Source organism: Bos grunniens, chromosome 20 (genome assembly GCF_055505025.1).
Source record: "Bos grunniens cultivar Pamir isolate PY7600 chromosome 20, Bosgru_T2T1.0, whole genome shotgun sequence".
NCBI lineage: Eukaryota > Metazoa > Chordata > Mammalia > Artiodactyla > Bovidae > Bos > Bos grunniens.
In genome coordinates this window covers 47277922-47343566 of record NC_141184.1, presented here as the reverse complement: position 1 = coordinate 47343566, position 65645 = coordinate 47277922, and the positions used below count along the sequence as shown (strand labels likewise).

General features: G+C 43.7%; 1 protein-coding gene across 1 annotated transcript; it reads right to left on the bottom strand.

Moving 5' to 3' along the window:
* Positions 1-35828: 35828 nt before the first annotated feature.
* Positions 35829-64616, bottom strand: SNX18 (sorting nexin 18). The gene is made up of 2 exons (XM_086361690.1): positions 62698-64616; positions 35829-38483 (listed from the first exon to the last, which is right to left on the bottom strand). The coding sequence occupies exons 1-2, from the start codon at positions 64322-64324 to the stop codon at positions 38230-38232; spliced, it is 1881 nt and encodes a 626-aa protein (XP_086217816.1). The 5' UTR covers positions 64325-64616; the 3' UTR covers positions 35829-38229.
* Between the last annotated feature and the right edge of the window lie 1029 nt (positions 64617-65645).

The following is a 65645-nucleotide window of genomic DNA, read 5'->3' as shown; positions in this document are numbered from 1 at the left end:
ACTGTGAAAAAGCTAGAGACAGCTTTTTGCTGTTGTTCTTGTTGATATTTCCATGTCCCAAATTGTCCCCCATAGACCCCCAGTGCTCACAAAGCTGGCCTGTTAATAATCCTTTCAAACAATAAGGCCATGAACCCCTAATGGCCAGGACCCAGCTACACAAAGACTTGACTGAAATTGAAATTGTGGCTTTTTTACCTTGAACCGGATCAAACTTTTAGGTTAGGTATCCTCCTCTCTTGGGCTTCTTGGGTGGCTCAGATGGTAAAGAATCTGCCTGCAATGCAGGAGACAGGGATTCAATCCCTGGGCAAGGAAGATACCCTGGAGAAGGGAATGGCTACACACTCCAGTATTCTTGCCTGGGGAACTCCATGGATAGAGGAGCCTGGTGGGCTACAGTCCACGGGGTTGTGAAGAGTCAGACACAACTGAGCAACTAACACACACACACACATACCCACACATACACCCCTTCCTCTCTTAGCTTCATAAGCCACCATTGGGGGTTATATATGGATTGACTATTCCCCTTGATTCACAGTAAACTCTAGAAATTAACAGAAATTCTATTAAAAAGTTGTAACATCAGGAACCCAGAAACAGCCTCCCTACTGGCTGAGAAGCTCTTAAAGGGAGGACTGTGACTGTGAAGGGGCTGCTCTGCATCACCCAACCTGTAATAGGTTGCCACCATGAGGCTTTGGCAGTGACATGGCTACAGCTGAGGTCATTTGAAAGCCTGAAACCCCAGCAAGGTAAGAAGATCCAGGGCTGACCCTTGAGACTGAGTAGGCTCTACTGAGTCTCCAGGCTGGTCATTGGAAGTGGGTCCACAGGGAAGTAATAGGATTATCAGTGTTCCTAATCTGAACAAGTGGGCCCTCAAGTAGCATATTCAGAGCCAGTGGGTGGAATTACATTACCAACGTACCCAACTGGTGAGGTGGGACATATGGTTCAACATAACTTATCTTATTCATGCAAAAAATGCTATGAGGTAGTACTATTTTTACTCCTAATTTATGCATAATGAAAATACAATTTAGTAAAGTAACTTGTCCAATGTCACATAGCTGTGCTCTGCTGTGCTTAGTCACTCAGTCCTGTCCAACTCTTGGCAACCCCATGGACTGCACCCCACCAGGCTCCTCTATCCATGGGGATTCTCCAGGTAAGATGATGGAAATACTCTATTCTCCATTGTAGAATCTCTTGCCATGGAGTCGGTTGCCATGCCCTCCTCCAGGGGATCTTTCCAACTCAGGTCTCCCGCACTGCAGGTGGATTCTTTATCATCTGAATCACCAGGGAAGCCCAAGAATACTGGAATGGGTAGCCTATCCCTTCTTCAGGGGATCTTCCTGACCTAGGAATCAAACTGGGGTCTCCTGCATCGCAGATGGATTCTTTACCAGCTGAGCTACCAGGGAAGTCCGCCACATAGCTAGTAAGTGGGAAATATACCATCTGAGCCCAGGTTTGCTGACTGTTCTTAACCAGTATGTCACCCTGCCACTTGTGGCTGTCAACAAGGAGTAGCTGACATCATCATGACCTGCCTCTGCGTGTCCAGCCCTGGACCACACTGAGTCTGAGCTTCCTCTGCAGTACAGGTAAGACCCAGAGCCAGATCTGGCACCTGAAAGGAGGCCCACTTAGATCGTCAATGTTTTCTTTTAATTGTAAAAGTGAAAATGTTAGTTGCTCAGTCCTGTCTGACTCTTTGGAATCCCATGGACTGTAGCCCACCAGGCTCCTCTTTGCATGGATTCTCTAGGCAAGAATACTGGAGTGGGTAGCCATTCCCTTCTCCAGGGGATCTTCCCAATCAGGGATCGAACCCAAGTCTCCCTCACTGCAGGCAGATTCTTTACCTCTGAGCCACCAGGGAAGCCCCTTTCTTTCAAGTGTTGATCAAATACCTATGATGCTTTTGGGAACATGCTCAGCTTTTAGGAGATACCAAGAGGCCTAACAGGAGCTATGCTTTCTAAAATATCTTGCCATCTGGTTGGGGAAACAGGAGCAGCACATATAATGGTGAATGGTATGGTTCAAAAGGAAGGATTAAATTGTATGGTACTGACTATAATTTTTATAGCAGTTCAGAAAAGAAAGAGGTAGCTATGGGCTGTTCTGACTAAGGAAAGGCTTTGTAAAGAAGGGACTTGAACCAAATTCTCAAGGACAGATGAGATTTGAAAGAAGAAATTTAGATGGTGTTACTACACTTTCCCCCTACAACCAGATACCATGACTGGTTTGTTTCTTTTAAAGTCAGTGATAGTAAGTTATGTATTTGGGTTTTCTTTTTTTTCAACTTCTAAATAGATTCTATGTTTAGAACAAAATGATATAAATAGAATTTTTAGAAAAACACACTACCATTGAAACCATATAACTTTGTGTCATGAACTTTTCTAATGCTCACAGGATGTCTTGTGATTTCTGACTCAGTCACAAATAATTTCAACTTAAGACACAGGCAGCTGCTGCTGCCTGAGAGATTTTAAAAAATATAGTAGATGGTATAGGATTAGGATGCCTAGCTCCAGGGACCTGTTCACTTTCAAAATTTTTAACAAGAAAACCAGAAGCCTTTAAAGCTTTGAAAACAGAGTTTTAGCCATGACCTGAGTTTTATTCCACAAAGTTCTCTAATTCCCATTTCTAGGGAGGCCCTGTGCCCAGGTCTGGGCTGGGGGCAGACACAAACTCTCACAGGCAACTTGAACAACAGTTGGATTTCTTGGCTCTCAGATTCCCGAATGGTGTTCTACAAAGAGCTGAAGTTCCTCTCCCTTGGCAGTGGCCCTGAGGTCAGTCTGGTGAGTAGTGACAGCTGGAGGTGATTGTGGTGGTGTCCCTGGGTTTCTCCCCTAACACAGCACACTTGGCATCTTTAGATCCAAGTGGGCATTGGCACTTGGGTGTTTCCTTATGTTATGACAGCAACTAAAGAGAGATTGGGTTAAATACACCCACTACCACCCACACAGAGGACTCTGATGGGGAAGATCATGTGGAGGAGGCTCCATCTGGACAAGAGATCCCCAAATGGCCAGTTGCCCACAAGCCTCGCTAGCCTTTACCAGACAGGGTATCTTTCTTTGTTGATTGCTGGTAAGCAGGAGGGAGCCCATACACCCCAGTCTCTGGTACAAGAGATTGAGAAAGGAGCCCTGGGAGCAGGCAGTAAACCCACAGCACAGAGGAGAGCCTGGGAAGAAGCCGAGGAGATATTTGTCATCATTTATGCTCAAGTGAACCTGAGCCAGGCCATTTTCTTTAAATCTCCCTTTCAGCATGGTCTTGTTTTAGAATCCATAACCCCAGAGTAAAATGGTAAAACCCCAGTCCCAACCAGATTCCTAAAGCACTCATTCATTTCCTAGACAATTGTTCCTGACTAGTCCCCGCTCCCCACCTCTAGTGTTTTTCTCATTCTGATCTTCTGCACTCAGTGGAACCAGATTAGGTCTTCCCAAATATGACTCTCTTTATTCAGGGCTTGTTCAGGTTATGCCTTGGCACAGAAAGGATACAGAAGAGAACTGCAGCGGACTCAAGGCCATGGAATTGTAAGATACAACACAATCTTTGTCAGCTGAACAGGCCATTCTAATTTGATCTCTCACAATGCCCTTTAAATGACCCTCTGCTTTCTTGGGACTAGGGGTCAGTTTTTTGATAGACCTTTATCCTTTCTCTCTGCTTTTCTAGCTTCAACGCTTCCTTTTCTGAGTCCTACCTCTCTCCTCCATTAAGCCCCTTGCATGGCGCTTTCCTGGGAAATCCCTGGCCCCAGCTTCATACCACTTAAGACAGTCAGTACGCACCTTTTATTTATTTATTTTTTTAATCAGTGCTCACTTTTGAGCATAGTTCCTCCCAAAGCAATGGCAACCCACTCCAGTACTCTTGCCTGGAGAATCCCATGGACGCAGGAGCCACGTAGGGTGTAGTCCGTGGGGTCGCTAAGAGTCGGACACGACTGAGCAACTTCACTTCACTTCACTTCTCCCAAAGCAAAAGTCAAAAGTCTTAAGCTGTCTCCTAGTGTGTCAGAGGAAATTGGTTCTTGAATGTCCCCAAGAAACATATCATAATTCCACCCTGGCATAATGCCTTGCTCGTGAGTTCCCTGCAGTCAGAGACAGCGCCTCACTCTTCTCAACCATTGTCTTATAACGGCATGTAGGATATGCTCAATCGATATTTTTGGAGAAAATGAAAAAAAGTGGTCATTTTTTTTCTTTCTGCATTTATAATTTTCAGGCAAATCTACACTTGCAAGGAGACTTGGAGATAATATATACATTGCTTTAAAATCTCGGTACACTTTTAAAAAATATTTTCCCTGTCTTTACCCAAAGAGAAGGTATGTGCTTTACCTAGATGTCAAATGAATAAGATAATTAACGGCTAGAAGTGCTTGGCTCTTAGAAGCTTTAAAATCATGAACATGAATCATAAATTATAAAAGTAAGCTCCTAACAAAAGTAAGAGAGCAAAAGAATAAGTGTAGTCCTGCTTAAGAGCCAATTATTCCATCTCTTTCTTAATCCATAAATTTTAGACTTTTTAAATAAGTACTATCAAAATAAACCTTTGAGACCCTCTGCTAAATGCGGCAATCCTTCAAAAGTGGATAAATCCTTCAAAATCTGCATAAACACAGATATAAATCCAAACTTAATAAGGGGAAGGGTATCCCTGGTGGCTCAGTGGTAAAGAATCCGCTTGCCAATGTAGGAGTCTGGGGTTTGATCCCTGGTTGAGAAGATCCCCTGGAAAAGGAAATGGCAACTCATTCCAGTATTCTTGCCTGGGAAATCCCATGGACAGGGGAGCTCAGTGGGCTATAGTCCATGGGGTCACAAAAGAGTCAGACACGACTTAGCAACTTAACAACAAACAATAAGGAGAAATGACAGAGGGTAATGTTTGTTAGCACAATTGCACTCATCTCACACGCTAGTAAAGTAATGCTCAAAATTCTCCAAGCCAGGCTTCAGCAATACGTGAACCATGAATTTCCTGATGTTCAAGCTGGTTTTAGAAAAGGCAGAGGAACCAGAGATCAAATTGCCAACATCCGCTGGATCATGGAAAAAGCAAGAGAGTTCCAGAAAAACATCTATTTCTGCTTTATTGACTATGCCAAAGCCTTTGACTATGTGGATCACAATAAACTGTGGAAAATTCTGAAAGAGATGGGAATACCAGACCACCTGATCTGCCTCTTGAGAAATTTGTATGCAGGTCAGGAAGCAACAGTTAGAACTGGACATGGAACAACAGACTGGTTCCAAATAGGAAAAGGAGTATGTCAAGGCTGTATATTGTCACCCTGCTTATTTAACTTCTATGCAGAGTATATCATGAGAAACGCTGGGCTGGGAGAAGCACAAGCTGGAATCAAGATTGCCGGAAGAAATATCAATAACCTCAGATATGCAGATGACACCACCCTTATGGCAGTAAGTGAAGAAGAACTAAAGAGCCTCTGATGAAAGTGAAAGAGGAGAGTGAAAAAGTTGGCTTTAAAGCTCAACATTCAGAAAACTAAGACCGTGGCATCCGGTCCCATCACTTCATGGGAAATAGATGGGGAAACAGTGGAAATAGTGTCAGACTTTATTTTTTGGGCTCCAAAATCACTGCAGATGGTGATTGCAGCCATGAAATTAAAAGATGCTTATTCCTTGAAAGGAAAGTTATGACCAACCTAGATAGCATATTCAAAAGCAGAGACATTACTTTGCCAACAAAGGTCCATCTAGTCAAGGCTACAGTTTTTCCAGTGGTCATATATGGATGTGAGAATTAGACTGTGAAGAAAGCTGAGGGCCGAAGAATTGATGCTTTTGAACTGTGGTGTTGGAGAAGACTCTTGAGAGTCCCTTGGACTGCAAGGAGATCCAAACAGTCCATTCTAAAGGAGATAAGTCCTGGGTGTTCTTTGGAAGGACTGATACTAAAGCTGAAACTCCAATACTTTGGCCTCCTTATGGGAAGAATTGACTCATTGGAAAAGACTCTGATGCTGGGAGGGATTGGGGGCAGAAGGAGAAGGGGACAACAGAGGATGAGATGGCTGGATGGCATCACCAACTTGATGGACATGAGTTTGAGTGAACTCCAGGAGTTGGTGATGGACAGGGCCTGGCGTGCTGCGATTCATGGAGTCACAAGGAGTCGGACACGACTGAGTGAATGAACTGAACTGAACTGAACTGAATATTTGTTAAGGGCTTCCCTGATAGCTCAGATGGTAAAGAATCTGCCTGCAATTTAGGAGACCAGGGTTTGATCCCTGGGTCGGGAATATCCTCTGGAGAAGGGAATGGCAACCCACTCCAGTATTCTTGCCTGGAGAATTCCATGGACAGGGGAGCCTGGCGGGCTACAGTCTATAGGGTCACAAAGAGACACAACTGAGCAACTGACATATACACAATATCTGTTAAACTTGAACTTTGTGGAAGTGTTCTGTAAATGCTTTTTATTTTGTTGACCAGTTTTTATCATCCCCATCAAACAAATGCCTGCCTTGGAACTCTGTGTGTGTGCGTGTGTGCCTGTGCATGTGTTCTAGCCAGTGTAAACTGAGCCAGACTGTATGAACTCATTAAATAATTAAATGTGTCTACATGTGGACAAATGAATTATTGACAGATGAATATTGAGTCCATCTGGCAAATGCAAAAACATATCTTGTTAGAAGGACAACATATTTCTTTTGCTCAAATTCTATATTTAGAAACTACTGTTTCTTTGTTTTTCAAAAAAAATTATTTCTTGAAAGGGAGGAAGATGCATTTTGCAGTACAGGGAAGGCCAGCCACATTCCCCCATCACCCATACCCAGGACCTTGCTAGTGAGTCCTCTTGGGAACAATCTAAGATTCTTCCTCATCTTTGATTAATTTTCCTTTCTAGTCCACAGTCCTTCTAGTCTCTAAGTGTCATGGATTTTATTCCTAAAGTCCTCACACAGGTACCTTCCTCTGTATTCCTACTAAACAGGCCCTTATATCACATTATGCTTGGGGAGTTGTAGGAAGTTTGAATTGTTTTAGCTTCTCCCAAGCTCTCTAAACCCAAGCTACTCAGATGGCTTAAGTGAATGAGTGACTGATAAATGGATGAAGAAGGGAATAAGTGAAATTTGCATCTTTTAAAGTAAAAAAATAGCTGGATTGGTTCCCGATTCTATAATCAGTTTCTTTATTATTTTAAGCAAATAAAATATTAAAAATAATGTAATTATTGGCTAAAGTATATTTGATACTGACCCAGGCACTGTTAGGGGGTGCAAAAAATATTTATGACATGTTTTTTTGAAATGAGGCCATTTTCAGTCCAATTAGAGAGTTAAGATCAACAAACTTTGAATAATTAGTAAATAATTAGCTGCTTAAACAATATGGCAAGTGAAATAGAATGGTAGATGAGTGTGGGTGTACTTATGAAAGGAACAAAAGACATGGAGATTATTTCAAAGGGATCAATTAGCTACCTTATGTAACCATTCTTGACTCTCCCCACAGTGTCTGGCATTGCACATTAGGTAATTTAATAATTTTTTTTTTTAAAAAGGCTTTTGAGGGACTTCCCTGGCTGTCCAATGGTTGGGACTCTGTGCCTCCACAGCACAGGGCACGAGTTTCATCCCTGCATGCCATGTGACATGGCCAAAAATAATAATCATTTTAAAAAATAAAAATTAAAAGTAAGAAAAGCATTTGATTTCAGAGGTAGAAACCTGTCCTGCTCATAGAAACGAGGAGAAAATTATTCTAAGGGTTCAGGGACATCGTGCAGGACCAGAGTAGGAAGTACAGCAGGCCCCACACAGTCAACAGGGGAGCCCCTGGGACCAGGTCACTTCTCTCCATCACCGTCTCTCTCCCTGGGGCAGGAGGAGCTCTTACTGCTGCTATACATCTAATTTATTCTGGTCTCTCTGGAGATTAGTCAAAAATGCAACTTCAACTCCCTGGTCTCCATGGCCTTCGGCTCACTGCCTGTGGCTTCCCATTTCCAAGTACACACACAGCTGGAGAATCCGCTAGGCTTAGCAAGGGCTGACCAGCTGCTGCATTGGAGACAGGGTGGGTTAGGGCTCTGGGGCCTCTGCTGTGGGGCCTGGGGGTGGGGAGGAAATGATTGGCATCTGCATGCCTAAAGCCAGAGAATACACTCAGATTCTATCTCCTTCTCTGGTTTTACCACAGGGAGAATGTCTTTGTTTAGAGAAAGGATTAATTCTCCTTTCTTCTCTGGGGCAACTACCCTGGCAAGTGAGAAGTGGAAATGTCTGTGATGTATCACTTTGCAATGGATGTGTTTGTTTCAACAGTAAATTAAGTCATCAGACTTGATTCATGGGCTAAGGTTGAAAAGTTGGGAGGCATGGCACTTAGGGGACCTCCAGAAACAGCACATTGATTTTCCAAAGCAATGGGCCCAGCCCTTCCTGAAGAGCTTTAATTACAAATGGGAAGGAGGTGGAGCCCAGACAGTCTGGGAGCAAACAGGGCATTTTGTGTCCTAACTTGCAACCTCAGTTGCAAATCTGTGGCATTCTTTTTGCTTTGTGTCAGGCTTGGATCTGACCTAGTTTAGTTCTTCACACCACAGGCTCTCAGAATTCACGGGAGTTTCAACAGTCACACGTGCTGCTTCGACCACTTCCTCAGCTCCTACACACAAAACCCAGAAGAGGATGGAAGGAAAGAACTATGGGTAACTCCTCCGCCTTCCTCCTGGCCTTTACAACTTCAGCCACCCTGTCTCAGTTTTCACAGGCCTTCGGGATGCCAAGCCCTCAGCTTATACTGAATCCCACTTCATCCCTACATCCACCTTAGTCTCCTGCATCCCTTCTCCTGAGTTACTCTGTTCAGCTTAATGTAGCTGAAAGAACAACAGGGACTGAAATACTAATCCTAGCTCTGCCATAAATTAGCTGTATGACTATGGCATATTAAGCAAATTGCTTAATCTCTCTGGGCTCCAATTTTCTTCTCCATAAAAATGAGGCCCTACCAAAAGCAAAGTCCTAGATCTATGATGCTGCTCTGTATCCCCTGAGCTGGTTTTCTCATCTCTCTTCTTACAGATGAAAAATGCTTTCTAAGAAGATGAATGACTTGCTGAGGTGTCGTGGCCAAGATCTGATGGAATTAGAGGACTGAGGTTTAAACTCAAGCTCAGAATCAAATCTTCACTTAAAACAACATAGCTCCTTGTTCCCCACCAAATAAACACCAGGACCCAGGGCTGCTGTGGCCCCATTAGGAGGGAGGGAAATGATCCTTGCATTGTTCAGCCATGTTTGAGGTTCACACTTCTACTCTGATGAATTACATGGGGTCAGGCAGATCAGAAGGGGAGGATGGAGCTGAAGGAGCCAAAAGGCATCAGCAAACTATTCTGTTCTTGGTGCTCACTGATACCATCAGGGTAAAGGCTGATGACCCCAGGGGGCTGAGGTCTACTGTGATCGAACCCAACTATCTAGTTCAGATGGGGAATCATGAAACTCTCAAAGGGCTTCATTCCCACTGGCCACTCTGCTGAAAGGGGTCCCAAGGACTCCAAGCCTCAGGAATATCTGCATCCCATAGTTGCCTTGTGCTCCAGTCACTATGGTAACATAATATATCCCCACTAAACTTAGTGGTATGGACCAACCACTCATTATGCTTATGGATTCCATGGGTCAGGACTGTACACATGGGGAGCTGGCTTATCTCTGCTGCACCCCATCTACTGCTTCAATTGACTGACTCGAAGCATCGGGGTGTGTGGCTAGAATCATCCTAAGGTTGGTCCTCTCAGATGTTCGGGATCAGGACTAGGAAGACTCAGACAGCCGGGTTCACTGGGCATCCCTGTCTTTCCTTCCAGCACGGTGGCTGCAGGGTAGTTGGATTCTTCACAGGACACCTCAGGACTCCAAAGGCATGTGTCCCAAGAGAGCCAGAGCCAGGAGGCAGCCGCACCTTTCATGACCCTGCTCCAGAAGTCACTCAGGAGCACTTCCACCACATTCAGTTCATCCAGCAGTGACAAAGCTGGAGGAGCTGGGGATGGCAAGGTGCTGGAGCAGATAGTGCTGAAAGTATTGTTGTGACCAGCTTTAAAAACTGTAGCCTGTTATCCTTAAGGTCAAGATTCTTCTCAACAGTTACACAGCCACCTCTATGGGATGAGGAAGCTGGCCTCATGAATAAATCAACCACCTAGCGCTGAACAGGTTGGTGTTTTTCTCTATTCACCCTCGACACACACACACACAATTAGGGTTCTATTAGCAAAGGAAGAAAACTAGATCTTGAGGAGGCATTCAGAGACTTCCCTCCAGCCAGGTTAGTTTTCTGGAAAATCCTAGAGTGTGGTGCACAGTAGGAGACCAACAAGCACTCAGCTGTCACTTGTGGGGCGGGTGGGGTGGATAGAACTGGCAAATGTGCAGTGCCCTCAGTCTCCCCCTCCCCCACAACACATAAGCTGCCTAAACTGCTCCATCCTGCTTTTGCAACCAGTAGAGGAAGAAAGCCACCTGACCCTGCAGGACTGGGGCCACTAACTGTCCATCTCCACTAGTGACCACAACTTTAAAAACCCAGGGAGCCTGGCTAGGGGCACTTTCTGCAGCAGTCACAGTGCCAGCAAGCATTCTTTGTTTTGTTTGTTTGTTTTTTGTTTTCTTGACTTTTACTTTTTATTAATTTTTTTAAAAAATTTAGTGAAATATAGTTGATTTACTGCGTTAATGTCTGCTGTACAGCAAGGTGACTCAGATACGTGTGCGTGTGTTAGTTGCTCAGTCGTGTCCAACTCTTTGGGACCCCATGGACTGTAGCCTGCCAGAGTCCTCTGTCCTTGGGATTTTCCAGGCTAGAATACTGGAGTGGGTTGCCATTCCCTTCTCCAGAGGATCTTCCCGAGCCAGGGAATGAACCCAGGCCTCCTGCATCGTAGGCAGATTCTTTACCATCTGAGCTACAGGGAAGTCCTGTAGTAGACACAATGTCCATTTGTCCCAGAGGAAATGGGGACATCTCTGTGGGGGCATTTCCTGAGGGTACCACCTCCCAGATATTCAGAAAACATGAAGATTTCAAGCTCTTCCAATCAGCTAGCCTGAAATGAGCACCTACGAGAGCAGCACAGTTTTCTTTGGATTTCCATACTGAACCAAGAATTCAGAGCAGTTTTTGTTGCGCTCTAGTCATCCAGACTATTATGTTCAGAGTGGCTAAAGACTTTGAGAAAATGGCAAAAAGCACTGCCAAGCATCTTAGAGTTAAAAAAAGGTTTTATTTTTTTCTACAGGCACTTTTGGAGAAGACTCATGGTCTGTGGAAGAAAGGAAAAGAGGAGCTTGGAAGGGCTTGCAGCCACGCAACTTTCAGAGCTAAGCACTTAGCCTGCTGCTCTGACTTGGCACCGTCAGAGACCGGGAGGGGCACCGTGGCTCCTCTCCAGGTTTGCCCCATGCCCGCCCTTCTGTGTAGAGGAAGTCACAAATGAGCCAAGAAACAAACAGAGAACTGAACTTGAGAAGGAAAACGCAGGAGGCCTCATCCAACCCAGGAGCCATAAAGAAGCGGCAGGAAAGGTCTAGAATGCGCGGGGTACGTTTCCGTAGTCGTCTGCCAGGATTACATTTCTGAGTCATTTCTTAACGCTTGGCAAAGAGGCTTAGATGTTTAAAACTGCTTTTGTGGCTGGGGAACTGGAAGTATCACATCAGTAAGAGCAATGGGATTTAACCTTTTTGTACTATAATCACTTTCATTTTAAAATATTTGATGTTTTATAGGAGTGCTCAGTTAGGTTGAAGTTTTTACCTGTCCCTCCAGTCACCTAACCAAGAAGGTTTCCAGAAGGGACAGGACTGTCTTGAAAACTTTAATATCCTTAACACTGGGCATCCTTTAATATAATGCTGGTAGGTGATCCGACTTTGTATTTCCTGGTACTCTCTTGTTGGTGTTTATAAGTTAATTGATATTTAATGAAAGCTAGGCCCTGTGGAGGAAAGATATGAAGTCTGTGAGAGAGGTTATGAGTCACCCACTTTATTGTATAGAATATAATAGCATGCTAACTATTGAACTATATTTCTTAGACCTATTTAAGATTGATTAAATAAGTGATGATAAATAGGAAAAGGAGTACATCAAGGCTGCATATTGTCACCCTGCTTATTTAACTTATATGCAGAGTACATCATGAGAAATGCTGGGCTGGAAGAAGCACAAGCTGGAATCAAGATTCCCAGGAGAAATATCAATAACCTCAGATATGCAGATGACACCACCCTTATGGCAGAAAGTGAAGAGGAACTAAAAAGCCTCTTGATGAAAATGAAAGTGGAGAGTGAAAAAGTTGGCTTAAAGCTCAACATTCAGAAGACAAAGATTATGGTATCCGGTCCCATCACTTCATGGGAAATAGATGGGGAAACAGTGGAAACAGTGTCAGACTTTATTTTTTTGGGCTCCAAAATCACTGCAGATGGTGACTGCAGCCATGAAATTAAAAGACGCTTACTCCTTGGAAGGAAAGTTATGACCAACCTAGATAGCATATTCAAAAGCAGAGACATTACTTTGCCAACAAAGGTTCGTCTAGTCAAGGCTATGGTTTTTCCAGTGGTCATGTATGGATGTGAGAGTTGGACTGTGAAGAAAACTGAGAGCCGAAGAATTGATGCTTTTGAACTGTGGTGTTGGAGAAGACTCTTGAGAGTCCCTTGGACTGCAAGGAGATCCAACCAGTCCATTCTGAAGGAGATCAGCTCTGGGATTTCTTTGGAAGGAATGATGCTAAAGCTGAAACTCCAATACTTTGGCCACCTCATGCGAAGAGCTGACTCATTGGAAAAGATTCTGATGCTGGGAGGGGTTGGGGCAGGAGGAGAAAGGGACAACAGAGGATGAGATGGCTGGATGGCATCACTGACTCGATGGACGTGAGTCTGAGTGAACTCCTGGAGTTGGTGATGGACAGGAAGGCCTGGCATGCTGCGATTCATGGTGTCGCGAAGAGTCAGACATGACTGAGCAACTGAACTGAACTGAACTGAACTGAAGCATTCTATGGTTACCGTCAGATCTAATCCCTTGAATCTATTTCTCAAGGGATTTCTCAGGGGTTAGATCTGATAGAGTGCCTGATGAACTATGGACGGAGGTTCGTGACATTGTACAGGAGACAGGGATCAAGACCATCCCCAAGAAAAAGAAATGCAAAAAGCAAAATGGCTGTCTGAGGAGGCCTTACAAATAGCTGAAAAAAGAAGAGAAGTGAAAAGCAAAGGAGAAAAGCAAAAATTTACCCATTTGAATGCAGAGTTCCAAAGAATAGCAAGGAGATATAAGAAAGCCTTCCTCAGTGATCAATACAAAGAAATAGAGGAAAGTAATAGAATGGGAAAGACTAGAGATCTCTTCAAGAAAATTAGAGATACCAAAGGAACATTTCATGCAAAGATGGGCTTGATAAAGGATAGAAATGGTATGGACCTAACAGAAGCAGTGGAGAAGGCAATGGCACCCCACTCCAGCACTTTTGCCTAGAAAACCCCATGGATGGAGGAGCCTGGTAGGCTGCAGTCCATGGGGTCGCTAGAGTCAGACACGACTGAGCGGCTTCACTTTCACTTTTCACTGTCATGCATTGGAGAAAAGAAATGGCAACCCACTCCAGTATTCTTGCCTGGAGAATCCCAGGGATGGGGGAGCCTTGTGGGCTGCCGTCTATGGGGTCGCACAGAGTCTGACACAACTGTAGTGACATATCTGATCTGATATCTGAACAGAAGCAGAAGATATTAAAAAGAGGTGGCAAGAATACACAGAAGAACTATACAAAAAAGATCTTCACGACCCAGATAATCACGATGGTGTGATCACTCACCTAGAGCCAGACATCCTGGAATGTGAAGTCAAGTGGGCCTTAGGAAGCATCACTACGAACAAAGCTAGTGGAGGTGATGGAATTCCAGTTGAGCTATTTCAAATCCTAAAAGATGATGCTGTGAAAGTGCTGCACTCAATATGCCAGCAAATTTGGAAAACTCAGCAGTGGCCACAGGATTGGAAAAGGTCAGTTTTCATTCCAATCCCAAAGAAAGGCAATGTCAAAGAATGCTCAAACTACCACACAATTGCACTCATCTCACAAGCTGGTAATGCTCAAAATTCTCCAAGCCAGGCTTCAACAGTATGTTTACCATGAACTTCCAGTTGTTCGAGCTGGTTTTAGAAAAGTCAGAGGAACCAGAGATCAAATTGCCAACATGTGGTGGATCATCGAAAAAGCAAGAGAGTTCCAGAAATACATCTATTTCTGCTTTATTGACTATGCCAAAGCCTTTGACTGTGTGGATCACCACAAACTGTGGAAAATTCTGAAAGACTACCTGACCTGTCTCTTGAGAAATCTGTATACAGGTCAGGAAGTAACAGTTAGAACTGGACATTGACCAACAGACTGGTTCCAAATAGGGAAAGGAGTACAACAAGGCTGCATATTGTCACCCTGCTTATTTAACTTATATGCAGAGTACATCATGAGAAATGCTAGGCTGGATGAAGCACAAGCTGGACTCAAGATTGGCGGGTGAAATATCAATAACCTCAGGTATGCAGATGACACCACTCTTATGGCAGAAAGTGAAGAGGAACTAAAGAGCCTCTTGATGAAAGTGAAAGTGGAGAGTGAAAAAGTTGGCTTAAAGCTCAACATTCAGAAAACTAAGATCATGGTATCTGGTCCTATCACTTCATGGCAAATAGATGGGGAAACAGCGGAAACAGTGAGAGACTTTATTTCTGGGGACTCCAAAATCACTGCAGATGGTGACTGCAGCCATGAAATTAAAAGGACTCTTATTCCTTTGAAGGAAAGTTATGACCAACCTAGATAGCATATTCAAAAGCAGAGACATTACTTTGCCAACAAAGGTCCGTCTAGTCAAGGCTATGGTTTTTCCTGTGGTCATGTATGGATTGAGAGTTGGACCATAAAGAAAGCTGAGCACTGAAGAATTGATGCTTTTGAACCGTGGTGTTGGAGAAGACTCTTGAGAGTCCCTTGGACTGCAAGGAGATCCAACCAGTCCATGCTAAAGGCAATCAATCCTGAATATTCATTGGAAGGACTGATGTTGAAGTTGAAACTCCAATATTTTGGCCACCTGATGAGAAGTGACTCATTGGAAAAGACTCTGGTGCTGGGAAAGATTGAAGGCAGGAGGAGAAGGGGACGACGGAGGATAAGATGGTTGGATGGCATCACTGACTCAATGGACATGAGTCTGGGTAAACTCCGGGAGTTGGTGATGGACAGGGAAGCCTGAAGTGCTGCTGTTCACGGGTTCACAAAGAGTTGGACACGACTGAGCAACTGAACTGAACTGATGGTTACCGTGTACCTATGAAATGATGACAACAGATCTATGTTAATATGGGTAACTGTATTTGGTTCCTAGGGCTGCTATAACAAAGTACTTGTTATAAACTCTGGTGGCTTAAAATGACAGATATCTGTTCTCTTACATCTCTAGAGAACAGAAATCCAAAATTAAGGTGTCAGCAGGAACATGCTCTCTGAAGGTTCTAGGTGAGGGTCCTTCCTCAGCTCTTCCCAGTTTCTGGTGGCTGCTGGCAATCCTTGATATTCCTTGACTCATAGATACATCACTCCAATATTTGCCTCCATCTTCACATGGCATGCTCCCTCTGTGGCTGTGTGTCTCATTCCAATTTCTCTCCTTATAAAGACATCAGTCATTAGATCAGTCTTTAGCTTCAACTACCCTGAGGGCTACCATGTCGTGAGGAAGCTAAAGCCACACAGAGAAGTCACATGCAGGTATTCTCACAGACAATCACAACTGAGTTAACTCTGTGAGTATAAAAAGAAGCTTCCAGGTATTTCCATTCCCCAGATATTCCAGTTACCCCTAGCCATTTGAGTTTTCCTAGCTGATGTCCTAGACTTCATGGAGCAGAGGAAAAATATCCCAGCGCTGTCCTCTGAACTCTTCACCTAAAGAATTCATGAGCTGTAATAAATGGTTGCTCTTTTATACCTCTAAGTTTTAGATTGGTTTTGTGTGGCAATACATTTTGGTTTACAAAACATCATGAATAATACAGTCACATTTTTTTTAAGTATAAATGGATGTGCATGCAAAGGAAAAGCTTAGAAATTTTGACCCCAAAATTTTTAACCAGATCATTTGAGGGTGGGGGTGGGGGGTACCCTCTTCTTTACATCTTTCAATATTTTCTGAAGTTTTTACAGTGACTTCATATTATATAGACAATCAGGAAAAAAGAAAACAGTTTTCATTTAGAAAAAACATACCACTTAACTCTGGGGGTTTTCAGCGACAAGTAATGAAGGACAACTGATGATGATTGAGGCCTCTCTGCACTCTAACCATTATGAACACCCAAATTATTTTGGAATCAAAGTTTATTTTAGCTAAGTCCTCTGGGACTCACACTAAGTCTAGTCTCTTCAGGGCTGGGTTATATACAAGAAGCAGGAACTATAAAAGAGGTTGGGGCAGTTTCTTGGGCACTGCCCTTCAGACCCAAAGCTCTCTCTCCTTTGGGAATGAGGAGGGCAATGGTTGTGCAGCAGTTTGGGGAGGGGAGAAGGTGGACAGGACAACAACAGAAGTGGGAGTGTGTATCGAGGGCCTAGATGATGGAGGCCAGGTGATGCGGCAGGGAAAGGCCTAGCTTCTGCTTCTCCAAGGCTTGGCATAGGGATGCCCACACCTGCCACAGAACTGGGCTTGTGTACTGTTGTTATTTCTTTTTTCTGAAAAAAAGAAAAAATTATTTATTTGGCTGCACTGGATCTTGGTTGCAGCATGCGGGATGTTTAGTTATGGTGTGCCAACTCCTCAGTGCGGCATGTGGGATCTAGTTCCCTGACCAGGGGTTGAACCTGGGCCCCCTGCATTGGGAGCTCAGGGTGCCAGCTACTGGACCACCAGAGAAGTCCCCTGCTGATATTATTTCTACCACCGCTAACAAAATTTCTAACATAGAGTGTGTCACTGGAGCACATCCTTCTTCTCCAGAGATGTAGCACTTAAAGGTTAACAACACGTCCTGCCAAGAGCACAGACACAAATCTTGGCGTGACAAATGAGGCCTTGGCCCTCTTGAATGGTCACACTTTGGAGACTGAGGGAAAGCAGAGAGAAACAAAAGGCCACAATTAAAAAGCACAGTCCTTGTGACTTCCACAAAAAAATAAGTGTCAGGACAGAGCCAAGGGTGAATTAAGTATTATATGCAAGGTTTCTAAGGAAACTTTAAAAGCAAATAGTACATTAGGAGGCAGACACTCGTTACACACAGAAGAAGTTCCCAAACTCAGGGACCAACATTCCCTTCCAGCAGCAATTCCCCACAAACACAGAACATTCCACGCAGAGACCGAGGCACAGCTGGCACACCAGCAGTCTCCACAGGGGTGGAGGGAGCCCCAGGAGACCAGGCAAGAAGTGGACGCCAAGGTACTTTGAGCTGCTGGGCCAACATGAGATACTTCCTGAGTATCCTCCGGGGTGCCATCACTCTCATTACAGCCAATAGCCACTTCTGCTAAGTCTGTGATCTTGTCTGTACCACTTGCTCGTTAGCAGATACTCTGGTGGTTTAGAGTGAACTACTTAAGCAGCTCTGGTTTCTATAAAGAGAGTAAGATGTGCAGTGGAAAGCAAGGCACATCCTTCCAGTGCCATCCTTTTGTCCTTCCCATCACATGGCCCTGATATTTTTGTAAGGACAAAATGAACCATCTTTAACTCCCAGCCAAGGCAGTTTAGGGCTGGGGAAAGTCCCTAATCTGCCTACTCTAAAATGCACAGGACACCTTCTGGCTGTTTCTGGTCCCCCGCTGATTTGCCTTCACTGTACAAACAGCTCCAACAGATCTTTCACACCCCGCCCCTCCTCAACCTGTCCTGGGTCAGAAAAACCTCACTCTAATTCTTTCCCAGTGACTTTGTCCTCACACACAATTCATGAGGGCCATAGCATAGTATCAACTCTCCCCACCACATGTGCGTGCGCGTACACACACACACGCACACACACGCGCATCCATACTTCTGCTTAAAGGCTAAGTCACCTTTGTTCCCAAATCAGCAAAATTTGATTGTACTTGCACAAGTTTGACAAATCTAAAGAAAGAATGTGGGGTGGACAGTATTTTGTAAAATCCTAAAAGAGAAGAAAACTAAAGAAGCAAAATTATTCCCTTCCTCAAGATTATAAAAAGAAATTCCAGTAAATGTCCACCTTAAATGTTTATGGTTTATGTTTTGTAAAGAAAGGACTTCCCTGGTGGCTCAGATGTTAAGGAGTCTGCCTGTAACATGGGAGCCCCCAGTTCAATCCCTGGGTCAGGAAGATCCCCTGGAGAAGGAAACGGCAACCCAATCCAGTACTCTTGCCTGGAAAATCCAATGGATGGAGGATCCTGGCAGGCTACAGTCCATGGGGTTGCAAAGAGTCGGACACAACTTGAGTGACTTCACTTTGTAAAGAAATCTGATATATATATGAATTTATTATTTTGTTGTAAGAATTATAATTTGTTTTCTGGGGACTTCCCTGGTGGTCCAGTGGTTAACACTTCATGCTTCCGCTGCAGGGGGCATGGATTTGATCGCTTGTCAGGGAACTAAGATCCCATATCCCTGTGCTGCAATGCAAAAAAATATATATATATCTATATAGATATATATATAATTTGTTTTTAAACAAGAAGCAAATTGTCCCCATTTATTTATGAATAATGATATCTTTTCTGCAATGATTTGAGGGCCTTCTTTTGCATCTACTTGTTTCCATTAAAATTAAAATCTATTTCTAGACATCATATTCTGTTCCATTGATCCGTTTAATTCTGCCTTCATGTCATACTATGGTAATTATTATAACTTTATAATAAGGCTCAATATCTAGAAGGCGAAAAATTTCTTTTGTACTCTTCTTCTCTAGAATAGCACACTTTAATTACTAGATTAAGTTTAGCATCATTTTAATAATTTCCTTCAAAAATTTACTGGAGTTTTGATTGTGTTTATATTAAATGTGGAGACTAGAGGCAAGTTTTATGATTTTTAAGACTATACTTTCTAAAAAATTCTCTCTCTCCATTTATTCATTATAATCTATAATACTCTCATAAAATTTCATAGCCTATTTTGATGTGTTTAATGTTTTTTCCTATATGTTAAGCTTTTGCTACTATCGTGAATGATATTTTTCTCTGTGTTTTATAAATGATTATTATTTGAATATAAGGAAGCTGGGTTGAATTTCTTTGATATTAATAATAGATTGCTTCCATTAAAATTATTACCTTCTAAACCATAATTGGGGAATGTTACAGAGAGTTTCAGAAAGAGATTATTACATAATGGTGACAATAATTCTTTATGAAAATATGAATTCATAGTAGAGAAATCTTTTTTATTTCACATTTTTATATATTATACTGTAAATTTCTCTGTAGCTTGAAACAGCTACAGGTTTCTCATTACAGAATACACCATCCATTTTCATAGCATAAATACAGCATTAAGATCTAATGCTGGAGTTGCATATGTCTCTTCAGAGATTGAATTTCCTTCAATATGCCTTTGCACCTACAAAAAAGTAGAATCCTAATGCACTCATGCTTGTAAGTAAGAGACAGGGTCTCTATATGGTCCATCATTGACTGAAATAAATCTTTTTCATTAAAAAAATTTATTTATTTTGGCTGCTTCAGGTCTTAGTTGTGGCACATGAGATTGGGTTCCCACCTAGGAATTGAACCTGTGTCTCTTGCATTGCAAGGTGGTTTCTTAACCACTGGACCACTAGGAAAGCCCCCAAATAAATCTTAATTGTGGTTATTTTAGAACATATAGTAACTTCTAGATCAGAAATATTATATTCTAGATCAGAGATATACGTTATAATATTATATCTATTTACTCACACCAATCCTAATTCAAAATCTATGAGGAGATCAGAAGAGTGTGCATAGTATATTACCATGTATATAAAAAGGAGAGACACTCTACATGAATGCTTATATATGTACAGATTATCTCTACAATGATATATAAGAAACGCATCAGTGGTAGCCTCTGGAGGATACAGGTAAGCAGGAGACTTCTTTTGTGTATTCTTTTGTACCTTTTGAATTTTCCATGACATGCAGGTGTTGTGTTTATTAATCTTCTATGCCAGACAGTAATATTCCAGGCTAGCAGCACTGTGATGAGAATGAGATGGGAATTTTTAAAACTTTCCAATAGGATATAAGTTGGTACAATTATATTTGACATGTCAGAAGCCTTTAAAATTTTCCTTTATCCGCATCTCAGCTTTTTGCGGCTGGATAGACTCCTCAGAGCAGAATTCCTGCATATGCTAGGCAGAATCCTGGTTCTCCCAAATGATTCCCCGCATCCTGATTCCTGGAACTTGTGAATATGTTATGCTATATGGCAGGGAGGAATCAGGCTGCAGGTGAGACTGAGGGAGCTGAGCAGATGACTTTGAGATGGAGAGATGACCATAGATTACCTAGGTAGACACAATGTAATCACTAGGGTTGAATAAGCAAAAGAAGGGGACAGGAGAGTCAGTGTCAGACTGATGCATCATGAGAAGGATTCAACCAGCCATTGTTGTCTTTGAAGATGGAAGGGTACAGGAGCCAAGGAATGTGGGCAGCCTGAGGAAAAGGCAAGGAAGTGACTCTTCCCCTAGAACCTCCAGAATGAATGCAGTCCTGCCCAACACCTGGAACTCAGCCCAGTAAGAGTAATTTTGGACTTCTGGCTTCCCAAATGTCATGTTGTTTTAAGCCGTTACATCTACAGTAATCTGTCATAACAGCAATACAAAACGAATGCACTATGTCCAAAAAGTACTCATCTATAACAGTAAAAATCTGAAAAGAATCTAAATGTCCATTTATAAAGGAATAGAAGATAAGTGATGCTACATTTATATAAAGGAATAGCGGGGCTTCCCTGGTGGCTCAGACCAAAAAGTAAATACTTCGTTGTAAAATTTATTCAATACTTCTGAGAAAATATTAACCTGAAAAAATAACTTGTATCTCGTTTCAATTATAAAAATTTCATGTATTATAAAATGCATGTAATAGATATGTCATTATTAGCCCAGGGTTCAGCTCTAGAAAAGAAACTATTCAAGCTATTTCAAACAGAAAGGGAAATATAAAGAATCAGATCCATACAAAAAACTGTAGGAGTGGTTCTTAAGGGGTCTCCTGAGAGATCAAACCAGTCCTGCCAGGGTTAGAGCTACTACTGCTTAGATCACAAAGCAGAGGGTCAGGTGGAGTCCTAGCTTGAGAGCATGTATCCAAAAGGCAGAGGAGAAGAAACTGTGCCTTTTCTTACCAGTCCCTTCTCATAACCATCACATTCTACTCAAATGATATAAAGAATACTTAAATATCACAAACAACTGATCTGCCTATATATTTATCATATTTTTAGAAAACAGGCCAGAAACAAACAGTGAAGATTAAAAACACAGGCTCTGGAGTTAGATGGCATGCATGCATGCTAAGTCACTTCAATCGTGTCTGACTCTTTGTGACCCCATAGATTGTAGCCCTCCAGGCTCCTCTATCTATGGAATTTCCAGGCAATAATACTGGAGTGGGTTGCCATTTCCTCCTCCAGGGGATCTTCCCAACCCAGGTATAAAGCTGTGTTCCTTGAGTTAGATGACCTGGATTTAAGCCCCTCTGGAGAGTTACCTCACTCTTGTTGCCTGAGCACCTTTGTCAGGAAAGGGCTCTTAGGATGGAATGAGCTCATGGAGGCCGAGAACTTAGCAGGGAGTTCCATGGGTAAAGGAAAACTGCTCAATTAATGGGAGCAATTATTTTTGTAATACTTCCCTATACTTAATAGGTATTACTTATCATGTACTAATTTTATCATCAGAAAAACAAAAACCTCATTTCAGAAAAATCCAAACTGAATGCTAAGCTTCCCCCAAATAATCATGGTCTGATGAAAAAAATATATAAATTTTTAAAACTTGCTGCCTTGTATGAGATTCTGTCCTTTGTATATCTGCTTCCTGTTGATAAGGGGAATAATAATGACACACAAGCTCTATTTAAAAGTCAATAGTCAGAAGACCTGGAGCATTTTTCATTCTCAGGACCATGAATTCAACAAATGACATTCTCCATATGTGTTTCAGAAAAAGCACCCTATTTCAGCATTTGACAATGAATGAAGTAAGTTTTAGGAGACAAAGGGAAAATTTCTGCTCATAAAAAGGGGTAAAGGAGACAATTGGCTTAGTGATTTCCTAGCTTGACTATCATAGAGCCATCTTAATATGGACATTAATAACTGATAAAATGTAAACTTCTCAGAGCTCACCTCTTGGTAGTGGCTACTCGATATCCAACTGGTCTCCTAATGAAGAGCACAAATTCAGACATCACCATCTCTCCTTTCGGGATCGGGATCCTGCAGGTTTACATTTCACACAGATTTGTCACTCAGTGCCACGCCTCCCTTTGGGATCAGCCGTTCCACATTCTCTTGCCAAAATGAGAATACAAGCCCGGTGCCTTTCCCGTTACCTCACACTGCATAGGGCACCATCCAAGAACCACACAGGGGTGATTTAGTTTAAACAGCCGTCTTTTAAAATTAATTTTAAAACCTCCATGCTTTTACTCCTTTCCAATCTTCAGCAAGTTTTGGGGTCAGAAAGACATTCACTAGTACATGAGTAGTAGTTAATCCAGGACTCCCACTGAATTTCAGCATGACATTTTATGGCTTGTTCAAACAACTTTATGGTTCCCAGAGACGAAAAAGGCATCCAAGTACATGAACTTTAAGGGACCTAAGTATAAACTCCAATAGGAAGTGGTTTTACTTTTATTCCTAAATTCCATTACACATAAGTAAAGGAAGTAAGGCTAATAATTTAGTCAGCATTCGAGATAAGGACCAAGCAGGAAATACCTTTTTATGTGATGTCATCCAGGGCCCACGTCAGAAGAGGAACAGGAGGGGCAAGCCCTTCATCCATTACAGATCTTTCCCAGCCCTCTCTGGATGAAAGAATGATATGGGCAGAGGCAGCTCTAATTATATATATATACATTATATTTATACTATTATTATACTGCTCTGTGTGACCATGATGTAGACATTCCTCTAATATTGAAAGAATGAAAGGAGGGAAGAAAGAAAAGGAATTAACATCCTATTACTTAGTAAGATAAACCTTAGCTGGGGAAGCCAATGAATGTTTCTAGGAATTTTATATTTCAGCTCAGTAAGTGTGTGCCCTGTGTCACTTTTAATATGACCATGTCTACCATGTCCTTGGACAACAAGGAGATCAAACCAGCGAATCCTAAAGGAAGTTAACCTTGAATATTCATTGGAAGGACTGATGAAGCTGAAGCTCCAATACTTTGGCCATCTGATGTGAAGAGTCGACTCATCAGAAAAGACCCTGATGCTGGGAAAGATTAAGGGCAGGAGGAGAAGGGGGTGACAGAGGATGAGATGGCTGGATGGCATCACTGACTCATTGGACATGAGTTTGAGCAAACTCTGGGAGACAGTGAAGGACAGGGAAGCCTGGCGTGCTGCAATCCATGGGGTCACAAAGAATCGGACACAACTTAGTGACTGAACAACAACTTTAGAGAATATTTGGGATAGTGTTCTCAGTGTAAATCACTTTCATCTCACTCATGCACCTTGAGTGATTAGGCATGAGGACACAGGAGAAAGATAAATGTAGTTCAAATCCCAGTTTGTGTGACTCTGGGCAAGTTAATAATATCTACCACAGAGGATTGTCGGGAGGATTAAACAAATGATGCATGGAATTACCCAACACAGTTGGCACTTAATAAATGTTTGCAGTAACTTCCTCCTATGACTGCTTAGTAGATAATCATCTCTTAGATTTTTAAAAATCATGGGTAAAACACATAAAATTTACCATCTCAATAATTTTTGAGTGTACAGTTTAGTAGAATTTAGTATATTTCCAGTGTTCTACCACTGATCTCCAGAAATCCTTTCATCTAATAGCAAAACTGAAACTCTCCACCCATCACACAAGTCCCATCTTCCCCTCTCCTCAGCTCTGGCAACCACGAATCTAATTTCCATGTCTATGAATCTGACTACTCTAGGTAACTCTTATAAGTGGAATTTGTTTTTTTATGACTGGCTTATTTCAGATAATCAAATTTTTAGATTACTCTTTGAGACTTAAACTTTTATACTCAGACAAAAGTTTGGCCACTACATGTTATATCGATATATTGCTCATTTATCTATTTGACTAAAAATCATAATGTTTTCCAAAATAAAGGTAATCTATTATAATGTTAGATCATATAAATTTCAGTGGATGAATTTTACACAAGTACAGTTCATCCTCAAATCATCTGCCGTGTACCGGCACTTGTGTCTTATCCCCTTCACTGCTTTGGAAATTCTTGGAGGTCAGGCAGTGCCTGGTGTGCATTAAGAATATATTAAATACTAATGAACTAATTAATAAATTAATAAACTAGTGGATTCAGATTCTATTTTATGAATTGCTAGCAAGAAAATGTTCAACACAGGGTATTTCGCTTCTCATTGATTCTGTGCCACATCTTTAGTCATCAACTGATGGTACTTAGAGAATGCAAAATTATTTAAATATTAACCTAAGCAAAGCACAGTTTCAAAGATTAAGTAGATGAAGAAAACACTTGCATTAGACCTTCAAAATGCAAACTCAATCAAGTTTTGGATCACAAACACTTTTGTGTCTCATCAGCTTCTTAATGTCAATGTACATGTCAGATTTCCTTAGTTTTCAAATTCTGGAGTACTAATTGACTTTTAAGAGTAAGACTGGCAAATGTTTAAACATTAAAGATTCAGAACTTAGGAATTCCCAGTCTAGTGGTTAAGACTCAGGGATTTCACTGCCAAGGGCCTGCGTTCAATACCCCTGGTTGGGGAACTAAGATCCTACAAGAAAAAAAAAAAACAAACGAAATAATTCAAGAAAAATTTTGTGTGTCTCCCATCAATCCCCAACTCTGCAAGTTCATTTCTAGTTAATTTATTCAACAAAGACAGTCATATAAATGTTCAAAGATGTGGCTATGTTAAGCTAAATAATGGTCACCCAAAGATGCCTAGCAATTTAATCCCTAGAACCTGAATACCTGTGAGTATGTCATATTCATGGCAGGAGGTAATAAAGGTTGCAAATGGAATTACAGTTGCTAATCATCTTGCCTTAATATAAGATGCTCCTGGACGATACCAGGTGGGCCCAATGAAATCCCAAGGGTTATTTAAATGTGGATAAGGGGTGGGTGGCACAAGAATCAGTATAGGAGTGATTCGGTGCTGGTGTGGGAAAGACTCATTCAATGTCTGCTGGTTTTGAAGATGGAAGAAAGCCAGGAGGCAAGGAAGGCAGTGATATTCAGAAGCTGGAAAAGGCAAGAAAAAGGATTCTCCCTTGAGTCGCCATAGAAAAAATGCAGCCCTGCCAATACTTTAATTTTAGCTCAATGAAATCTATTTTTGTTTTCTAACCTCCAGAACTGTAAGATAATATATTTATTTATTTTTATTTATTTATTTCCTCAACTCCTTAGTTGTAGCATGTGGGATCTAGTTCCCCAACCAGGGATCGGACCTGGGCCCCCTGCATTGCGGGGCTGTATTCTACCCACTGGACCACCAGCGAAGTTCCAATATATTTGTTTTAAGCTACCAAGTGTGTGATACCTTGTCACAACAACAATAGGAAATTAATACAGTAAGTAAAGAGCTCACTGCAGCATCATTTGTGATCAAAAAAAATTGTAAGCAAATTTAAAGTGAGTAAAGTAAAGTGAAGTCACTCAGTTGTGTCCGACTCTCTGCGACCCTGTGGACTGTAGCCTACCAGGCTCCTCCGTCCATGGGATTCTCCAGGCGAGAATACTGGAGTGTGTTGCCATTTCCTTCTCCAGGGGATCTTCCTGACCCAGGGATCGAACTTGGGTCTCCCACATTGCAGGCAGATGCTTTAACCTCTGAGCCACTAGGGAAGCCCAAGCAAACTTCACACCCATTAATAAAAGCCTGACAAAATATTGCATTGTTACCATGGATGTTGAGGATGTTAGGTTTTCACCAAAGAGCAAGCTGCTCCCCACAAGGTACTCTCTCTTTCTGTTTTTGGCAGGGGCCTGCCCATCAATTTAAAATAGAAAAGAGGGGGCTGCCCTGGTGGTCCAGTGGTTAAGAATCCACCTGCCTGTGCAGGGGACACGGGTTTAATCCCTGGGTGGGTAAGATTCTACATGCTGCGGAACAACTAAACCCATATGCCCTAGAGCCTCTGCTCCACAAGAGAAGCCACCGTAATGAGAAACCCATGCACTGCCACTGGAGAGCAGCCCCAGCTCGCCGCAACTAGAGAAAGTCTGAGTACAGCAACGAAGAGCCAGTGCAGCCAAAAATGAAATAAAAAAAATTTTAAATAGAACAGAGGTTCTAGAATATAGCAAAGAGATTTCAGTTAATCGTAAATGCATAACAAATAGAACACACAACACTGAGATTATAGTACTCTGGGTTCACCCAGTCTAATTTCCTTCTTATAATCGACCTATAAATACACCAAGCACTTGTTAAACCCTGGAAAATACAGAGAAAAGCTGGCTGACTAGAGGAGGAAGAGAAGAAGCAAAAGGATATCATTCAGTGCAAGACATGGCAAAGCAGAGGGAAGACTGGGTACCTTGGGGGCACAGGAGGTTCTCATGCAGGAAGTGAGGGTGGGAAGGCAGGACAGGGACAGTTGCCAGGAGGAGGCAAAGCCTGAATCCAGTCCCACAGGAGGCGTGAGATTCAGCCAGACAAAGAAGACTTGGAAGCCCGTCCCAGTAGAGGACACAGCTTACACAAGGCTGGTTGGTATGAGGTCCACTGTGGGTGTGTGATCCAGGTGGCATTTGAAAAAACCAGTCAACTTTAAAACCCTCCACAAGGACTTTCACATAATTAGCTTTGTTACATTCTCTGAACCTCAGTTTCCCCACCTTCATGACAGAATCATAAAAATCTTCCTTTCAAGAGAGAATTAGCGGATCTGCACAATCTTGGGTGGGAAAAGGAAGACCTGGCTCCCAGAAGTCCCTGCCCTGCACTCTGCTCTGCAGGCCGAAGCCACTCCTAATTCTCCAAAGCCCTGATGGATTAAAGAAGGAAAAAGATTTTATGGTATATTCTATATTTAACAGATCATTCATTTTAACACATACGAAACACAATGAAATAACATTATGTATTAATTCACAGTTCATGACAGACCATGTGTTCTGGAAATGGAACAGATTTGAAATTTATATAATGAACAGTTTCTTCTTTCAATCCCTTCCCTGTATCTGACTCTCTGTAAGGCCTCACGTAGAGGGTACATTTGAAAGCCTAGTGAATAAGATGCTGCAACAGCCTGCCGGTGCCAGGCCCTGTTTATACTGACTGGAAGAAAGACAGCCAAGTTGTGCATCAAAATCATCTGAGGAGCTTTTAAAACAGGCTGAAGCCTGTGTCCCACTTTCTAGATTCCGACTCAATTGATCTAGAGTGGGGTCCAGGCATTTTCATATATATATATATATATTTTTTTTTTTTTTTTTTAAAGCTCTTGAAGTGATGCCAATGTAAAGCCAGGGTCAAAAAATACCATAAATGAAAGTAGGAGAGACTGACGCAGGAACCCCTTAAAGTTTTATCAATTCATTTGTGATATTCAAAGAAAATGGTAAAAAACCAAAACAAAACACAGATGAACAAATGGGAGCCAAAGGAAGTTTCAATAAAAAGTCTCACTAAGGACAGACAATGGTACCACAGGGGCACCCTGGGCGCCCAGCGGGTGTTGGTCATGGTGCAGGCCCGACCATGAACAGCAATGCATCTTCATGCGTTTGCAGATGCATAGTGAGAAGGACTGTGAACAGTCTGTTAAAGTTGTCTATTCAGTTTGCAAATATCACGTGGCAACATCCTGACTAAGCAATTGGGAGGTCCCCAGGGTGGATGGAGAGGCAAGCACTGGGCCCTCAACCCCTGTGCTGGAGATCCCAGTACTGGTCAGAGGTAGCCTCCATGGCAACCAGGCAGACATCACCATACCAAGAGAGAGACAAGATTCTCAGGCTGTGACCAGGATAGTCAAGCTACTGTTGAAATACAGATGTGTGCATACAGAACCATGGAAGTTAATATTCTGTGTCAGAGCTCTCAGGTTCTTATACCTGGGGACAGTGATGAAGGGGCCCCTAGGGACTTCCATAGGGTATTCTCTGAGAGCTTAGTTACAAAATCAATACTTAATAGGAAGAGTCATGCTAAGGAGAATGAATGGCTCTTGAATCAGAGCAAGACGGACTGTGAAATTACAGAGTAAGAAGTTATCTAATTGGAAGGAGTGGTCATCAGCCATGGAGCCACAGAAAACCAGGAAGGCACTGTACCTGTGCTTCGTAAGTGCCATAGTGGGGACACAGCACCCCGGTCAGGGGTCTCCACCCAACTGTCCTCATCTCCCACTGCCTCCATTTTAGTGTGGCCTCCACTGTGTCTGCTGCTGCTGCTGCTGCTGCGTCGCTTCAGTCGTGTCCAACTCTGTGCAAGCCCATAGACGGCAGCCCACCAGGCTCCTCCCTCCCTGGGATTCTCCAGGCAAGAATACTGGACTGGGTTGCCATTTCCTTCTCCAATACATGCATGCATGCTAAGTCGCTTCAGTCATGTCCGACTCCCATTGTGTCTGGACTAACACAAAGCCTCCCAACTTGTCTCCCTGCTTCTGCTTTTGCTGCTCCCAGCAAGCAGCTAAAGTCACCCTGTCAAAATATGAGGCAGGTCATGCTCTTTTCCCACAAACCTTTCATTGGCTCCCATCTCAGAGGAAAAGCCAAAGTCCTTACAACAGCCTATATATGGCCACCTATGACCTGAATCCACACCTCTGGGCCTCATCTCCTCCTACTCAGCCCTGTGTTACCTCTACCCCTCCCCCCACTTCTCACTCCCACCCCACCCTGCCTCCCTTGGTGATCAGTCATCATTTTGACTGTCAAATCCTCAAACATGCTGAGGCCTTTGCATTTGCTGTTGAATTTCTGGAATGTTCTTCCCCTGGGTGTCCACTGGGCTTACTCTCCAGTCCTTCAGTTCTTTACTTCAGGTTGGGAGGCCTGTCCTGACCTCTTTATTTAAAATAACAAATTCTCCCACCTCTACTTATCCCCACCCCCACCCCAGTTTATTTTTATCCATGCCACTTATCATCATCTAAATATACCGTATTTCACTAATACATTGGATTATTATGTCTTCCCCACTAGAATGTAAATACGTGAGGGCAGAGATTTTGGTTGGTTTTGTTAACTGCTATATTCCTAGAGCCTAGCACAATACCTAGAAAATAGGCATTCAGTAAATATTAAACAGCCAGGATATCTCTACTGTGCCAATGGATTCATCAAGCTTTCCAAAGTAAGTGATGATGTTGGGGTGACTACATTTTCACAGCAACCTTTTGATGAGGGTTTGGTTTCCCATAGAGTAGAGCAGGAGAGGATATGTAGTCTAGTTCCAGTCAAAGTTTTCCTATTGAAGGAGTAAAAAAACACAGCAGGGCAGTGGTGACTTCCTCATCTTATTTAGGCCTTCAGACTCCAAACAGCTTCCATTGTAGTGAGTTCTCAGTGTTGACCCATGAGACCCTCTGCCCCAACACTCAGAGGCCAGGAGGCCAGTTTTCCTCTTGATTCTGGAGCTCAGCTTGTGCCTTTGTGTTTAGGGAAACTGCCAGTTGTGTTTAGGGAAAACACACAGCAGCAACCTGGCATTTGTGGATTTGACAGGCAAAACGATGGCTCATCGCTGCTTTGGGCTGACTGCACTGCCATTCCCCAGCCTCCTCCTCCTGCGGCCACAGGCTCCTTCCTCCTGGAACCAGAACACAGGTCTGTCTTTGTGGAAAACGGCCCTCACAAGTAGGCTAACCACTTATGCTGGTAGTGTGAATGCAGAGGGCTAAGATTTTTTTGGCCTTTCCTTTTTTCCTAAAATGCAATTTGGTGTAATTCGTGAACCGGGCCAGTCCCAGACATCTTTTGTTCTCTAAGCACAGTCCCCTCTCCCGAATTTACTGCCTGGGCCCTGCATGCTGCCTGCTGGGCCCCCAGGAGGAGGACAGGGTGGGTCCTCAAGGGGAATATCACACCTACTCCTCCTAGGCTCAAGCAGTTGCACCTCTGTTCTCAAACAGGAGGACCGAGCTGTGGGGTTAGGTGATCCCGGAGTCAGGTGAGTGCATGCGTGCTAAGTCGCCTCAGTCATGGCCGACTCTTTGCAACCTCATGGACCGTAACCCACCAGGCTCCTCTGTGTATGGGATTCTCCAGGCAAGAATACTGGAGTGGGTTGCCATGCCCTCCTCCAGGGACTCTTCCCAACCCAGGGATTGAACCCGCGTCTCCTGCGGCTCCTACGCTGCATACGGGTTTTTTATTTCTGAGCCACTGGAAGCAGCGCTGCAATCAGGTGACCTGGGTTCGGATCCCAACTCTGCCTCTTTCTGGTTAGTGTAACCATCACAGAACGTCTAGAAGCCTGTATCCTTGTTTGCAAAATGGTTTTGTTTAAGTCAGTTCTGTAGATAAAGTACTTAATGGCCAGTAGTAGTACCACCCCTAGAGCATAACACACACTCTAGATGTAAGCAGCAGGAAAAAGAAATCCATCTCAGCCCAGGATCCATGCATGCTTATTTGCTAAATGTCATCACAAAAGTGACAAGGGTTCAGGGAAGGGACCAGACGCAAGGGCGCATTGTGGAAGGTTTCACTGGGCAGGGAGGAAGGCAGGAGAGCAAACTGGACTACAGAAAACAGGACTATGGTTTGGCCCTACCTCTCTTCACAGTCTGGCTTACCTAATAGCTTGGTTGGGAAAGAATCCATCTGCAATACAGGAGACCCGGGTTCGGCTCTTGGGTTGGTAAGATCCCCTGGAGAAGGGACAGGCTACCCACTCCAGTATTCTGGGCTGGAGAATTCCATGGACCATATAGTCCATGGAGTCGCAAAGAGCTGGACATGACTGAGCGACTTTCACTTCACTTTCACTCTTTAGTTTACTTTACCCATGCTGGTAACAGTATACTTAGTAATGCTGTTGCATTTCAACAAGGACTATCACAATGAAGGCTAATTTGCTCACTATTGTGAGTCCATTGTCCACAGGAGATTGTTCCTTCTACATCTGCACAACCTGCTTCCAGGTCTCAGAGGTGGCTCTAACCTCCTTTGTATATATATATATTTTTTTGACTAGTACCTCTGTCAACTTTAAAATTTATCCTTATTTTTAAAATAGAAAATACATTCAACCTTTCAAAGATATAAAAAGTCATATAACAAAAAAAACTCACTCCCACCCCTGTCATCCAGTTCCCAGACCCCAAAGCAAACAATGTTACTCTTGTCACCAATTGCTTGTCTCTGCTTCCAGAAATAATCCAGGCATGTATAACCAAATAGAATTTCCTCTTTTACTCAAAGGGTAACACATTCTTTTTGTCATGTAATTTTTCTTGAGAAAATTCTATGTTAGTATATGAAGATATTTCATTTTTTAGATGTTTAGATTTTTTTTTAGATATTCTATCAAACATCTAAAACAGTTATCCTTCAGGTAACTGTGCAATTTATCATGGGATCACCTATCAGCATGGATACCTAAATGTCGTATTTTCTTTCCATGGATTGTAGAATAGAAGCCATTAAAAAGCAGCACTTGTTAAGAAGCGCCCCCCCCCTCCCCCGCTTCCCCCAAGGGAAGGCTTTGCTTTCCCACGGGTATTTGGGTTCAGATAAAGGACATGGACTTGGTCTCACGTGGCTGCAGCTTTCTACTGAATATGCAGCTAGCACCTCACTACTCCAGGTGACTCAAAATGAGTTCACAGAGACCAGGACATAAGTGATCAAAACTACAGACTCTGCACATCAGCAGGTACACTGAAACACTGCAGGATTTAAGCTGAAACTAATTTGCTAATACTAAACCATACTCCAACTTTTAAAAAACATTCTTCTCCCCAAGTGAACCATTCTGAATTAAAAACAAAAACTTTGCATTTCCTAAAACTGTGAGGTTGAACAAAAGCTGAACTACCAAGTTGTCTAACCAAACTTGGTTACATGGATGTCTTCTTTGATACAGGGCACGGTTGCTCCAAAAGTCATTCGAAGGTATTAAATTCAACTTCCCAGAATGAACACAATGACAGCCATTTAGAAATGTGTCTAAATGTGCATGAGGTCAGGGCTGAGACACTGAACACAGAGCATGTTACCCTTCTTTGTTCATCCTAGGCCTCAAGTATATAATTTTAGGGTGTGAACACAGCAGACATCAATAAAATCGTTATTAATTTGGTGAACAAAAGCAGAATTCTGAGCTGTCTTCTTCATCTTGGTAAGAGCTACAGGACAATTTTGTAAACATACTGGTATTTAAACTCTTTAAAACCAAGTAGGGAGCCTTATGGACAAGGGCTGATCTCTAGAGAGCTGAGCCCCTGCCCACCCCAGCAGGAAGAATTTAGAGTCCGAGAAGCAATGAATTATGCTGTTAGGCAGAGCTGTGCTAGGATTCTGGGAACCTAGAGAGGGGTTTAGACCTGAGCCAGAGCTGGATGGGGGACAGCTGGCCAAGACAGGTACAAGGTGACAGTGGGAACTCCTGTCTGACAGGGACTGGGGTGTGGGTTCTTTATAGCTTATACGAGGTCCCTAAAACATCTCATCCCTTCTCACATAATCACCATCTATCATTCTTACTCTTGCCATGCACTGGGCTCAGGGCTCTTTATGTGTCATTCAATTCTTGCAATTTCTGTGAAGCAGTCTATCCTATTCACAGACAGAAAACTGGCTCAGAGAAGTTAAGTGACTACCTCAAGGTCACACAGCATTTGGGAACATTACTATCATTTACTAAGTACCTACTTCTGGAATTTTTATCACTTCCCATGGTTGTTATTTAGAGAGGGAATACGCTGAATGGTGAAGGACTGTACATACTGGTTAATCTACTACTGTCAATAATTCAATAAAATCTAAGTAGGCCTATCTTACAATGGAGGAAATGGAAGCTCAGATATGGGTTGGTGAGTTGCCTGAGGTCATTCAGAGAGTAGGAGCTAGGATATGACCCCTGGCTCCAATGCATTCTCTTTCTCACAGACATGCTGGGTCAGCTTCCCCATTATGTTGGCAGAGAAGTCCAGCAACTCAGCAATTTCTAAGTCCTGAGAGCTATTTCTTGGAGTAACTGAAAATTTAAACCACTAGAAAAATAAGATCTGATGCATCTGGCCACTTCAAACTTAGAAATCATTTCCACATATGCTGATGGGATGCACAGCAAAGGAATGTCACACATCTTGTGTCTTTCTAAGTTCCTTTTAGGGTAGCTTCACAGGTAACGCTGGCTTCTGGTACAAGTTCATCCAAGGAAATGGAACTTCCTCAATGGCTCAGCAGGAAAAGAATCTGCCTGCAATGCAAGAGACCCAGGTTTGATTCCTGGGTTGGTAAGATTCCCTGGAGAAGGAAATTGCAACCCACTCCAGTATTCTTGCCTGGAGAATCCCATGGACAGAAGAGCCTGGCATGCTACAGTCCAAAAAGGCACAAAGAGTTGGACATGGCTGAGTGGCTAAACATAACTTAATAAAACAAGCCACTTTTGGAAGCTCTATCTCTGCCACAGGAATAATGGGATTGAGAAATCAAGACCAAGTAGGAGGAACTCGTGATCCCTAGAAAGGCTTTAGCTATGACTCAATCCTAGATTACCTGCCCACAAAGTCAGAGGCTCGGGATAGAGGCAAATCCCCGAGTTGGGTTTTTCCAGGAGCCTGATAGCACCCTTCTGTACTCTGCCTAGAAGTTTACTCCACCACTCCTCAGACTCATCAGAACTTACCACGTGGAAAATCGTGTGTTGCTTCTACCTGTGACCAAGGGGAACTTGTCATGGCTAATTCTGACCCTGACCAAGAGGAATTAAATGCTGAATTTCACATTAGTTCCTGTGGCCTCCTTTCTTCTTTCAAACACCCTTTAAGAGACCTTCTCCTTCTCATGTCCCACCCTCCAATCTTGGGCCACAGATGACGTCTCCAGCTTGGGTCAGGTTTCCACCACTGGCCTAAGGAAATCTGTGAACTGCAAGATACCTTGGCCATTTTAGATGTATCAGAAGAGGCTGAGAAAGCCAAGCCACAGGAAAATAAATAAATAAAATAGACCCATACAGATAAGACCCTGACAGATTACAAAGCCCCACATGGATGGCAAGCTTAGTTCTAGATGGGGAGTTTGGCCCTGTGTGGGATTTCCAGGTCCCTGTACCCATTGCAACCCTTCACATTTTGGATTAGGCTAGTTGGAGCTGGCTTGCCGCTGGCAACCAATAGTGACAATTCCCAACAGAGAAAACACGTAACTACTTAAGCACCTACTATGTGTCAGGTGCTAGACACACAGTAGCTACTATTTCAAAACACCTCACTCACAATTTATTGTTATAAGTTCAATAGTTACTGAAGTTACTAACACAAGCAGATATTCAGTGGGACTTCCAAATGGCTTACGGATTTAAATTAAACAGTACAAAATTTCATGAACAATTTATATGGCAACTGCAGATGGATGCTTAAGACAGTGAATTCAGTCTTCTATTTTTCTGTTTAAGTCTTTCACATTAAATAAATGCCTCCTTGATTACTGGAGAAAAAAATAATTATAATATTCCATTGAAGCTAAGAAATAAAGCAACCTTTGTTTATTTTTTAAAAGATAAACATGGCTGATCTGCACTAATCATAATATTTTGAAGGAAATAAAACAATATTTGATATTTTTAGTCTAGAAATAAATAATACTCTGTTTTACTTAGTCTGTCCGCCAAAGACAAGGTTGGAAATGAGAATACTGGATAATGCCTATGGATTTAAAAGTATCAACCATGGTTATTCAATTCTGAGGAAATAAAAGCATAAATGGATAAGCATTAAAAGCATAAGCTTATTGCATAAGCATTATGCAATAAAAGCATAAGCATTAACTGGCTTAGTAAATTAATAGAAAAAAATGAACTTAGGAAAGAATGACATTTAAAGGTTTATATATAAACTTTACACGCTTCATTTGAGAGACCAAAACATTTTTCAAGTCCTTAATGATGAGAACAGCAGCAAAATTCAAGACAATTAAAAACCGGCATTTAAGAAACTGCTGTATTGTTATGAATAAATGTAAGACAACAGTACTAGTGAAGCCCAAGAAAATCCCAGTTAAACTCCATTCAAGCCAATGAGCACTGGCTTTCCATTTCACTTTCCAATGTGTTCCCTTATTCCAGGTTTGAAACATACCTTCAGATAAGAGAGCCTAGAAGAGTAAGAGTCCCAGCGCACAGCTGCAGAACCAGTCTTGCTGCATTACAGTTTCAGCACATGAACAACTACAACTGTTTCTAATTAAAATAGCAAAGCCAGGCTCAAGTGCACACCCTGTTCTAAATACGTATTTGAATCAAAACTTATGAATTATAGAAAAAAAGACAAATAATGGCATGAAGGGCATGATAGTTTATTTTTAAAAAATTGTACCACACTGATCAAAATGACCAGCATACACATTACGATGGCTTTTCTCTTGGGTATTAACATCGCAGTATTTTTGTATACTGAAATGTTTCAATAGGACCAAGAACGTTAGAGAGATAAAAACCTTAGATGAAAATGAACACTAATGATTCTGGTGTCCTACCCCATAGAATTAATTTAAACCCCTTATGAATCAGTGGCATTATCATGTTATGTAGCTCTGAAGAATGAAAGTTCTCTTCTAAATAGGCAGCATGAACCTATACCTTCTTCCTCTTTTATCTTTAGCTCTTACAATTTGAACTATGTCCACCCTGGCCAAAGCACAATCATACAAGACACCTCAGATAATTTCCATGCTACCATTGCACAAGTTTAGTGATTTTTACTTAAACAAACAAAAAGTCAAACCACTGTCAAAAAAAGGAGGCAAATAAAAATGATTTTCCAATCATTTGAAAAGCATAGTGCTTATTTGTCCAATACAGACTCAAATTTAAATTAAATGCTATCATTATCATCTCTAAACTTCTGCAATAAAATTAACATATATATATATATATGGGTTTCATTTATAGAACTGTATCTTGCAATCAACAGGAAAAAGTTATTTTTTTAGAGAACAATATATTTGGTTACAGTTCCACATGTCGGTAGTAGAGACAAAGCCACATGATGTTAAATCTGGCTCTAAGTTAACTAAGGTATAAAATTTTGATCAAATCTGATCTTAAAAATTCAACCCATGTGAGATTACTTTTTAGAGTAAATGTGCTATTGAGAAATCATTTCAATAACCTTCACTTTGTATGACTATCTGCAAATTGACCCTTTTCTTTTAATCAATGTGACTCACCAACATTTCAAACTGACCTCTTTACTTCTACGTTACCACTTGAATACCCAGGGATTTCTGAGGCAGCATAAGTTTGACTTCATTAAAAACAGTAGACAGTTTAACCTTTCAGTGACAGCTTTACAATCTGTAAACTCAAGAATCACATTATTGAGCTCAGCAACTATAAAAACATTGAGATTCTGGTATTTCAAACCAAAATCTCTTTGTGCTTTTTAGATTAAGCTGCTTTTGAATATTTTTGGTATTTATCAGCCATTTGTATTTCCCTTATAGAAATAAAAGAATACACTTAAAGTAATTTTTAAGGTTAAATGTCCTGGGGGCTTATCAATACTTAAAGAAAAAAATTACTTTTTTCCATCAGCATTTGGAATAGTAGAAATTATTTCTGGTCCCTCATTAGATCAACCAACATTACTTTTCATCACGTGTAACACTGAATTTTATAGACATCCCTGAAAAAGTTTTTGATTAAGTAAACAAGTGAATCACAGTGGAGTCTCAATCAGTTAACAGTGTAGATCCATTAAAACACACACACACACACACACACACACACTGAATATTAAAAAGAAAAATTTCAAGCTAAAAAAGAAAAAAAAGAAAACTCTCATAAGAATTAAAACCGAGTGTGTATTGTCACTGATTCTGTGCTCGTGTCCCCAACAGATTAGACCCCTTCTCCGGGTTGTAAGACATGTTCGATTAAATCTCCACGTCAAGTTTCCAGGACACTTGAGTGAAGAGACTAGCTACTGCAGCATCTAAGGGAGCAGAGTGGCACCATTTTCTTCCCTAACAGACACCCTGTCTGAAGGTGAACGTGAGGCTCCCTCCGCTGTGCTCGCCAGCATCTATCAGGAGACAAAACTCGCTGGGCAAGCTGGTGACAGCTGATCCTCCCGCCCTGCCCCCAGCGCCAACAGGAGGTTCCCAGCAGTTCGTCATTGTGTGCACTGGCCTTTCACTCTTTCCATCAGAAAAGTTGTGGTTGCTTTAAAAAGAGGGTACGGGGTGGAGAAATGAAAAACCAAGAGTCTAAAGGCACAAAGTCGCATAGCTGCTCTAGTTGGAGTTTGTAAACAGAGAATAGGCTGAATTTAGGTAATCCCAATCTATGAGAGTAAAAAGGCATCCACAGCAGGCTTTTAACCAGCCAGCTTCTTTGAGACCCTTCATGGGTTTTGAGGTCTACAAAGTATGCACTAAAATACCCATACTTCAAAAAGCAATAAGGCAAATAGTATACTCATTATTCCAAAAGTTACAATGGTAGTGTAGGCATACAGAGTATAATTTAGTTACAATGTGTGGTACTGTTTCTATTATATAAACATATTAACTGCTTCTTTCCTACATAATTATATATTCAGCCCAGTTTCAGTTGAACACAAAACCATCCTTGTACCACTGCTGATAGTTGGCAATAGTTCTTTGATAGCAGTTTGTATTCTGCTGTAGAAATTATCCTTGAACTGAAAAAAAAGTCCACAATCCAACGTCCAGTCATTAAACACTATCATATTTGTGAAGAGCCTCTTCCAACTTCTGCGTCACTTTTTGGAAAAATATTATTTGTTGTTGTAAGAAATGCTGCATTTGTGATTTAAAGTCTCTTACTCGAATTTGATGGAAGTGGTGAATTTCAGCCAAAGTAGCAAAAGAAATAGTGTTACAGCGATCCTGAATGCCATCAGCCTTTTGGACTTCCATCTTCCCTTCTTCCACGTGTCGCCTACTCTCCTTGACTTTGGTAAGAGCTCCTGTGGTTTAAAAAAAAAATTAATTAAAAAATACATATAAAAAAATAAAAAATACATATGTATCCCAGTGTTACAGCTACATAGTAAACAGAATGTTGGGCATTATAAATACTTGCCTGAACTATTTTGAAGTCCCTTGGCATTTAAAGGGGTGACTATAACTATTTATTAAAAAAGAAGAAATCTGGTAAAGTTTCTGAAAACACCTCCACTGCTACAAATTCACTTATCAAAACTAGCCTTTGCCATTGACCAAATAGTATGTTTCCTCTCTTCCAATAGCAGAGATATTATATACTATAGACAAAAACTGCAAGGAATTTTTCCTAAAAAGACAAACCAAGAAACTCTGCGATTTTAACATTCTTAAGGGACAAAGTGTAACACCACTCTGTATGTGTGTGTGTGTGTTAGTCACTCAGTCACATCCAACTCCTGGCAACCCCATGGACTAGCCCTCTAGGCTCCTCTGTCCATGGAATTCTCCAGGCATGAACACTGGAGTGGATAGCCGTTCACTTCTCCAGGGGATCTTTCCAACCCAGGGATCAAAACTGGGTCTCCCATATTGCAGATAAGATTTTTTTTTTCTGTCTGAGCCACCAACACCACTATATACACATACATTAAGAAGGTCATCTCTAAAGTGGAGCATACTGCAGGCATGCCTGATTCTGACTCCACATTCTACCAGATCCATACCTGTAGCATAATGGCCCTGTGCAGTAAACATATGCCTCCTTCTCCTTACAGGCTGTAAAGATCAGTGAGTGTTGAGTTTGCCCTAACAGTCACCTGGGAATGAAGCCAGAAGTGTCATAGCCTCCGGCCAAGAAACATCACCAGAGGATGCGGGCCGGGGGGTTGGGGATGGGGTGGGGTGGAGAGGACGGTTTCTGTCGCAAGTGCCACAGGAGGGCAGATCTTCCCCTAGAAGCACAGTCATAAAAAAAAGCACAAAAGCCTGAGGATGCATAGGAGGTAGGAAAAATAAAGACTATTCATGTGTTCTTAAAAATGAGTGATGATAAAGTTCAAATCACTTGAGCACAGCCAGCTCAAGAATCCAGATTCCTGACCCCACATGCATCCATTCTACTGAACCACAATGAAAGACGAGAGAAACACTTAGGGCACCAGGCTTGCTGGTCTGAGGATGTGATGATGCTAAGTGGAGGGAAAGGGAACCTGTTTAGAAGGCAGTGGGGAAGCTGAGCAGCTTTGTTGTGGAAATGTTGTTTTAGCCAATGGTGAAATATACAGGGGAAAAGCCCTGTATCTAAATTTCTTCAAATCTACAAAATAGAGTAAACCTACTATTAAATAAAATCCTTAAAGACTGTTTTGTTTTTTTTGCACAACTCAAAGACCTGAGAAATTAAAACTCATCAACAACAAATGTTACAGATATAAATGTATGTATGTTTGTATATTTTCATTTATTTATTCTAAAAATCTTTACCTGAAAAGCAGGAGAGCCCTGGAGCAGAGAGAATACCCTGCCTCCCCCGTGACCACACAGTGGAGATGTCATCCATGTTAACTGGGCTACAGGAAGACCCCTACCCAATCCCCTAAGTAGCCATCACCTTGAATGGCCCTGTTAACATCTCCCCCACAGCAGACAAGACTCAAGAAGCAATGCAACCTGCCTGCCTGTGGTCTACACTAAACAGAGAACGCTCCTCCTCCTTAGAGACAGCAAAGAATAATTTCTTATAGCGAACTTACGTTCATTATATTTGTACAAGTGTCATCGTTAATATATAAAAATTGAAGTTGAATAAACTAGGAAAGCATGAGACAGAAAACTAAAAAAGAAAAGAAAAAATTACCTAAAAGATGACTGAGAATATGAAACTATGAAATTTACATTGAAAATGGTTGAGAGAGAGCTTGCTGTTATTGTTTAGTTGCTAAGTCATGTCCGACTCTCTTTTTGCAACCCTGTGGATTATAGCCCGCTGGGCTCCTCTGTCCATGAGATTTCCCAGGCAAGAATATTGGAGTGGGTTGCTATTTCCTTCCTCAGGAGATCTTTCTGATCCAGGGAAGGAACCTGTGTATCCTGCTTGGCAGGTGGATTCTTTACCACTGAGCCACCTGGGAAGCTGAAACAAGGCATTAAGAGAGCAGAGTCTCAGGCGATCTGACTGTTCGTGTGATTCAGGGCCGAGGTGCCTGCTATTGAGCATGGAGGACAGGCACTGGAGCCCTGCCCTGCACAGGTCCCTGTGCAGCCGGGAAGCAGCTGGGTACCGGGAATATGCTGTGAGGGTCACTTGCTCTAGTCACTGGAGTCCAGCACAGAGGAACTCAGAAACCTGGCCCTGAGCGGTGCCAAGGTCAACGAACCTGCAGCTCGTCAGCCTCCAGATGAGATCACCATCTTCTCAGAAACGACATTCTATGACACAGGCCTGCAGACATGCATCCGTAAAAACCAATTTACAAATGAACAAGCCTGACGTTTTCACAACCTGAATCACATCAGAATACATTTTCAAAATTCCTGGACACAGTACAAGTATTAACTCTCTCCAAGGCCTAAAGACCTTTTGGCATTTGTCGCCTTCAAGCTTTCTGAGTGTACATTCTAAAAAGGATCTGTGAATCGAAGACTCACTCTTCTCCCAGCTATGAATTTATTTTGTAAATAACACAGAGCCCTGAACAGTTGGGTTTCTGGGGCAATAATCTCAGCTCATTTACCAGCATTTGTGGAGGGCCTGGCTTCCCCAGTGACTCAGCGGTAAAGAATCCACCTGCAACGCAGAAGCTGCAGGAGACATGAGTTAGATCCCTGGGTGGGAAAGATCCCCTGGAGGAGGGCATGGCAACCCACTCCAGCATTCTTGTCTGGAGAATCCCCATGGACAGGGGAGCCTGGCGGGCTACAGTCCGTGGGGTTGCAAAGAGTTGGAAACGACTGAAGCAACTTAACACACACAAAAGGACAGCACAGAGCCGGCAAGGGGGATGCACATGGCGGGGCTCACACCAAGTGTTCAAGTCCCCACCCTCCGGAACTCTCAAGGAAGACACCTTGAGAAAGCACACTGAGGGCCAGCGCACAGCCATGGCGTGAAGTGACAGAGCCGCAAAGCACGGAATTCTGCATGGCAACTGACTGTGGCTTCTTCCAAGAGAATGTAATCATGTCACAAGGGAAAACGCTTGGAGGACCTGCTCTGTGCCAGGCAGTGCTGAGGACGAAGGGTGCCAGGGTGGGGGCAGGAATAAGCGGAGATAACAGTAAATGGGAGCTGCCTAAAACAGTCATCAAATACGCGAGGCACGTTCTGTGTACCAACTCTAACCCTGCTGCAACTCTGCTACAGACATTACTGCTGTTTTACAACAAGGAAACTGAGAAAGCCACCCACATTCTTTGAGGCCCGAAGTTAGCAGTAACCCAGTAAGAGGTGGGAGAGATGGGATCTGAATACAGAACTGACTTCAAAGCAAACACCACAAATATTCAGAAAAGAAACTGGAGACTGAAGAGACAAAAAGGCACAGTGGGCTGGTAAGCAGGGTGCTGGGGTAAGGGCAGGGGCTCCTGCTCCCCTTCTCTCTTTTCACCTCCCTTGCTGGTCCCTGGCTTTTATTCTGACGTGCACATCAGGAGACCTTGTGAGCATGTAAAATAAACCATAGAGGTGTTGAAAATTTCCCTCTGGAATCTTAGTAGCCTCATTCAATTCATTAATGGTGCCTGTAAAGCCTTTTAATATTTATAAGATGTCTGATTTTCTTATCTTTGAAGCATACAATTAGGGTGCTACAAAAAAAAAATCGAAAAGGCAGCACATATTTCATTATTTTGAAAATTTAAACTCAAACTTACATGGGGGGGGGTGGGAGGTTTTGTCTTCCCCCCACCTCCCCCCTTCTCACCGACTTAGATTCTATTGGAAAATTATATAAGTCAAGAACTATCACCAAAAATAGTAATATACAATCCCTGGATGGGCTTTGCCTTTGTTTGCTCTAGTGCAGCTGGATAGCCCAGCCAAAAATTATTTTGCAAAATAGGAAGAACAGAACAAACCACTGAAGAGAAGCACCCAAAGGGCAATTTCACTTGGAATTTTGGTTTAAGGCACTTAATACAATTCAAATCTATTAGCATAATGCATCAGGATTGCAAGGAGCAAGGAAACAGGTGAAATATGTTTATCAGAAAGAGACAAGGTTCCTATTTTAGGGACTCGAATTGTTTTTTGAGGTGACAAGTTTTACATGCCTGAAACCATTAAAGACCTACACAAGATAGAAAATGAAGGTATTGAACAGCATTCTATAAATGTACAAACTGGTAGAAGAGGGAGTGCTCGGTGTAATCAAGGAAGATTATGTCTTCACAAAATTGGACCCACGAATTTGGAGCAAATTTTAAAACCACAATGTCTTTTAACTAAAATGTAGTTAAATTGGTTTCCCTCCAGACCCACCTTCTGAAGAAAGATGATTAACAAAAAACAGGCTGACAGCAATATACTTTTTGAAAAATCGAAAGAGTTCCCGAGTTGACAGCAATCCAGTTCTCTAAGCATCTGGCTGTTACATTTCAGGATGACAACCCACAGACCTTCAACCCCAAGCCCCCCCAAAAGTAAGTTATCTTTTGTAAAATATTATTGACAGTTAAAAAATTATTTCCTTCAAGAAGAAAACCATTCTGCGTTTAAATATTCACCTCACAAGCCTCTGATTAGTTTTTCCCATACAGTTTTAACAAATACTAAGGGTTTAGTGTGTTTTCTTATGAGAAAGATAAAGTCAAATCATTCAATAAGCTAATTATGGAAGTTAATTAGTTTACTGTCTGAGAGTATACAGAAAAAAAAGAAAAAACCACTGGGGAATTGATGAACAGAACTACTTTCTGGAGTTTCCCTGAAGCTTCCCTCTACCCCACTTCTACCCACTGCACTTCTAAACTCTGGCTTCTCTCAAGGTCAAAGTGGGAACATACTTTTCCAATAGAAATGTATTACAAACATCCATTAGATATAAGTAAAATAGTTTTACTATTAGAACTAGGACTTACGTTTTGTCACAGACAGTGTATTCTTGCAGTTTATTTGCCAGTTCTCAAACTGGGAATTATCTGTACACACATCTACGCTTCCCATATTTCCAAATCTAAAATATTAAACATCACAAGGCAGAGAGAGCCACATTTTCAATCAGGTTTAGCTTCTAAAGAGTGAAGAGTTGGAGAAAGAAAACTATTGGGGGCAGGGTTAGATCCCTACAGACTTGTTACTTCTAGGATAGCTTAAAATATTAACTTGTAGCTAAGAATCAACTGCAGAGGTACAATGTAACCAGCTGCAGAGTTGTAACAAACATTGCGGCATATTTTAAGTACTCTCTCAGCTGTACCAAACCCAAGAGGAGTGTAAATAAAAGCTAGAAACATGGCCCAGAATCTAAAGATCAACAGGAACGCATACTTTTATCACGCAGTCAACACAAAAACAGGCAAAGGTTTTCAAAACCTGTATTTTTTTTTAAACTTTATTTTGCATTGGGGTAGAGCCGATTAACAATGCTGTGATAGCTTCAGGTGAACAGGGAAGGAGCTCAGCCACACACATACATGTACCCATTGACCCCCAAACTCCCCTCCCCCAAAAGCTGTACTTTGATAGTGGCTAATTTAGGAGCAATCTAACCCTACCAGGCCTCTGCTGTCACAAACATCACACTGTCACCCTGCTTTTGTAACAGTAAGGAAAATCAAACAATAAGGGGGAGAACTTATAAAATAAAGCCTAGGGTGAAAAGTGGTTGCTTCTGGATTAAACAAAAGACCCATAAAACTCATGGGTAGGGCAACTGTTTTAAAGTGAAAGAAAATTAAAAATAGGAGGGATCAGAAGGAAACATATTTCAGAGTAGGAACACAAGTACATAACTACAAAATTATTTCTCGGGCTAAAAGACAAACATTATATGGGGTTATATATGGACAAAATAAGGTTTTATCAAGAAAAGAAAATAGAGGCAATCATTAAATTCTGATATTAAGTAAGAAGAGGCTGACATCACAGAACAATGAACACATTCTTCATTAAGATACTTATAGCCAATAACAAGACAAAATAACAAGAAGGTAATACATGAAAAATGGTGCAGCCTCCCCAAGTTACACAACTAAAAATAAATTCTTAAAGGGTATTAGAAATACAGGAAAAGGTATTCATGAACGTGGGCAATGTATTTCCATCACACCCATGACTGTGCTCCCCAACAGGCAAAAGCAATCTAGTTCCCATGCAGGACACTGGGCTGAGTTGGACACATTTCAGGTGTTTCTTCCCCAGGGAATCTCTGTGGCGGGGAGGCAGAAAGGAATACAGAGATGCGCTTCCCAGGTGGCGCTGGTGGTAAAGAACCTGCCTGCCGATGCAGGAGACGTAAGAGATGCGGGTTTGATCCTTGGGTTGGGAAGACCCCCTAGAGAAAGGCATGACAACCCACTCCAGTACTCTTGCCTCGAAAATTTCATGGACAGAGGAGCCTCGGGGGCTACAGTCCATGGGCCCCAAAGAGTCTTTTCATAATACAGAGTCACCCCTCCTAAAAAGGCTTCCAGGCTAAGAAGGAACTTGCAGCTGAGCACTCAATCTAACTATTAAAATAGTTGGACAAATTATTAAAGGATTTCCACAGGATAGAAAGTTCACTCAGGAACTGATCAGCCTAAACCTTTATTCCAAAGGATGGAGCAGGACCATGACAGATTTCTACCACTACCACTGGGGAAGCTGGAAGAACTGAGTCCTTTGGTAAGAAGGGCAGAGTTGGGTCTCCGATTTTTTTTTTTCAATGAGCTATAAGGTTGTGAAAGTTAAACGAGGTTTTGGTACAGTTTTTTTCAGTCTCTCTAGCAAGAGGCTGTGACTTGCCCAAAGTCCCACAGCTAATTCCTAGCAAAGAACTTGCCCTTCCTACCTGCCTGCCAGCCCTGCCACTCTCCACTTAACATTCCAGTCAGGGCCTCTGCTCCACTCTCTTGAAAAGGGTCCTTCCCTTTCTACATTTGGAGTCATAAAAGGAAAACTAAACCAGTATTTCAACTTTGCTTTAGGACCTGCTATTAACAAATCTCCCAGACTTTTTTGGCATTCTTAGCTGACTCTGTACATGCAAAATTCCTAACTGCGTTCATTTTGATACTTATTGAAATTACTCAGGCTCAGAGAAAGGCATTTTGCCCATTTCCCATCACCAAACCCAGCAGAACTCATGTCCTAACTTCATTCCCACTCCTCTCCTCCCATGCTCTGGGTATTTTACCAATGTGAGCATAATTTTAAAGCATGCTCAGGTCAGAAGGAGCATCTTAATTAATAACCCACATGCACTCAATTTTAGAGGAATGATATTATGCACACTTGTGGGGAACACAAAATAATGACACATAGAAGAATCCAATCACATGATTAAGTTCATTATTATTATAACCTTAAAGGGCTCAAACTCATAGATCAATTACAATCCAGGAAGTCAGCACCATTTTCAAAAGCATCACATTATTTACACAGCATGCCATTAAATTATGTACATCAGTAAAACTGTTCAGGAAGCATTTCATTGCCATTTTGGTTTTTCTAGAATGAGAGCACTGAAGCTCTGGTATCATCTAGTCAAAGAGAACATGTGAAGAATAGCCAACAGTCAGGAACAGTCTTCACTTCTTTAAATTTTGAGAGCAATTGCTTAGGGAAATATGTTTGGAAACTGTACACAGTTTTCTTTTTAAAAATATAATGTTTATTTTTTCCCTTGCAATTTAAAAAGTAATACACATACATGTAGAAAATGCGGTAGGATTTCAGGCTTGGCCAGAGACTGCCTTGCTCTGGAAGGGATGTCTGAGCCCTAGAGAGCGAACAGTGATGCCAGGGCAGAAGAGAACAGGATGGCAGTTAGCGACAGTCAACCAGCTGGCTCTCTGTTGCCCTCAAGCAACAACGGCTGCTCAACCCTGTTTTCACAGATTTGATCATTCTGTGTTACATGTGTCAATTTTGATCGGTTCCATGAGCTGAAGTATAAAGCACATTAGCCGACACTGTTACACTACACTGAACCCTGCTGTATCATCTCCTTCTGATTTGCAGAAAGAAAGCATTGCCCTGGCAACTTCTGACCCAGCAAAACCAGAAAGGGGCAAAAAAAAAAAAAAAAACCCAACCCACTCACATACTGCAGTGCCTCAGACATTTTAACCAGGGAGGCTCTAAACTCACTTGAGTTTATCTGGCCTCCCTTCAGTTTCTCTGGTTAAGGCCCTCTCCTCCACCTTCACCTTCCCAGGCCCCACCCTACCCCCTAGGCTTGCTGGCTGCTCCAAAAGCTCCCAACCCACTAGTCTCTGCACCTGAACGTTGCCTTCCTTTCCTTAACCAAATCTCTTATTCTCCTATGCTTTGTCCCTCCTCGGACCAATTATACAAAAGGTTCAGTCACTAAGCAACAGGGATCCAAAGGCTACATTTTCTTCCTTAAAAAAAAAAAAAAGAATTAGAAGAAAAAAGTAAGCGCTTCATTTAATTTTGAAATCATGAATGTGCCAAGAACATTAACAAGATTTTGTCTTCCTGGGGCCCTGGCCCAGAAAACGCAGGCAGTGAGGAATAGAACAGGAGACGGGCTGAAGGGCACAGGGACAGCTGTACAGAAGCTGCATGAGCTAGACCTGTTTTTCTTCATTCCCTGGTACTTGTGAAATGTTGAAAGAAAATGCTAATTTGGCCAACGTGGCCTATTTCACTCCTACCCTCCCATCACTGGTACCCACCCCTGGGTCCCTGCTAACTCCCCAGTAACTCCTTCCCCCTAAACTTTCCTCCCTCCTTTCGGTTTCCATCCACCCACTCGTTGACTCTTCTTCCCCTCTCTCTGCTCCAATATTTACTTTTTTATTTATTTTTTTTATTAGTAAAATAGCTCCCAAAACAAAGACTGACATTTACATAAAAGGGGCAGGATAGGATGGCTATCCATCCAGGGAACACAGTCCCATGTGAGCACCTGCTCTATGCAAAGCTCTGGTCTGTACTCCGCATGTCTAGCTGTTGTTTTTTTTTTAACTTTAACCTGGAAAGAAAAGCAAGGATGACTCTTTTGTTTTCAGAGGTGGACAAGAGGCTTAAGCAAGGTAAATAACTTTACAAGGTGTCAGCTACATGTGAATCTGGTCTGCTTCCTAACCCACGCAGTTCCCTGTACCTGCCCAACTGGGGCTGCCTCCTGCCTGAGACCTCAAAGCCCCACAGACCAGGCCCAGAACACAGGGCACCACACCACACCAAGCCTCCAGAAGCCTCATGTTGGGATAAGCAACCCATGAATCACCTCCATGGAGAAGGAAAGGGCAACCCACTCCAGTATTCTTGCCTAGGAAATCCCATTGACAGAGGAGCCTGGAGGGCTACAGTCTATGGGGTCGCAAAGAGTAGGACACGACTGAGCAACCAAGCAGGCACGCACGAACCGCCTCCAGGCCCTCACAATTCTATTTATTCCTGCATCAAGTCTGACTAAGTGGGCTCCAGATTTGGACCATGTAAATAAACTTGAGAGCGTGCAAATAGTACCACTGAACTCGTCAGTGAGAGCAACTTTTTGAAGGGACAAAATGTCCCTAGAGCCAAGAACTATCAAAATTCAAAGATACAAGTAATTTAAAATTCACTTTCAATTTCAATTCACAATGAGAACTTTTGAGTCATTCAAAAAAAAGAGAGAGGGTCAGGACCAGGATAATAAATTACAAAAAAAATAAAATAATAATAACAACAACAAAGACCTGATTGCTTGATGATGAAAAAAATTAAAGAACCTTAAAGAACTCAGGCCTCTAAGTTTGGGTCCTGAAGATACAATAAGAAGCTGTTTGTTCTGGTAAAAGTCTTATTATTTCCTAATTAAGCAGCTCTTTTAGCTCCATTCAGCAATCAGCAGAAGTGTACAGGAAGGATGACATTTAGTATGAATGAAAACATCCACTGACGTGCACCGCATCTTAAAACGTTGGATTACTTCTACTCACTATGTACATACATCCATACAGCTCACCTTGTCCAGGAATGAAGATGGAAATCATATGATTATATCTCTTGTGGCCCATTTGGTAGCATAGGTTGTTCTGTTCACAGCTAGGAAATGTTATATATAATAAAGGTTCTCGTGTTTCAGCTTATATTAAGTGTTAAATACATGATAAAGATACTAGGGTGATAGATTCAAGGGAATACTGTAAAAATAGTGTTTTTATTTCAGAAGACTCTGGATACAATGGTGAAAACGTTGATGTGCTTATGGCCAAGCAAAGAGAGATAAAGACCAGAATTTGAAGATTAAAAAACATGTATCATTTTCTTTCTTAAAGGTTTTCTACCCACAGAATCATAATAAAATAAGGTAGAAGGAATATTCTTGATAATCATGAACATACAATAAAACTCGAATGAAACAACTGATGCTGTAAAACAGAATCCATAGTGTGGTTAAAATTCAGAGAATACACTTGATGCCTGAGGTGCACAGTGGGTAGTTCCTAATTCCTAATCCTTTTGTTTCCTGATATACACACATGGGTATAGGTCTGTACAAATAAAGCAGCATTAGGGATATTTGCAAGCTGCCAAGCACTTTGGATTTAAATGACCTTTGACATACAACAAAACATACCTATACCTAAGACTAAAATGGACTTTGGAAACTACCTTTAACCAAATGTAAAACCTTAAGTTTCTTTTTTTCTAGGAAGATAAAGGGAGGCCCAAGCTAAGAGGTGGTGCAGTAGTAAAGAATTCGCCTGCCAATGCAGGAGATGCAGATGCAATCCTTTGACTGGGAAGATCCTTGGAGAAGGAAATGGCAACCCACTCCAGTATTCTTGCCTGGAGAATCCCATGGACAGAGAAGCCTGGTGGGCTATCGCCCATGGAGTCGTAAAAGAGTCACACGACTGAGCACACACGCACACAGACTGACATAAATCTAACAGGAGCTGCTAAGCAGACAGGCCCTTCTCTATGGGGGAAGGAATAGAGTGAGGTGGCACTGGCCCTTTAGAAAAGAGACAGACATGTTAGGTACACATCCAAAGCCAGATCCGTGGTTCCCAGGACCGCTTCTGAGAGGGCTGCAGTTACTACTACAGTTAGAACAATGTTTTCAAAGGATCTTTTTCTTTCTTTCAAGTATTCTTCCCAAATAATATCTAGTTTTTAACTTTAGAAATGTAATTGTAAACCCCAGCGTTACCAGCTGCTACTTAAGCTACAGTGGGTACTAAGTGGTGAGCAGCCCAGCATTAATGGCTTCCTACAGTGCTGTTTGCTGTGGCCATTATGATCGGCACTTCACATCACTTTACAATCATTACACTTTGGGGAAGATTCCTAAATCAACAGTTTTAAACTTAAGCACACTCTTGGCCCTGGGGTGTCCCTGCTTTCTGCCAATGGCGGGGACCAGGTTTCCACTGGCCACATCTAGACTTCCTGAACCAATCATAAATAAACAACTGAAGTCAAAACAATCTACCAATAGAAATACAGTATTTTAAAAGACATAAAATATAACTCAAAACACATGAAAACTTATAGATTACCCATGCTGACATTTACTAGCATTTATAAAGATTTCTCACTGCAGGCAATAGGTGGGCTTTTGTGAAAATCACAAATGTCAATATAACGAAATATAATAAAAAGTCCAGAAAATGGGATTTTCTAAGGATCCCTTCAGCCCCATTCCTTCTCTTTCCCTCTAATCTTTCTTTTCTTAAACCTACCTATTTCTATTCTTGGCATCACTACTTTCTGTCACTCAAACTTAATACTTCAAAGGTAACTCTAGACTCAAGCTTCCCTGGTGGCTCAGTGGTAAAGCATCTGTCTGCAATGCAGGAGATGCAAGAAACGTGGGTTGGATCCCTGGGTCGGAAAGATCCACTGGAGGAGGAAACGGCAACCCACTCCAGTAGTCTTGCCTGGGAAATCCCATGGATAGGAGAGCCTGATAGGCTAGAGTCCACGGGGTCACAAAAGAGTTGGACATGACTTAGCAAGTAAACAATAACTCTAGATTCAAGAGAGCCACCCCTCACCAGTCCTACCACTCTCCCTGACAGGTGTCTTCAGTTCACCTGCTCTTTCAAAGCCTGCCTCGAGCCTGGTCTACTAACAAGCCTCTGCAGGTCTGTACTCAGCCAATAGGAGCAGCTTCCTGGGAACCAGGCTGCACTCGGGGGACGCATGCCAAGAGCTCACAGTTAGGTTCTATGGCTCACCGCCTTCCTGCCGGCAAAGTGGGGATAAAGAGAGAATTTACCTCAAAATCTTCCATGAGGTTTAAATAGATATAATCCAGTGCAAAGCACCATGCCTGATGCACAAAAACCCTCAATGTACATTTGCTACTTTTATCACAGTTCAGAAGTCACTCTTCAGTTTCAAACCTTTAGTGGCTGCTGACTGCCTATAGGATAAAACAATTTTCTAGCAGGCATCCTACCTATTGTAGCATAAAGAGTACTGACCTCAGGTCAGGGCTAAAAGTGAACTCAAATCCTAGGTCTCCTTATTAGCTGCGTGATTCTGGAAATCACTCAACTTCCTTGAGCCTCACCTGGCACCCAGTTGGGGAGTTAAACAGCTATACTGGGTTGAACAGTATCTCCTCACAAAAATTCACATCCACTTGGAAACTGTAACTGTGACCTTATTTGGAAACAGGGTCTTTGCCCACATAATTAGTTTGGGTGAGGTCACACTGGATTGGGCTTCCCAGGTAGCTCAATGGTAAAGAATCCACCTGCCAATGCAAGAGACGCAGGTTTGATCAAAGATCCCTGGGGGAAGAAATGGCAACCCACTTCAGTAATCTTGCCTGGGAAATCCCATGGATAGAGGAGTTTGGCGGGCTACAGGCCATGGGGTTGCAAAGAGTCGGACATGACTGAGTGACTGAGCATGCAAGCACAAGGCCATACTGGAAGAATGGGCCCTAAATCCAAAGTGGTAGCATCCTTAAAAGAAGGAGATGAGCACACAGGGAGAATGCCAGGTAAAGATGGAGGCAGAGACTGGAGCCATGAGTCTACATGCCAAGAACAGCAAGGATTGCCGGCAACCACCAGAAGCTGGAAGGATCCTCCAGCCTTTGGAGGGAGAGCGGCGCTGCCGATGTCTTCATGTCAGACTTCTAGACTCCGGAACTGGGAGAGAACAAACTTATACTTTTCTTAAGCCACCCAGTTTGTGGTAATTTGTTACAGCAGTCCTGGCAAACTAACTCAACAGCTAATCATTATTGCTTAGAGACATATTTGCCATAGAAAATGGTTATTCCAGGTGTCACACAAAGAAACTGAGGCTGAGCGAAGCTGCTGGTGGGAACTCAGCCCCATATGGTTGAGGTCCAGGCTCACGACCACTCTGCTGCCACACCCACCCCTGAATGGAATTAGATGCAATGGATGTGACTGCCCGGAATACTGCTGTTCACGCAGTAAGTACTTAAAAATGGTAGCAACAGCCACACATACATCAACTCCCTAACCTGCTTGACCTCCAAGTCAAGGGTCAGCAAACATTTTCTTTAAGGATCAGACAGTAAATATTTGATGCTTTGCAAGTTGAGGCAAAATTGAGGCTTATACAACCATTAAAAAAAATATACATATATATATAAAACATCCTTAAGCTCAAGTGCTATAAATGAACAGGCACCTGGGTGGGTTTGACCTGTTGGCTGCAGACCCCGATGCATCTTCCGGCATCTTTGCTGGCAGGTCCACAGGCTCAGTGTGCAGGGCATTTTATTCTCCCTGCCCCTTCCCCCACTCCTGTTGGCCAACACCTCCTTCCGTCTCCTCTTCCCCACCTCCAAAGACATTCTCTCAGGTTAGTATTTCACCATGTCTTGCCCGAACTATTCCAAGAACTTCCCATCTTGCCCCACCCCGAGCCACCCTTCACACCCGTCACCAGGACTGCAGGCCCGATCACATCAATACCCCTGTTGATCTTCCATGAGGCTCCCTCCATCACCTCCAGGATCAAAACCACGAGGACCTTTCTTAAGAACACCAGTGTCTAGGCTACATGTTCCTGCCTTTCAGATTCAGTGCATCCAGAAGGGGCCCTATGTCCAGCTGCAACCATGCCAAGGCTGATGTGAGAGGCAGCCGGGTTTAGTCCCTGATTTTTGTACTTATGGTTCCCTCTGCCCAGAATGCCCTTCCCTGCGCTGCCCACCAGGCAAACTCCCAACTGCTTTTCAAAACTCTTCTTCAGCTGAGACAGGGAGGAGCCACCCTTGAACTCTGCATAGTTAACCACACCTCCTCTGTCCTACTTCACACCGTGGCATGTGCTACCGTGCCTGTATGGGTCACACTGTATAGTGACAGCTAACTCACCTGTCAGCCTCCCTCAGTGACCTAAGCTCTGGGCATGGAGCCTATCAGCTCTTATATGCTTATCAAACCTATCCCAAAGCATTTCCAGATCAACCATGCACTGTCCATCAATGTTCCTCCAAAAGGCAAAATACAACTATCTTTCAAAGGGAAAACCAATGCTACCACTCAAACCTCTAACACAACCCTGGACTCTCATGCACTATTATTACACAGGAACTAAGTCAGATCCACCTCTCATTTCAGTTTTCTGCACACACATTCTCCCTCCCTCATGGAACTGCATTTTCCCTGAGGGCAGGCACCTCCTGCCCAACACCCACACCCAATGGTTTGTGCATCCAAGTCACTCAACACCCTGAACACACAGGCTCTAATTCACATGTTTTGAATTAAGCAAAAGGGACCCCAGGGAAAGAGTAGTATCATGAAAGCTTACCAAAGAGGAGAGAAACATACGATATACGAGTTTAAACACCAAGAATCAATATAAAGTTCAATCATGAGGTACATAATTCTTCTGGCACATAAAATGAAGCATTTTCAAACTTCCTCTCCTCCTCCCCACTCCAGTGAATTTTGGAAAGTCATTTTGTAGATACTTAAGTCTAAGACTTAAACTGCTCACATGTTCATGACTTCACCCATAAAACACATCCAAATCCTATCTTTATTTCCTGTACGCTTTTAAATCCTGTTATCCATCATCACATAAATAGAAAAACAAAAACATTCTATAAATTACAGAAGAAATCTATTTCAAAATTAACCAAGAAGTACTTTGGAGTGCCTACTTCATTAATTCAACAAGCATTCATTAAATACTTACTATGCATGTATGAAATAGTGGAACTTTATACTTGAGGAACATAAAAACACGATCCCTGCACACTAACCAAGCAACATACAGTCTCTGGCACACCAGTCAGCATTCTATCAGCAAAGACGACTTAGAAAAGGGCTGGGATACTCCAAGGACAGGAACTTGACCTGGGGCTTGACTGTGAATGCGCCGCGTAGGGGAGATGTGGAACAGAATGCAGGAGCCTGTCCACCCTCAAGGCTTACACTCAAGTCCTAATAGCCCATCCCCACCCCTGTGTCACTCACAGCCTTCCTCATCTCAGCTGATGGAAACTCCATTATTAGCATTGATGAAGCCCAAATCAGACTCACTCTGACGTCTCCTCTTCCTCTCAGGTGCCACATCTGTTCCTTTAGGAAAACCTGCTGATTCTATCTTTAAAATAAATCTAGAGTGAAATCTCACTATCTCATCATCTCTCAGCCACATTATCAGATTTACTGGCCCCTAGCTACATCTATGGGGTCACACAGAGTCGGACACGACTGAAGTGACTTAGCAGGAGCAGCAGCAGCAGCTTCTACCTTTGACCTCCCCACCCTGCCTCATCCCTGCCCATTCTCTTCTTAGCACAGCAAGTGGAGTAAGTCTGTATATCACTCCTTCCCTCAAAACCTGCAATGGCTCCCGTCAAACTAGGGCTTTCACTCCAAATCCTAATGGCCTAGGAAGCCCTGTAAGTCGAACCTTCTGGGCCCTCCCCTCCCACTCAGACTCTCTTAGCACCCATCACCTGTCTCCCTGCCGTTCCTCAGCAGGCCCAGCACACACCCACGCTAGCACCTTTACCCCAGCTGTATCTCCTGCCTGAAGAACTCTGCCCCCATACCTGTTTGGTTACCTCCCTCACCTCCTTAAATCTCATCTTCTCGATGATCATGCTTTTCAGTACGTACCTCATTCTGCCTCCTGCCTCCGCAAGTCCACTTGTTCTGTTCCACATCTATTTTCCCCCTAACATATACCATGAGGTGGGTGACTGTCACTGCGCTCCAGATTCAAGCTCCTGGGTCGCCTCATCAGGTCGACCAGCATCGCCCTGTGCCCCTCCGGCCGCAGAGACCAACTGACTCAGCCTTACCTGGGCTGGGCCACCGTGGTGGGCACGGAGAGGGTCTTCTGTGCCCAGAGCGCCTGTGGCTTGGTGGTCTAGCCTACTTCTGTGCCACCCTTAGGAGCGTTCATTCCCCCTCGGCCCCAAGGTCCCCCAGTGACCTGCTCTGGAGGTGGGGACAGGCCCAGATTGTGGCGTTGAGGCAGGTGGTGGGCACACCTGGGGCCCGGTCGCCAGATTCTTTCTGACCGAGGTGTTTTTCCCACTGCACTCTGGAGGTGGGGGCCAGCCTGGGTTGTGAGGGGTGACCCAGAGAGGCTGCTGTGGGTGCAGGTGCGGTTCCCCGAGAGTCCCTTGGACTGCAAGGAGATCAAACCAGTGAATCCTGAAAGAAATCAACTGTGAATATTCACTGGAAGGACTGATGCCGAAGCTGAAGCTCTAGTACTTTGGCCACCTGATGCGAAGAGTGACTCACTGGAAAAGACCCTGATGCTGAGAAATTGAAGGCAGGACGAAAAGGGGATGACAGAGGACGAGATGGCTGGATGGCATCACCAACTCAATAGACATGAGTTTGAGCAAGCTTTGGGTGATGGTGAAGGAGAGAGAAGCCTGGCATGCTGCAGTCCATGGGGTCGCAAAGAGTCAGACATGACTGAGTGACTGAACTGAACACATATCATACTTGGACACACATTATAATTACTCAGTGTGTGTTTTTTCTTTGTGTCTCCACCCTGCTAGAATGCAAACTCTACAAGGGTGGTGATCTTTGCTTTGACTTCTGGTGCAACCATAGCATCTTTACTAGTGTCTGATGGGCACTTAAATATTTGTTGAATAAAATCAGGTTTACCTTTCAGAGGATCCCATGAATAAACTGAATGATGTTAAGCTCTCCTCCCTAACCAGTGCCTCCCTACCTGCTAAATAACAAATAAAACTTCTTTATCAGAAGAAAAAAGTCACATCACAGTGAGAGATACAAAGTTCCAAGGAAAGGGAGAAGAAATGACATGTGGCTAAAAGTCGTCCACCTTGAAGTTTAACCGAGCTACAAATGCAAGATCAACAGTGCAAGACTGGCTCTATGTCTGAAGAGGAGACAGCACTTAGAACTCAAGGTGAGCTACAGCTTGTAGGAGGGGACAGCCCATCACACCTTCTCTCTTTGGTGGCCCTATTAATTACACCCTCATCTGGGTCAGAGGAAAGCTGCTCCAGCCACCCAGCACGCCTTGGCGTCAGCACACCTGGGAGCTCTCATCACAGGCTGGAGGCCAGGGAGTCATCACTTTCACAGTCGCAACACCTGGCAGGGGAAGACCTGGATGCCTGTTTGCTGATCCGAACTAAATGTGCGTGACTCTTCTTTCACGCCAACCGATAAAGGATTCTCATGCCCCTAGATTACAGAGACACATAAACAAATAGAATGCTCTTGAAACTAGCCTGAAACAAGGTCAAAATGTTCACTATATACTTTGGAATATTTTATTATTATTATTTTTTTGATATTTTGTTTTCAACGCAGGAGCGATGCTATTGAAAGAGTTAACCAACAAAACGACATCTAGGAAACCGTGACCCTCAGAGTTTCAGGTGATAGAACTGAGGCTCAGAAACGCCAGCGCTTGTGCAAGGACACAGGAATCTGGAGGAAGAGAGAGGCTGACAAGAGACAATTTACATAAACTCCTTAATGTGAACCACAGCAAACTGGTGACTCCAATAACACCAATGATTACTCCAGTCACCATTTTTCCTGGTGTGCAAAATAACAGCTGCATTAAAATACAGCACTCAACTATTGTACCTGTGACTCTATGGGGTTTTACACTTTGTCTGCAATTCTGGCGGTAAAAGGCCACCTGAAGGGATGATAAGATCTCTGGAATTGTCTTTTAAGGGAGAGTATCTCCCATCTTAAAAGTATCTTTATACTTTGCAAAATCAATTGCTTAGTGAGCAACTACTAAGAACCGTAACATTTGGTCTTCATGATGACCTTATGAGGAAGTGTTCCCTCTGTCAGGGAGAAAACGGGGCTCACAGAGGTTAAAACAGCTGCCCAAGGATCCCCACACATCTGGTCACCCAGATGTCAGGCTGGCCCATGGTGACCGGACTCTGCTGTGGGGCTCCAGAGTTGACTCAGCCCCCCATCAGACCCAGACCAATCCCATCTGCTCTGTACAGCCCCGGGGACTCTCAGCACCCTGGAACACAGCTTCCCTGCCACCAGTCAAAAAACTCTGTGATGGGACTTGCTCTGCACCCCCACTGCAACAACAACAAAAACCTCCATGAGGATCAGAGTCCTGTCTGTCCCTCTTGCTGACACAAATCGAGTCTGTGCTCTGTAAACATGGGATGACAAACAGTTCAGGTCTTCTGGGCACAGTGTCTCTAAACAGAGCTAAGCATTAGTGTGCTATTTGTGTGTGTGTGTGTGTGTGATCATCATAAATAGATAGCAAATTAAGTCTAATTTGATATGAAACTTTAGTTTTAAAAAACACTTCGAGAGACAGCAGATTATTTAGCCTGAAAAGAAAACTGTCATGTTGGTAAGGGTTGTTTAGGTTCCACACGGTCTTTGAAAATTCAAAAATGACCAGATAGGAGGCTGTGCATATGACACTTCAAGAGGACAGACAGTCAGCTGAGCCCAAGATTCCTCAGAAGACCGTGAGTGGCGGTTCGGGTCCATGCCACCTCTGGGCTCTACAGTGACCAGCCTAACGGACCAGACTTCCTGATAGGATTCTGTAGAGGGCTTCACGGCTCAAAAAAGAAGTCGGAAAAACCAATGACAAGGTGATGTGAGTAGTGTCCCCACCTAGGTGGTGACCAAGACATTCAGTGGCCAGTCACACTGATGCTTTAACCAAGAGATTCAGTCATGTAAAACAAAAACCCCAAAGGCAAATTTGTCTCCACTAAGAAAATAGAGATTGGGCCAAATCTTAAGGCTGGAACTGAAGTCTCCTTAAAAAATAACTAGGAGTGGATGGGAGAGGAAAAATGGTACAGTTATAGATGAGACAAAAGCAAAAACGGTGAATGACCTCAGTTGCTAGCCCAGACGTTTCAAAGTAAGGATGAGCTTGTAAACAGCCCGCTTAATAGACCTCTTCTCTGTATTTCTGGCACCACCATCTCAGGGCTATGTTTAGACACAGGAGAATGGGGAGCAGAGAGGGAAGGGCTTGCTGTGGCCCAGCCTCACCTCGAGTGCCCTGCCGGGACTCTGGCTATCTTTAATTAATGTCTGGGGGACAGAAGACCAACCCTCCCTGTGCTGACAGGAAGCACAATGGTGAAATTCTACCCACAAGACTGACAGGCTCACTACTGGTGTATCATTCCTGAGGTCCTGGGGTTGTTTTTTGTTCAAAAGGAAGCTCCGTCTGGACCATTTACAGAGGGCAGTGAAGTAGACCCTGCTTGTTTAATTTACGAGCACAGAAAACAGGACTGCCTGTTTATTTGTCTGGTTCTGCATCCCCACTTCACATACTCAGACTATACCAACCAATCACCTTTACATGATTTTATACCTTTTCTCTGGAATACAATTTCCCTTTAAGTCACTGCCTCTGGCTATCTAGTCCAGATTCATAAACAAAGATGAAACCAACATTTCTCATCATCTAACATTACAGTCTTTCCCTTTCACAGAATTCCCCAAGAGATAAGCCCAAAGCTTTTAAACCACCATCACTCGCTGCCTTCCAGATTAAGCTTCATTAAATACCAGAGATTAATCGTATCTTTGGAAACAGAATTGAATATGCTAAGAAACTGATAGTGAAATATATTCTACACACCACACCAAACTCACTAACACTGGCATTATAAAAGCATACAGCAGGCAGGGACGATGAAGAGAAGGGGATAAGAGGCTGCCATTTCAAGAAAAGAAAATCAAGAGCACAGGGTTACAAAGCTCACTGATAGACCTGTGTAGGCTGGTTATCAGCAATCAATGAACCGTCCATGAACAAAGAATTTAAGGGGCTCCTGTGACAACAAAGCAAAATATGAATAAAATTCAAGTTCTGAATTCCATCTACTGTACCTCAGACTACAGAAAACTGCCTTCTTCCTACACTGAACTCCATGAACCAAAATAGGTCTGTTTATCTAAGACTTCATCAGTAGATTAAAAAAAAAAAAAAATATCAGAATTCTAACATTCCCTTTTCGCTGAAGGAAACACAAGGCTCTCTTCATTTTTGCAGAAAGCACTTATGCTAAAACCATGATTAAGCAGTGGCTTCAGTGCTAAGTATGGTCAGTGAACCCCAGCTGACCACACTGCAGGGTGTTCACGTTTCCCACCCTCTTTCTGGAGATGGTTCCTTATGAGCCTCAAATGTCCATCCGGAACCCAGCTGGGTTTTCTGAACGGGGCATGAAGGCAGGCTGCAAAACCGGTGGACTTCCTCCCACTGCACAAGTATTACTCAATGGTTGGGTACCTGGGATGTTCTGTAGAGAAGGATCTAGCAGGACCTGTTTCCCCGTCTATTTTTTATTCCTTAAGTCCATACAGAGAAGGGATGCCAGGTGATCGAGAAAAGAAAACTATCTGGAAGTATGTGAAAAGATCATCGATTTGCCAGAGAAACCCATAACAGGATGTACAGTTAAACTCTGGCCAACAGTCCAGCTCAACACGGTCCAATGGGAACCTCGAGCAAGGAAGGAAACAGGCCTCATCTCTGTTGTCCAGTATGATAGCCGCTGGCTATAAAGCACCTGAAGTATAGCTAGTATGACTAAGGAACCGAATTTTTAAAATTTTATTGAACTGTAACTAACTTAGAGAGTTACGTGTGGCTTACAGACTCAGCATGGAAGAACTCAGGTCCAAAACTCTGGGAAAGCTGGCTGATGGCAGCAGTCTCCTGGATAAGAAAGAGGCTCCAGAGGAGCCTAATGGTCCCGTCCTCTCCCCCCAAGGACAAAGGGAGAAAAACAACTAATTAACTCCCCTTCATAACTGCTTTAGTAATCAAAAAGTACTTTCTAATCTTTTTCTGACTCAACTGAATGTGGGTCTCTTAATATAAGATTGCGTGTGTGCTAAGTCGCTTCAGTCGTGTCCGACTCTGTGCAATCCTATGGACTGTAGCCTGTCAGGCTCCTCTGTCCATGGAATTCTCCAGGCAAGAATACTGGAGTGGGTTGCCAAGCTTTTCTCCAGGGTAATATATGATTAGAACATGTAAAATGTAAAAGGGATAAAACCACTTTTCTCTTACTGGAAACAACAAAGACTTAATAAAAACTTCGGGCCAAATACTCACAACAAAAGATCGCACAAAACTGCTTCAAGATTTTCACTTTTTTTTTTGACTCTTCTCTCAAAAGTCACAGTAAGGTCTACAATATGATTATGTTTTGAGATCCTGAAGGAAAAAACAACTTGCAAACAAAATTCCCAAGTGCTGAGATGAAGATTCATCCCAACAGCAACTGTGTAGTGGGGGTGGGAGGGGGATGTTTCTTCTGCTCCATACAATCATGTGAACATCCAGAACATGTTCAAAAAGCTTCAGCCGTGCTTAAAGCTCATCTGTATTCCTAAAATGGCCAACACTAGCATCCTTGATAAATGCTTGCTGTAAACAAATGCTTTTAGCTTTATGCACTGCACGCTATAGCTTTAAATGGCAGTACATTCTAAAGACATGTTATCCAGGGACACACGCTCCCTGTACATCACACACCAAGGCTACAGCAGAAACAAACCATGTTGAATATCAACTGATGTTCTTTCTGAAGTTCCTGAAGATTATGTTTAGGGCCCTTGAATTGTTTAAACAATGTAAAAATGGTACTGGTTTTAATGAAGGAAGTCTCTCAAATCCCAATAGGAGATGATTTTAGTTCTAGTGTTAAAAAAAAAAATAAACTATGTACATGGCTTAACAGACTACATATAAACTCAAAATAGACTTTATAGCAAACATCAAGTATTTTTTAATCACTTCGACAGCAGAGCCACTCAGCAAGGCTGAGTGTGTGGACAGTAAAACCACTGAATGAACTGATGCTGCCCTGTAGTAGCCAGCCACCTGTGTGTGACTGCAGGCGTCTGTACCTGGCTCCACCCTTTCAACTGTTTACCAACAATCTGCATAAACTCACAGAAACATGTAAAAAGATACCCAGCACTGGATCCAGAATGATGTAACACAGTGGAATTTAAATGTTAGATCCCGCATTAAAGGCTCAAAGAGTCAGTTGCACCAGCACCAACTAAAATATCAAGAATCCAAAGCAATTTATGCAAAAAAGGGGGGTCACAGGGAACAAATATGCAGGTTCAACGCAGGTCAATAGTGATATGGCTGCCCAAACAGCTAATTTAACCTTATACTGCACTTACAAGATGTAAATTGTCAAAAAAAGTTACTCTTCTCCACTGAATCTAGTATTGCAGATGTTTGGGGCAGTGCATTTTAGCAGGGACTACACCAGCATCAGCAAGTTTGCCGGACCCCCCTCTGGGGAGTTAGAAGCCTGTCACCTACTCCGAAGAGGCAGGAGTGCAGCAGAGGGAAAGGAAGCTGCTTTTCCAAAAGTTCTGATGGGCTGACATGACAAGGAAGAAACTTACTTTGTGTGTTTCCAGGGAACAGAAAGAGAATTAAGAGAGGCAAACTTTAGCTTAATACCAGGAAGAACAGGTTAAAGATCTGGGCTGTTTGTAAATGAGCAGTCCCACCTGAAAGGGCAGCGAGCGACTCATTACCCAGGGCCAGAGGCACTGGCCCAAGGAGGTTTCCACCCCCTCAGGAAGGTGGTTAGTGACGTCCTCTTCCCCTCCCCCACACTGAACCGAAGACCTTCTCAGCAAGGCTGCCTCCCCACTCCAACCCCTCCCCATTCTCCCTCTCTCCAGGCAGGCTATCAGAATGCAAGCCAGCGAGTAAGGTTAAGGCAGGAATTACTGCTCTAATTCTGCTCTAATTTATTTTCTAAGAAAACAATCTGCAAACTTCAGTCTTTAGGGACACTAACGACGACTAAATAAAACAAGCTCCGACAGCTGGGCAGCTAACTCGCTGAGATACCAGAAACACTGCTCTCAGACACAATACTCAGATCCTATACATTCTACATCTTAATTTCAGTCGGTTAGTAGACACCAAATTCAAAATGACCAAGCTTAAAGAGAGTAATTTTCTTAAAACTTCCTGAAATTTGGCTGAGTGTTTTACCTTATTTCACAAAGGTCGCAAGCAAGAAGCCTGTGCAGGAAATTCCTATGCCGCCCCATTTAAGTAGTACCTACAGAGAACTGACCCTAATTTCTCTACCAATGCAGGGGCTGAGACGAGCAGAGGGGCGAAAGCAGGACTTACCTTTATCTGCAGATATCCACTCTTGCCCCTGATTTCCACACTTCCCGAAACCCACGGCTAAGTGACACTGCCAGTGTTCAAATGGATGCCTAACATGGCTTGGGTCCCCTTCTGATTCTACCCTAGACACAAGATGACCGATCCCAGAAGCTCATTACCCAACTATTCAAACTCTAAAATGACAGCACTGTCGTCAAAAGTGCTCTCTCAACCTCCTCTGAAGAGAGTACCCGCAGCCTGTCTGGAAAAGCCTGTCTGGAAATATTTTAAGGAGGAAGCTACCAGCCCACCATCTGCCCTACCCTTGGGGCACCGCCTGGCTGCCCACATCCCTGCCGGGATCCCGACCTGTGGGATATTAATCTGAAACAGACAATGGGACTTCTGTCAAAGTGACCCTCTCAGCCTGAACAACACATCCCACACCGTCCGCTCTTAAGGCCAGGCTTTACCTTTCTGGACGTGGATGATGTCGGGGAAGTTGGCCAGGTGGCCCTGATACAACGCCAACAGGTCCATGACCGGGTCCAGGTCTTGCCTGGGTTGCTCGGCGAAGAGCTCGCCGATGGCATCGTAGGCATCTCCGGTGAAGGCGATGGCCTGGTTCAGGCCGGCCGAGAAGGCCTGCTGGTCCAGCTCAAAGGCCTGGCTGAGGCCGCGGAAGGACTGCCCCACCCTCTGGTACTCCTTCTTGAAGCCGGTCACCTGCTTGCGCGCGAACTCGTTGGCTGTGTGGTTGAGCTGCAGCGCGCTGTCGTCCATCTTCTTGGTGAAGCACTTGAAGCCTTCGATCTTGCTCTCCACCTCCTGCAGGTCGAGGGCGGCGGCGGGGGGCGTGCTCAGGGTCAGGAAGAAGTTGGCGCCCACCATCTCATCCTTCTCGGCCTTCCTCTTACCCTGCTTCCAGGCCTTCTCGTCGGTGCTGCTGGGGCAGGTCAGGAAGTGCTGGAAGACGTCGCACTGCGCCAGCACCGGGTGGCTGGCCATGTGGTTCATCCACCAGATGAGGCCCTTTCTGCGCTTGGAGATGAAGTCCTCCTCGAAGCGGCCGGTGGCCTGCTTCTCGGGCAGGTGGGGCACCGAGATGACCGGGAACTTCTCGGCCAGGCGCGCATACAGCCAGTCGAAGTGCTTGTAGCGCCGGTGCACCGGCACCTGCGTGTGCGTGGGCACAAGCTTGTACGAGATGTAGCTCTTCATGCCCTTGAACTTGGTCTGCTTGGTGGGGTCGTCGATGGTGCACTGGAAGGGATAGGGGTTCTCCTGCCACTCGGGGCCATAGGGGCCCAGCACCACGCACAGCTTGTCCCCATCCTTCACGAAGCCCGATGCCTCACCCAGCACGAAAGCCTCCCCGCCAGACTTGACGAAGGTGGAGAAGCGGTTGAGGTTACGGCTCACGGTGGCCGAGCTCTTGGCCCCCGACGGATGGTGCTGCGGGGGCGCAGAGCCGCTGCGGGAGCCCAGCGACAAGTCGGAGCGCGTGGACAGGCGGTAGCGGCCAGCAGCGCCGACGCCCCCAGACGACGAGCCGTCGAGGTCCGGGTAAGCGCCGCTCCCCAGTGCGCCCGGCTCGTCAGCCACGGTGGAGCTGTCGTCCCACTCATCATCCCAGTCATCGTCGCTGCCCTGGCTGGCCTGGTAGCCGCCGCCGCCGTAGAGCTGCTGCGGCGACGGCTGCAGGGCGCTCCCGCCGTACGAGAAGCCCGCGCCCGTCGGCTGGAAGGTGCTCACCGGCGGCGCCTGCTGCGGTTGCAGCAGGGGCTGGAAGGCTTCGGGCGGCGGCTTGAAAGAGGTGGGCGGCGCGGCAGGCAGGGGTTCGAAGCCCCCGGGTGGCACGTTGGCGTAGCGGGCCGGGGCGCCCGGGCCGCCGTCGCCCGCCGGGCCGGGCTCGGGGGCGCGGATCACCTGCACGTAAGAGGCCGGGAAGAGGCCGCGGTCTCCGCGGCTGTTGATCCCCTCGAGCCAGCCCTCGATGTCCTGTTCGCTGCACAGGCTCAGCACCTCGTGCTCCCGCAGTGAGATCTCGCCCGGGTTCTCCGACCTGAAGTCGTAGAGCGCCCGGGCGCGCAGCGCCATGGTCCCGGCACCCCGATGGGCTGCCCCCCCGACCCCCGGCGCCCTGAGCCTGGCGCCCGCCCGAGGGGCCCGCGGTGGTGCCCGCGCCCTAGCGCGCGGAGAGGAGCCCGGAAGGCAGTACACACTCCTGGGCCCCCACCCGCTGGTCGCGCCCTCCGCGCCGCTCCGCTTGCAGCGCAGACTGCCGCGCTGGGCCGCCGCCGCCGCCGGTCGGGGGCGGGGCCCGCGGCCTCCCACGTCCCCAGCTGCGCTAATCCAAGGCCGAGAGCCGCGCGCCAGGCGAGAGCAACCGATGGCCGAGCCGCCGCACACATCCCCAGATTCGACTCCGTGGCCGCCACTGCCCCTTTGTGGCCAGTGCCGTTCAGTGAGGCGCAGGGGTGAGAGCTTGAGGGTGAAGGTTTCTTTTCGGAAGTGAACTGAGATTTTTCTTTTTTAGGCTTTTAAGTTGAAAAAATATATATAGCCTAGAAACAAGTTAATATTTTCATTGCTGATTAACGTTCCCACTCTGAGCGCTCAGTGAATACTCATACAATGACATAAACCCACGCGTCTGTTGAAGGATTTTCAATGAATGTTAGCTATTGCGCTAAGAAAGACGCGAGGCGGGGAGGGGCGCTGTAAACTGACGGAGCAGCTCCCTAACATCTACCCACTGGAGGTTTTTGGTCAAAAAAGAGAGGAGCGTGACAAGAGCAAAGTAAGGAAGGCGCTGCGTTTCAGCAATTAAGAGGCTAAGGGTGGTGCGGCGGAGGGAGGCATTGGAGAGTTTACACTAAAATAAATGTGCTGAGAGAGCTTGCGTTTTGCCTGTGTCCTTTCCCCTTCCTAAAACGCTTGAATGAGAGAAGCTTCCGCCCCAGGCTACTGGGGTCGATCTGTCTTCTGATAATCCCTGCCTGTATGACCTTGAGCAAGTCACTTTTTGCACTCCGGAATTTGTTGTGGGGATTTGATAATCGTGGAATCCCTATTTACAGATGAGGAAAATGAAACGGAGAGCTAGCATTATAGGTGGGAAGCACAGTTTAAGTGTTTGCTGCCGCTGTTGCTGCTGCTGTTGTTATTTTGAAAAGCAAAAACCTCGTCCTCCTTCATAAGAAAGAAAGAAAAGAAAGCGAAGTCACTCAGTCTTTACGACCCCATGGACTGTAGACCACCACGCTTCTCCATCCATGGAATTTTCTAGGCAAGAGTACTGGAGTGGGTGGCCATTTCCTTCTCCAGGGGATCTTCCCGACCCAGGGATCAGACCCAGGGATCAAAGCCAGGTCTCCCGCATTGCAGGCAGACACTTTACCGTCTGAGCCACCAGGAT

Excerpts from the sequence above, each read along its gene's own strand:
- SNX18 (XM_086361690.1), bottom strand. The coding sequence starts at position 64,324 with ATGGCGCTGCGCGCCCGGGCGCTCTACGACTTCAGGTCGGAGAACCCG. Across the intron at positions 38,484-62,697 it reads CATCATCCACGTCCAGAAAG|GAGCTCTTACCAAAGTCAAG; the intron begins GTAAAGCCTGGC and ends TTTAAACCACAG.